At 45.8% G+C, this 68,135-nt stretch overlaps 1 protein-coding gene across 1 annotated transcript; it reads left to right on the top strand.

The window, feature by feature from the left end:
* Positions 1–15,615: 15,615 nt before the first annotated feature.
* LOC132819265 (fibrinogen-like protein 1) lies at positions 15,616–55,743 on the top strand. The gene is made up of 6 exons (XM_060830691.1): positions 15,616–15,987; positions 29,776–30,010; positions 39,662–39,799; positions 49,054–49,270; positions 51,333–51,528; positions 55,597–55,743. Exons 1-6 carry the CDS (start codon positions 15,616–15,618, stop codon positions 55,741–55,743), a joined length of 1,305 nt encoding a protein of 434 aa, XP_060686674.1.
* The last annotated feature ends 12,392 nt before the right edge of the window (positions 55,744–68,135 follow it).

Below are 68,135 nucleotides of genomic sequence, written 5' to 3'. Positions count from 1 at the left end.
ATCAGGATTGTTCCAGCATTCGCTTATGGCTAATATGTTGCTCCATTCCATTCTCTTGCCTACAACCTGTAACCTTTGATCCCCTTACAAATCAAAAACCGATCTATCTCTGTTGTAAAGTTACTCAATAACTTGGCCTGCACAGCCTTCTGCAGCAATGAGTTATGCAGAATCACCATCTGGCTGTAAGAAATTCCTCCTCATCTCAGTTCAAAACACCATCCCTTCACTCTGAGGCTGTGCCCTTGCCCTGGTCACTCCTACAAGTGGAAACATCTTTTCCATGTCTGCTCCATACAGGCCTCTCCGTATTCTGTAAGTTATAATGAGATTCAGCATGATCGAGGTCATATCTACACTTCTGCATTCACACTTCGAAACTCCAGTGAGTACAGACTGAGGTCCTCAACCACCCCTTTTTTATTCATTTGTGGGATGTGGGTGTCACTAGCTGGGCCAGAATTTATTGCCTGTCCCTAGATGCCCTTGAGAAGGTGATGGTGGGCTGCCTTCTGAACTGCAGCAGTCTACCTGCTGTGGATTGACCCACAGTGTTGTAAGGGAGGGAATTCCAGGATTTTCATCAGCAACAGTGAAGGAATGGTAATTGTTTTCCAAGTCAGGATGGTGAGTGTCTTTGAGGGGATCTTGAAGGTAGTGGAGTTCCCATGTATCTGCTGCCCAGGTCCTTCAAGATGGAAGTGGTTATGTGTTTGGAAGGTGCTGCCTGAGGATCTTTGGTGAGTTTCTGCAGTGCATCTTGTGGATAGTGCACACTGCTGTTACTGAGCGTCGATGGGGGGGAGGGAGTGGGTGTTTGTGGGTGTGGGGCCAATCAAGCAGCTGCTTTCTCCTGGATGGTGTCAAGCTTCTTGTGTGTTGTTGGAGCTGCCCCCATCCAGGGCAAGTGGGAGTATTCCATCACCCTCCTGACTTGTGCCTTGTAGATGGTGGGGTAAAAAGTGAGGTCTGCAGATGCTGGAGATCAGAGCTGAAAATGTGTTGCTGGTTAAAGCACAGCAGGTCAGGCAGCATCCAAGGAGCAGGAAATTCGACATTTCAGGCATAAGCCCTTATGTCCGAAACGTCGAATTTCCTGTTCTTTGGATGCTGCCTGACGTGCTGCGCTTTAACCAGCAACACATTTTCAGCCTTGTAGATGGTGGACAGGCTTTTAGGAGTCAAGAAGTGAGTCACTCCCTGCAGTATTCCTAACCTCTGACCTGCTCTTGTAGCCACTGTGTTTATGTGGCGAGCCTACTTGAATTTCTGGTCAAAGGTAAGCCCCCAGGATGTTGATAGTTGGTATTCAGTGATGGCAACACCATTAACTGTCAAGGAATGGTGCTTCGATTTTTTTTATTAGTCATGGTCATTGCCTGGCATTTGTGTGGTACGAGTGTTACTTGCCACTTGTCAGCTCAAGCCTGGATATTGTCCAGATCTCGTTACATACAAACATGCACTGCCTCAGTACCTGAAGACTCATGAATAATGCTGAGCATTGTGCACTCATCATCAAATGTACCGACTTCTGATCTTATGTTGGATGAAGGTTATTGATGAAGCAGCTGAAGATGGTTGGGCCTAGGACACTCCCCAGAGGAACTACTGCAGAGATGTCCTGGAGCTGAGATGACTGACCTCCAGCAACCTCCTATATGCCAAATATGACTCTGACTTGCAGAGATTTTGCCCTGATACCCATCGATTTCAATTCTTCCAAGGCTCCTTGATGCCACACTTGGTGGAATGTGGCCCTTGAAGGGCTGACCCTCTCCCCCTCCCCCTCTGGAATTCAGCCCCTTTTGTCCATGTTTGACCCAAGGCTATAATGAGGTCAGGAGCTGAGTGACCCTGGGGGAATCCAAACTGGGCGTCACTGAGCAGGTTATTGCTGAGCAGGTGCTGCCTGATGGTACTGTTACTGACACCGTCCATCACTTTACTGAGGATCGACAATAGATTGATGGGGTGATAATTGGCTGGGTTGAATTCATCCTGTTTTTTATATACAGGATATACCTTGGCAATTTTCCACATTGTCAGGCAAATGCCAGTGTTGTAATGATACTGGAGGAGCTTGGCTAGGAGAGCAGCAAACTCTGAAGCACAAGCCTTCAGCGTTATTGCAGGAATGTTGTCAGGGTCTGTAGCCTTTGCAGTATTCAGTGTCTCCAACTGTTTCTTGATATCACATGGAGTGAATCCAATTGGCCGAAGACTGGTATCTGTGATGCTCTGCCTCCTCATGTTCCCTGGAGCATCCTCTGGACTAACATGAAGGTGAGCACAATATTCTAAAGGCAGTCTGACCAGAGCCTTACACCATTTCAGCAATGCATCCCTGCTCTTGTATTCTAGCCCTCTCGAAATGAATGCTAACGTTCCATCTGCTTTCCTAACTGCCAACTGAACCTGTAAATTAACCATAACAGAATCCTGAACTAGGACCTAGGAGCCCCAAGTCCCTTTGTGCTTTAGATTTCTGAAGCCTTTTCCCATTTAGAGAATAGTTTATACCTCTCTGCCTCCTACCAAAGTGTAACACATCATACTTTCCCACATTGAATTCCATCTTCCAGTTATTTTCCTACTGTCCTCACCTGTTCAAGTCGTTCTGCAGTCCGTCTGCTTCCTCGACACGACCTGTGTCCCTCCACCTATCTTTGTATCATGCGCAAACTTGGCCGCAATGCCCTCACTTCCTTTGCCCAGACTGTTAATGTATGATGTGAATAGTTGTAGTCCCAACACTAACACTGTCGGAGCATCGGAGGCTGAGCGGTGACCTTATGGAACCATGAAGAGCATGAATAGGGTAAATAGACAAGGTCTTTTCCCTGGGGCGGGGGAGTACAGAACTAGAGGACATAGGGTTAGGGTGAGAGGGGAAAGATATAAAAGAGACCTCAGGGACAACTTTTTCACGCAGAGTGGTGCATATATGGAATGAGCTGCCAGAGGATGTGGTGGAGGCTGGTACAATTGCAATATTTAAGATACATTTGGATGGGTATATGAATAGGAAGGGTTTGGAAGGATATGGGCCGGGTGCTGGCAAGTGGAACGAGGTTGGATTGGGATATCTGGTCAGCATGGATGAGTTGGACTGAAGGGTCTGTTTCCGTGCTATCCATCTCTATGACTCTCTGGCCTATGGAACTCCACTAGTCACTGCCTGCTATCCTGAAAAGGGACCTTTATCTCCATTCTCTGCCTTTTGCCAATTTGCCAATCCTTTATCGAGGGCACTTCCTTATGTCGCAGCCTCCTGGGTAGCACAGAGTCAAAACCAAACAGATCAGCTTCACTGGCCCTCCATTGTCTAACTTGCTCATTAGCTTCTCAAGGAATTCTAAATAGATTTGTCAGGCTATGACCTTCCCTTCATGAAGCTGTTCTGACTCAGCTGTATTTTCCCATGCACTTCGGAGTACTCTGCAATCTCAGCCTTCATAATGCACTCTAAAATCTTACCAACAACTGACATCAGGCTAACTGGCCTATAATTTCCTGCCTTCTGCCTCCCTCAATTCTTAAACAGGGGTGTTACGTTAGTCATTTTCCAGTTCTCAGAGATCCTCCCTAACCCACCAGTGTTTTCTGAAAAATCACCGATACCTTAGCCACCTCCTCAGCTATCTCCTTCAGAACCCTGGGATGTAGGCCATGTAGCCCCGGTGATTTATTCACTGTCTGACCTTTCAGCTTCCCCTACACTTTCTCCTTGCTGATGGCCACTACACTCATCTCTGCTCCTGACTCTCTTGGAGTTCCAGTATGCCACTGTGAAGACTGATACAAAGTAATTATTCAGCCCCTTCACCATTTCTTTGTTTCCTGTTATTACTTCGCCAGCCTCATTCACAATACTGTTGTGAAAGGTCCTGATGAATGTAAGAGTAAAGTTTTAACAAAATGTGCCTTTTTCAGCAATACTCAAGTGCTGTACAGTAAATAACTATTTGTATCAGAACGATTATGTGGCAACATCTCATTCACTGGCTTCCTAAAGCATCTTTACCATCCAGAAGGACAAGGACTGCATAGAACATAGAACAATACAGCGCAGAACAGGCCCTTCAGCCCTCGATGTTGCCCCGTCCTGTGAACTATTCTCAGCCCATCCCCCTACACTATCCCAAAATCATCCATGTGCTCATCTAAGGATTGTTTAAATCTCCCTAATGTGGCTGAGTTAACTACATTAGCAGGTAGGGCATTCCACACCCTTACCACTCTCTGCATAAGGAACCTGCCTCTGACATCTGTCTTAAATCTATCACCCCTCAATTTGTAGCTATGTCCCCTTGTACAAGCTGACGTCATCATCCTAGGAAAAAGACTTTCACTGTCTACGCTATCTAATCCTCTGATCATCTCGTATGTCTCTATCAAATCCCCTCTTAGCCGCTTCTTTCCAATGAGAACAGACCCAAGTCTCTCAGCCTTTCCTCATAAGACCTTCCCTCCAGACCAGGCAACAACCTGGTAAATCTCCTCTGCACCTTTTACAATGCTTCCACATCCGTCCCAAAATATGGCGACCAGAACTGTACACAATATTCCAAGAGAGGCCGCAGCAGCGTTTTGTATATTTGCAGCATGATAGTGGAGCTCCGGAACTCAATCCCTCTACAAATGAAACCTAACACACCGTATACCTTCTTAACAGCACTATCCACCTGGATAGGAGAAAGTGAGGACTGCAGATGCTGGAGATCAGAGCTGAAAATGTGTTGCTGGAAAAGCGCAGCAGGTCAGACAGCATCCAAGGAGCAGGAGAATTAACATTTCAGGCACGACCCCTTTTTCAGGAATGAGGAAAGATCTGGGTGGCAACTTTCAGGGATCTATGTACATGGACTCCAAGATCCCTCTGCACATCCACACTACCAAACATCTTTCCATTGACCCAGTACTCTGCCTTCCTGTTATTCTTCCCAAAGTGCATCACCTCACATTTAGTTGCATTGAACTCCATTTGCCACCTCTCAGCCCATTTCTGCAGTTTATCCGAATGCCCCTGCAGCCTGTAACATTCTTCCACACTGTCCACTACTCCACCGACTTTAGTGTCGTCTGCAAATTTACTAATCCATCCACCTATGCCTGCGTCTAAGCCATTTATAAAAATGACAAACAGCAGTGGTCCCAAAACAGACCCTTGTGGCACACCACTAGTAACCGGACTCCAGGCTGAATATTTTCCATCAACCACCACTCGCTGCCTTCTTTCAGAAAGACAGTTTCTAATCCAAACTGCTAAATCACCCTCAATTCCATGTCTCTGCATTTTCTCCAACAGCCTACCATGTGGAACCTTATCAAAGGCTTTACTGAAGCCCATGTATACCACGTCAACTGCCCTACCCTCATCTACATGCTTGGTCACCTTCTCAGGTTTGTGAGACACGACCTGCCCTTGACAAAACCATGTGGACTATCTGAAATCCAATTGTTGCTTGCTAGATGATCCTAAATCTTATCTCTTATAATCCTTTCCAAAACCTTTCCTACAACAGAAGTCAGGCTCACTGGTCTATAATTACTTGGGTCATCTCTACTGCCCTTCTTGAACAAGGGCACAACATTTGCAATCCTCCAGCCCTCTAGCACTAAACCTGTCAATGTTGGGGAAGTTAAAGTCCCCCATAATGACCACTCTGTTCCTTTCACTCCTCCCCAGAATAATTTTGCTAATCCTCTATTCCACCTCCCTGGAACTCTGCGGAGGCCTATAAAAAACTCCAAGCAGCCTGACCTCTCCTCTCCTGTTTCTAACCTCAGCCACACTACCTCAGTAGACAAGTCCTCATCAAAAGTTCTCTCAGCCACCGTTATACTGTCCTTGACTAAGGCCACACCTCCCCCTCTTTTACCACCTTGCCTGTTCTTAATGAAAGATCTAAACCCTGGAACCTGCAACATCCATTCCTCACCCTGCTCTATCCATGTCTCCGAAATGGCCACAACATTGGAGTCCCAGGTACTGTTCTATGCTGCAAGTTCACCTACCTTATTTCGGATACTTCTGGTGCTGAAGCAGACACACGTCAAACCACTTTGCTGTCTGCCAGAACATTCCTGTGACCCTGAAATCCTGTCCCTGTCCTTCCACCACCACCTCCATGTCACTCACCATCCTGTCTTGAAAATATATCGCTATACCTTCAGTGTCACTAGATTATAATCCTTGAACTTCCTTCCTAACAGCATTTATTACAATTGCAGCGGTTCAACAGGATGGGCTGCATCATCTCAAGGTAATTACAAATGGGTGACAAATGCTGGCCTTGCCTGTGACTCCTACATCTTGTGAATAAATGTTTAAAAATAGGAGTTATGGTTTTGAAATTTACAGATAATACCAATATAGAGATATAGGTAATATGGAGGAGTTCTCCACAATTCAGAAAGACATAAACAGACTTGTAGAGTGGGTGGATTAAAAGAAAATCAAATTCCTTATAGTGGAGTAGAGATAAAGAAAGGTGATTCATTGTTGTAGGCAGAGTGAGGAAAGCACTTATTCTTTGGAAGGTAAGGAACTAAATAGGACAGCTGAACAAAAAGATCTGACAGTACAGATACAGAAATCATAGTTGGATAAATCAGGAAGACCTTAATTGCTGCAGGTTGCTTCTGGCACAAAAGAATAGAATGTTTAGGAGATAAAGGCAGCTATTGATCGAACCTTGGTTAGGTCATTTTAGAAATAGTACAAACAATTGTCATCTCCAATTGGCATACAGGAGAGTGATGCACTCAAGAAAACAAGGAAAAGATTTGGACAGATGTTCATCAGTATTGATGTGGACTGGGGTTGACAAGGTCACCAGGTTATAATCCAGCAGGTTTATTTGAAATCACAAGCTCTCAAAGTGTTGCTCCTACATCAGGTGAAGGGAAGCACGATGGGGAGAATGAAACTTTCAGCAAAAACTGCAAAGTGGAAAATCAACGACAGATCTTGAAAAAAATTGGCTCAAATACCAGATCCAAGAAACTTGGTCTCTTTTAAAACAGAGAATGTGAAATAAAAACTTGATTGAAAGGTTTAGAAGAATAAAGGGTTTTAACAACATCAGTGAGGGAGGATTATCATTCTGCCCAAGTAGTCAGGCTCAGGTGGTAAAGTTAAAAACAATCACACAACACCATGTTACAGTCCAACAGGTTTATTTGGAAGCACTAGCTTTCGGAGCGACGTTCCTTTCACCTGATGAAGGAGCAGAGCTCAGAAAGCTAGTGTTTCTAAATAAACCTGTTGGACTGTAACTTGGTGTTGTGTGATTTTTTACTTTGTCCACCCCAAGCCAACAGCAGCTCCTCCACACCCCAGCATCACAGATATCAGTCTTCAGCCAATTCAATCCACTCCACGTGATATCAAGAAATGGTTGGAAGCGATGGATACTGCAAGTCAATGGCTCCTGACAACATTCTGGCAGTAGCACTGAAAAATGTGCTCTAGAACATACTCTGTGCTTAGCCAAGCTGTTCCTGTTCCAGTAGAGCTACAACACTGGTAACTCCCTGTCAATTTGAAAAATTTTAAAAATCAGGACAAATCCAACCCAGCCAATCTCTGCCCCATCAGTCTCCTCGCAATTGTCAGTAAAGTGAGGGAAAGGATCATCAGCAGGGCTCTCAAGCAGCTCCTGCCCTGATCAGTGATAGGTTCTGCCAGAGTCACTAAGTATTTGATCAGATGGGCCAATGGGCTGAGAAGTGGCAGATGGAGTTTAATTCGGATAAATGCGAGGTGCTGCATTTTGGGAAAGCAAACCTTAGCAGGATTTATACACTTAATGGTAAGGTCCTAGGGAGTGTTGCTGAACAAAGAGACCTTGGAGTGCAGGTTCATAGTTCCTTGAAAGTGGAGTCGCTGGTAGATAGGATAGTGAAGAAGGCGTTTGGTATGCTTTCCTTTATTTGAGTATAGGAGTTGGAAGGTCATGTTGCTGACTTCAGGATATTGGTGAGGCCACTTTTGGAATATTGTGTGCAGTTTTGGTCTCCTGCTTGAAAGGGTTTATAAAGGACTTACAAGGATGTGCCAGGGTTGGAGGACTTGATCTATAGGGAGATGCTGAACAGGCATTGGAGGCTGAGGGGTGACTTAAAATCATGAGGGGCATGGATAGGGTAAACAGACAAGGTATTTTCCCTGGGGTAGGGGAGTCCAGGACTAGAAGGCATACGTTTAGGGTGAGAGGGGAAAGATATAAAAGAGACCTAAGTGGCAACTTTTTCACACAGAGGGTGGTGTGTGTAAGGAATAAGTGCCAGAGGAATTGGTGGAGACTGGTACAATTACAGCATTTAAAAGGCATCTGGATGGGTGTATGAATAAGAATGATTGAGAGGTATATGAGCCAAGTGTTAGCAAATGGGTTAGGATAGCTGGTCGGCATGGACGGGTTGGACCAAAGGGTCAGTTTCTGTGCTATACTATGTCTCTATGTCTCTACTTGTCTCCATTATGGCCTTTTTGACAAAACAGCTGAACTCCACAGGTGAGGTGAGAATGATGACCCTTTATATCAAGGCTGTATTTGACTGAGTGTAGTAAGAGGGAGCCCGAACAAAACTGGAGTCAATGGGAATCAGGGGCCATCTCTCCTGGAAGATGGTTGTCAGTCATGTCAGTCCCAAAACATCTCTGCAGGAGTTCCTCAGCCCTGCTGTGTTCTCAGCCCAATTATCTTCAGCTGCTTCATCAATGACCTTCTCTCTACCATAAGGTCAGAACTGGGGATGCGAGGCAATCATTTCAAAATGTTCAGTGCCATTCATGATACCTCATATACTGAAAACAGTCCAAATCCAAAGTCAGCAAAACTGGTCAACATCCTGACTTGGGCTGACAGAAGCAAGCAATATTTAAATAACACAAGTGCCAGGCAATGACCAGCTTCAACAAGAGAGAATCCAACCATTACTCCATGACATTCAATGGTGTTATCCTGCGGTTATCTCCCTCCAAAACAGGTATACCGTTTTGGATACTATTGGGGGAGATGGCTCACCAGGAGAGGGCAGCAGTTGCCAGGATCATGGCACCGTGGCGGGCACTGCTGTTCAGAAGGTCAGGAAAAAGACTTGTAGGACCATGACCAAAGGGGATTCTATTGTGAGGGGAGTAGATAGGCGGTTCTGTGGGTGAAAATGAGATTCCTGGATGGTATGTTGCCTCCCAGGTGCTCGGGTCTGGTGCACTGATCGGCTGCACAGCATTCTAAAGGGGGAGGGTGAACAGCCAGTTGTTGTGGTGCATACAGGCACCAACGATAGAAGTAGAAAGCGAGATGAGGTCCTAAAAGAAGAATTCAGGGAGCTAGCAGAGAAGTTAAAGAAGAGGATCTTAAAGGTAGTGATCTCAGGATTACTACCAGTGCCACGTGCTAGCCAGGGTAGAAATGAAAAAATAGGCAGGATGTACACATGGCTTGAGAAATGGTGTAGGAGGGACTGGTTCAGATTTGTTGGACATTGGGACTGATTCTGTGGAAGGTGGGACTATTACAAAATGGATGGTCTACATCTGAATCAGGCCGGAACTAATGTCCCTGGGGGAGTTTTTGCTACTGCTGTTGGGGAGGTTTTAAACTAATGTGGCAGGGGGCTGGGAACCAGCAAGGAAAACAAGTAGGCAGCAAGGTGGAGGCTGTAAGAATCATGGAGATACAATTAATAAGGGGAAGAATAGGCAGAGAGCAAGTGAACGCAAAAGAACTGGTGGCCTGAAGTGCATATACTTTAATATAAGGAGTATAGTGGGTAAGGCAGATGAACTTAGGGCTTGGATTGGTGCCTGGGAGTATGACATTATTGCAATCATAGAGACTTGGTTGAAGGAAGGACATGATTGGCAACTAAATGTTCCAGGATAGAGATCCTTCAGACAGGACAGGAAGGGAAGTAAAATGGGGGGAGGAGTTGCGTTGCTGGTCAGGGATGATATCACGGCCGTGCTAAAGGAGGACACTATGGAGGTCTTGGGTAGTGAGATTAGATTAGATTAGACTTACAGTGTGGAAACAGGCCCTTCGGCCCAACAAGTCCACACCGACCCGCCGAAGCGCAACCCACCCATAGTGGGGTATTATGGGTGGAGCTGAGAAATAAAAAGGGTGCAGTTACATTGTTGGGGCTGTATTACAGACCTCCCAACACTGAGCGTGAGGTAGAAGAACAAATAGGTAAACAGATTATGGAAAGATGTAGAGGCAACAGGGTGGTGGGAGATTTTAATTTTCCAAATATTGACTGGGATACATTTAGCATCCGAGGTCTGGAGGGGGTAGAATTTGTAAGGAACATCCAGGAGAGTTTTCTCGAGCAGTATGTCATTAGTCCGACAAGGGAAGGGGCTGTATTGGTACTGGGGAACGAGCCAGGACAGGTGGTAGAAGTTGCGGTGGGGGATTTCTTTGGGAACAATGACCACAATTCTGTAGGTTTTAGAATACTCGCAGACAAAGATGAGAGTGGTCCTAAGGGAAGAGTACTAACCTGGGCCAAGGCCAATTATATCAAAATGAGGCAGGAGCTGGGAAATGTGGATTGGACACAGCTATTTGAAGGGAAGTCCACATTTGAGATGTGGAAGGCTTTTAAAGATGGGATAAAGACAGAGGAGGATAGGCATGTCCCGTTGAAGGCAAAGGATAGGAAGGACAAGATTCGTGAACAGTGGATGACAGGAGAAATTGTACGACTAGCCAAGAGGAAAAGGGAAGCGTACGTAAGGTCTAGGCAGCTAAGAACAGAACAGGCCCTGGAGGAATATCGGGTGGGTAGGACCAGTCTCAAGCTTAGAATCAAATGGGCTAAAAGTGGTCATGAAATAGTTTTAGCAAGCAGAATTAAGGAGAATCCTAAAGACTTTTATTCTTATATTAGAAGCAAGCAGCTAACTAGAGAAAGGATTGGTCCACTAAAGGATAACGAAGGAAGGCTGTGTGTCGAACCTGAGAGAATGGGTGAGATTCTGAATGATTACTTTGCATCAGTGCTCACTGAGGAGAGGAACATGATGAATGTTGAGATTAGAGATAGAAGTTTGACTACTCTGGATCACGTTGACATAAGTAGGGAAGATGTGTTGGGTAGGCTAGAGGTTATTAAGGTCAACAAATCCCCAGGACCGGATGGGATCTATCCCAGGTTGCTGAGGGAGGCAAGAGAGGAAATAGCTGGGGCCCTGACAGATATCTTTGTACATCCTTAAACACAGGTGAGGTGCCGGAGAACTGGAGGGTTGCTCATGTTGTCCCCCTGTACAAGAAGGGTAGTAGGGATATCCCAGGTAACGACAGACCAGTGAGCCTGACGTCAGTGGTGGGAAAGTTGCTGGAGAAGGTACTGAGTGATAAAATCTATTTTTATTTAGAAAAGAATGGGCTTATCAGTGATAGGCAACATGGTTTTGTTGTGTGTCTTACCAATTTAATAGAGTTCTTCGAGGAAGTGACCAAGTTGTTAGATGAAGGAAGGGCTGTAGATGTCATATACATGGGCTTTAGTAAGGCGTTTGATAAGGTTCCCTACTGTAGACTAATGGAGAAAGTGAAGTCACATGGTGTGCAGGGTGTTCTAGCTAGGTGGATAAAGAACTGGTTGAGCAACAGGAGACAGAGAGTAGTAGTTGAAGGGAGTTTCTCGAAATGGAGAAAGGTGACCAGTGGTGTCCCACAGGGGTGAGTGTTGATATACATAAATGATCTGGAAGGGGGCACTGTTGGTATGATCAGCAAGTTTGCAGATGACATGAAGATTGGTGGATTAGCAGAAAGCATAGGGGACTGTCAGAGAATACAGGAGGGTATAGATAGACTGGAGAGTTGGGCGGAGAAGTGGCAGATGGATTTCAATCCAGACAAATGTGAGGTGATGCATTTAGGCAAGACTAATTCCAGAGCGAATTATACAGTGAACGGAAAAGCCTTGGGAAAAGTTGGTGTGCAGAGAGATCTGGGAGTGCAGGTCCATTGTACCCTGAAGGTTGCTGCACAGGTGGATAGAGTGGTCAAGAAGGCATATGGTATGCTTGCCTTCATTGGACGGGGTATTGAGTATAAGAGCTGGCAAGTCATGTTAAAATTGTGCAAGACATTGGTTCAGCCACATTTAGAATACTGTGTACAGTCTGGTCACCACATTACCGAAAGGATGTGGACGCTTTGGAGAGGGTGCAGGGAAGGTTTACGAGGATGTTGCCTGGTATGGAAGGTGCTAGCTATGAAGAGAGGTTGAGTAGGTTAGGATTGTTTTCATTAGAATAAAGGAGATTGAGTGGGGACCTGATTGAGGTTGACAAAATCATAAAGGGTATAGACAGGGTGGGTAGGGACAAGCTTTTTCCCAGGGTGAAGGATTCAATAACGAGAGGTCAGGCTTTCACGGTGAGAGGTGGAAAGTTTAAGGGGGATACAAATGGCAATGACTTTACACAGAGGGTGGGGGGTGTCTGGAACGCGTTGCCAGCAGAGCCAGGCACGGTAGATTCATTTAAGATGCGTCTGGACAGATACATGAGTAGGTGGGGAACAGAGGGATATAGGTACTTAGGAATTGACCAACAGGTTTAGGCAGTGGATTTGGATCAGCACAGGCTTGGAGGGCCGAAGGGCCCATTCCTGGGTTGTAACTTTTCTTTTTTTTTGTTCTTCTATCACCATCCTGGGGGTTACCATTGACTAGTGTATATATATATATATATATATATATATATATATCCTGTGACAACAAAAGCTTGTCAGCAGCTTGGAATACTGTAGCGAATTACTCATTTCCTGACTCCCCAAAGCCTGTCCACCATTTACAAGGTACAAGTCAGGAGTGGGATGGAATACTCCCCACTTGCCCTGAATGGGAGCAGCTCCAACAACACTCCAGAAGCTTGACACCGTCCAGGACAAAGCAGCTGCTTGATTGGCATCACAGCCACAAATATCCACTCCCTCCACAACCAACGCTCAGTAGCAGCAATATGTACTGTCTCCAAGCTGCACTGCAGAAATTCACCAGGGCTCCTTAGACAGCACCATCCCACCCTATGAGCACTCCTATCTAAAAAGACAAGGGCACCAGGTATGTGGGAACATCACCACCTCCAAGTACCCCTCCAAGCTAGTCACCATCCTGATTTAGAAATAAGGTTGATAATGAGTTAGTTTCTTATTGGTGTTAAATTAGTTTCTGTTGGTAAGGAACTAGTTTCCTGTTGGTATTGAACCAGCACTGTCCTACAGGATCAGAGCTGAGTCCACTATTGTTTGTCATTTTCTAACTGATTTGGATGAGAACGTAGGAGGCATGGTTAATAAGTTTGCAGATGGCACCAAAATTGATGGTTAATTGACAGTGAAGAAGATTATCTCAGAGTACAACGGGATCTTGATCAACTGGGCAGTGGAATGGCAAGCGGAGTTTAATTCAGATAAATGTGCAGCATTGCATTTTAGTAAGTCAACTCAGGCTGAATTTATACAGTTAATGGTATGGCCCTGGGGAGTGTTATTGAACAGAAAGACCTAAGGATGCAAGTACTGTATTTAGCTCCTTGAAAATGGTATCACAGTTAGACAGAGTTGGTGAAGAATACATTTGGCACACACTTGCCTTCACAAGTCAGATCACCGGGTACAGGAGGTAGGATGTCATGTTACAGCTGGAAAAGGTATTGGTAAGGCCACATTTGGAGTACTGCACACAATTCTAAACGCCCTGCGATAGGAAGGAGAAACTGGACTCAGCTCCAGCCTAGCCCAAGCTCTCCCAGTGAGTCAGGAGCAAGTCAGGGCTGACTCCTGTAACAACGTGATTCCTTATTCCCAATTCCTCCACCTCCAAGGAGGAGCAATTCCACTCCAGAACACCCCAGATGGTCTCCTACTTCAAGGACCGCAATTTTCCCTCACACGTGATCAACAATGCCCTCGCGATATCACCTGATGAAGGAGCGACGCTCCGAAAGCTAGTGCTTCCAATTAAACCTGTTGGACTATAACCTGGTATTGTGTGATTTTTAACTTTCCACACAGAGAGACTGACACCCAGGGAGACTGATACACACGGAATCCCTTCCCTTCCCTTCCCCATCCCTATCTGGGTTCCGCAGAGACCATTCCCTCAGTGACTCCCTCACAGGGTCCACATCCCCCACCAACCCACCCTCCACACCCAGCACCTTCCCTTGCCACTGCAAAAGGTATAAAACCTGCACCCACACCTCCCCCCTCACCTCCATCCAAGGCCGCACCCACACCTCCCCCCTCACCTCCATCCAAGGCCCCAAAGGATCCTTCCACATCTGGCAGAAAATTTCCTGCACATCCAAACACCTCATCTACTGTGACCGTTACTCTTGATGTGGTCTCCTCTACACTGGCAAGAGAGGACACCTACTTGTCAGACACACACACACACACACCAACTCCAGCACCCTGTGGCCAACCACTTCAACTCCCCCTCCCAATCTGCCAAGAACATCCCTCCTACATGTTATCCTACACTGCCAAGCCCAAACCACCCGAAGCCTGAAGGAAGAATGCCTCACCTTCCACCTTGGGACCCTTCAATCACACTGACTCAACATTGACTTCACCAGTTTCCTAATCTCCCCTCCTCCTACCTGATGTCAGATCCAACCCTCCAACTCAGCACCACCCTCTTGAACTATCCTACCTGGTTCATCTTCCTTCCCACCTATTAGCACCACCTTCCTCTCCAAATTATCATTATCACACCCCAGGTGTGTCTACCTATCCCAGCTACCTTCCCCCCAGCCCTACCCTCCTCCCATTTATTTCTCGGCCCCCTTCCCCCTCCCACATTCCTGATGAAGAGCTGATGTTTGAAATGTTGATTTTGCTGCTCCTCGGATGCTGCCTGACTGCTGTGCTTTTCCAGCACCAGACTTTTCAACTTTTTGACTGACAGGCTAGGCCGAGGTTCCAGGTCCACAGCTCTGCCGAGGTGGCTGAGGATGGAGAAAGGTGGTCTCAGTGGTGTTTCCGAGTGTATCAGTCTCCCTGGGTGTCAGTCCCTCTGTGTGGAAAGTTAAAAATCACACAGCACCAGGTTATAGTCCAACAGGTTTAATTGGAAGCACTAGCTTTCGGAGCGTCGCTCCTTCATCAGGTGATATCACAAGGGCATTGTTGATCACATGTGAGGGAAGCTGTGATGAACTTTGACTTAATTTTACATTTTTATTATTATGTATGACTTCTGTCATTGATGTAGGTGTTATGGTGGGGCAATTTATAAAACTTGTCACAGTATTTTTCATGTAAATGTACATGTGACGATGAATTTCTATTTTGTATATCTACAGAGGCTTGATATTTTGTCTGTTGAGCAGCTTTTTCCACTCCTCGATTGACAGAAGAAGCCACAAAAGCATCATGTCCTTGAACAGATCGCCATGGAGCTGAGAGAGACAACACAAGGACTGAAAGAGATGACTCCACCTCCTCTCAGTAGTTCTCTAAACAAAACAAATCTCAGCATTAAACTGGTGAGAGGCTGATGACAGTGTGGAATCTAATCCCACTGTCCTGACTCCTAGCCCACGTTTCCAGCCTCTGCTAACACAGAATGTGGTCCAGCAGGGTTCTCATTGAAACCTGTGTATGGGCTGTGTTTGTGAATGCTTGGTTCTGGATAACATGTGGTATAGCCCAGAATGGCAGTGAGGAGCACAGTCAGGAAGGGACAGTCCTGCCCCTGGGCACTCAGTACAGAACCCATCTTCAGCTCAGCAGAAGGTGCAGACATGGGGTCAACTCGCCTCAACTGGAGAGCCAACGGTGTCCCAACATGCTTGGCTGTTGGGAGCAGACGTCCCGGAGCAGGCTACAGGACAACGAAAATGGGAGACAGCAGCTTGTGGGAGTGAAGGAGATGATGTCTCAGATACAAGAGGAGCTGAAAAAGCATCAACATCAAATCAAAGTGCTAGACCTACAGGTGAGCTTGGGAACTAAAAACAGAAATGCAAAAAAACTACTAAAATAATGTTTGTATCTTCAGGGCATCACCAAGTGCCCACATCCAGTACAAAAGCATTAAAGTGTAATCAAGCGTGTGTTGTAAGAACTGCAACTGCCAATTTACAGACAGCAGTGTGGCACTCACCATACAATGTAGTCTTAATTATCATTATCACACCCCACGTGTGTCTACCTATCCCAGCTACCTTCCCCCTAGCCCCTAGCCCCTAGCCCCACCCTCCTCCCATTTATTTCTCGGCCCCCTTCCCACTCCCACATTCCTGATGAAGAGCTGATGTTTGAAATGTCGATTTTGCTGTTCCTTGGTTGCTCCTTGAATGGAGATGCCGGTGTTGGACTGGGGTGTACAAAGTTAAAAATCACACAACACCAGGTTATAGTCCAACAGGTTTAACTGGAAGCAATTAAACTTGTTGGACTATAACCTGGTGTTGTGTGATTTTTAACTTAGTCTTAATTAGGTTGCATCATGAATACCAGCCACAGGACAGAGGGTGAGTTCCCCACCTCTTCATAAAGTAGTGGCAGGGTCATTTATATCTATCTTAGAAAGCAAAGGAACTGCATGTTTAGCAGCACAGTTGAAATATAGCACCTTCAGTAGTGCAGCACTTCTTCAGTACTAAGTCACTGAAACAAACTTGTAAGATCTCAGCTATCTGTAAGAATAATAGTGTAGTTATGGTCAGAGATTTTAACTTTCCAAACATCGACTGGGACTGCCATATTGTTAAAGGTTTAGATGGAGATGAACTTCTTGAGTGCATACAAGACAATTTTCTGATTCAGTATGTGGATGTACCTACTAGAGAAGGTGCAAAACTTGACCTACTCTTGGGAAATAAGGCAAGGCAGGTGACTGAGGTGTCAGTAGGGGAGCCCTTTGGGGCCAGTGACCATAATTCCATTTGTTTTAAAATCTTGATGGAAAAGGATAAACCTGATCTAAAAGTTGAAGTTCTAAATTGGGGAAAGGACAATTTTGACGGTATTAGGCAAGAACTTTCAAAAGCTGACTGGGGCAGATGTTCGCAGGTAAAGGGACGGCTGGAAAATGGGAAGCCTTCAGAAATGAGATAACGAGAATCCAGAGAAAGTATATTCCCAGGGCGGCACGGTGGCACAGTGGTTAGCACTGCTGCCTCACAGCGCCTGTAGACCCGGGTTCAATTCCCGACTCAGGCGACTGACTGTGTGGAGTTTGCACGTTCTCCCCGTGTCTGCGTGGGTTTCCTCCGGGTACTCCGGTTTCCTCCCACAGTCCAAAGATGTGCGGGTCAGGTGAATTGGCCATGATAAATTGCCCGTAGTGTTAGGTAAGGGGTAAATGTAGGGGTATGGGTGGGTTGCGCTTCGGCGGGTCGGTGTGGACTTGTTGGGCCGAAGGGCCTGTTTCCACACTGTAAGTCTAATCTAATCTAATCTAATCTGTCAGGGTGAAAGGGAAGGCTGGTAGGTATAGGGAAAGCTAGATGACTAAAGAAATTGAGTGTTTGGTTCAGAAAAAGAAGGAAGCATATGTCAGGTATAGACAGGATAGATCGAGTGAATCCTTAGAAGAGTATAAAGGCAGTAGGAGTATACTTAAGAGGGAAATCAGGAGGGCAAAACGGGCACATGAGATAGCCTTGGCAAATAGAATTAAGGAGAATCCAAAGGGTTTTTACAAATATATAAAGGGCAAAAGGGTAACTAGGGAGAGAATAGGGCCCCTCAAAGAAATTTCCTGAAGAAGGGCTTATGCCCGAAACGTCGAATCTCCTGTTCCTTGGATGCTGTTTGACCTGCTGCGCTTTTCCAGCAACACATTTTCAGCTCTGATCTCCAGCATCTGCAGTCCTAACTTTCAGCCCTCAAAGAAATGCAAGGCGTCCTTTGTGTAGAGCCGCAGAAAACGGGAGAGGTACTAAGTGAGTATTTTGCATCAGTATTTACTGTGAAAAAGGATATGGAAGATATAGACTGTAGGGAAATAGATGGTGACATCTTGCAAAATGTCCAGATTACAGAGGAGGAAGTGCTGGATGTCTTGAAATGGTTAAAAGTGGATAAATCCCCAGGACCTGATCAGGTGTACCCGAGAACTCTGTGGGAAGCTAGAGAAGTGATTGCTGGGCCTCTTGCTGAGATACTTGTATCATCGATAGTCACAGGTGAGGTGCTGGAAGACTGGAGGTTGGCAAACGTGGTGCCACTGTTTAAGAAGGGTGGTAAAGACAAGCCAGGGAACTATAGACCAGTGAGCCTGACCTCAGTGGTGGTTAAGTTGTTGGAGGGAATCCTGAGGGACAGGATGTACATATATTTGGAAAGGCAAGGACTGATTCAGGATAGTCAACATGGCTTTGTGTGTGGGAAATCATGTCTCACAAACTTGATTGAGTTTTTTGAAGAACTAACAAAGAGGATTGATGAGGGCAGAGCAGTAGATGTGATCTATATGGACTTCAGTAAGGTGTTTGACAAGGTTCCCCATGGGAGACTGATTAGCAAGGTTAGATCTCAGGGAATACAGGAAGAACTAGCCATTTAGATACAGAACTGGCTCAAAGGTAGAAGACAAAGGGTGGTGGTGGAGGGTTGTTTTTCAGACTGGAGGCCTGTGACCAGTGGAGTGCCACAAGGATCGGTGCTGTGCCCTCTACTTTTTGTCATTTACATAAATGATTTGGATGCGAGCATAAGAGGTACAGTTAGTAAGTTGGCAGACGACACCAAAATTGGAGGTGTAGTGGACAGCGAAGAGGGTTACCTCAGATTACAACAGGATCTGGACCAGATGGGCCAATGGGCTGAGAAGTGGCAGATGGAGATTAATTCAGATAAATGCGAGGTGCTGCATTTCGGGAAAGCAAATTTTAGCAGGACTTATACACTTAATGGTAAGTTCCTAGAGAATGTTGTTGAACAAAGAGACCTTGGAGTGCAGGTTCATAGCTCCTTGAAAGTGGAGTCACAGGTAGATAGGATAGTGAAGAAGGCGTTTGGTATGCTTTCCTTTATTGATCAGAGTATTGAGTACTGGAGTTGGGAGTCATGTTGCAGCTGTACAGGACATTGGTTAGGCCAGTGTTAGAATATTGCACGCAATTCTGATCTCCTTCCTATCGGAACGATGTTGTGAAACTTGAAAGGATTCAGAAAAGATTTACAAGGATGTTGCCAGGGTTGGAGGATTTGAGCTCTGTAGAGGGGAAAGATATAAAAGAGACCTAAGGGGCAACTTTATCATGCAGAGGGTGGTGTGTATGGAATGAGCTGCCAGAGGATGTGATGGAGGCTGGTACAATTGCAACATTTAAGAGGCATTTGGATGAACAGGAAGGGTTTGGAGGGATATGGGCCGGGTGCTGGCAGGTGGGACTAGATTGGGTTGGGATATCTGGTCAGCATGGACAGGTTGGACCGAAGGGTCTGTTTCCATGCTGTACATCCCTATGACTCTATGACTCTGGCAATGTGGGATACCTTCAGTACTGACCCGCCAACTATGCAGCAGTCTCACAGTATTGACCGTCTGACAACATAACACTCTCCCCATATAACTCACCAACAATACAGCACTCTCCCCATCTGGATCCTCCAACAGTGCTGTGCTCCTTCAGTACTGACCCTCCGACAATGCAGCACTCCCTCAGTACTGACCCTCCGACAGTGCAGTGCTCCCTCAGCACTGACCCTCCGACAATGCAGCACTCCCTCCGTACTGACCCTCCGACAGTGCAGTGCTCCCTCAGTACTGACCCTCCGACAGTGCAGTGAGATTGTAAGATACAGAATTTATAGCAAAAGTTTACAGTGTGATGTAATTGAAATTAAATATTGGAAAAGACCTGGATTGTTTGTTAAGTCTCTCATTTTTTAGAATGAACATGTTGGTTTCAGTTCTTTCATTTGTAACTCACAGAATATTTAAAAGTTACATTCTCGAGTGAATTTTAACAATTGGTGTCATGTCGGCCCAGATAATGTATTGAAGGTGTGAGCTTCCCTGTGTGAGGCTGTCTGTGCCACAATGGTCAGACTGATTCTCATCTAAAAAATGGATTTACAGAAACTTACATGGATTCGTGCCGTTTTTGAGCAAAGGAAAATGTAATTCTGCAAATACAAATTCACCCCACAAACTCATATATATGTGTGTGTGTGTGTGTAGTGCAATGGTAGTCACCTGTAATGTGACATGAACCCAAGGTCCCGGTTGAGGCCCTCCCTATGGGTACCGAACTTAGCTATCAGCCTCTGCTCGACCACTTTCCTCTGCTGCCTGTCCCCCAAAGTCCACCTTGGAAGATGGTCACCCGAAGGTCCGAGGCTGAATGTCCTGGACCACTGAAGTGTTCCCCAACTGGGAGGTAACACTCCTGTCTGCTGATTGTTATGCGGTGCCCATTCATCTGTTGCCGTAGCCTCTTCTTGCTCTCACCAATGTACCATGCCTCAGGGCATACTTGCCTGCAGCGTATGAGATAGACAACGCTGGCTGAGTCACATGAGTACCTGCTACGGGCATGGTGGGAGGTGTCCCAACGCGTAATGGTGGTATCTGTGTTGACACTCTGACACGTCTTGCAGTGCCCACCATGGCCAGGTTGTATATGGCACTCCCTCAGTATTGACCATTTGTCACTGCAGTGTTCTCTCAGTACTGCTGCTCTGACAGTACAGCACTCCCTCAGCACTGACCCTCTAACAGTACAGTGCCCCCTCAGTACTGACTCTCTGACAGTACAGCCCTCCCACAGTATTGAACCTCTGACACTGCAGTACTGCCTTAGTACTGACCCTCTGACAGTACAGCACACCCTCAGCACTGACCCTACAACAGTGCGGCTCTCCCTCAGAACTGACCCTCTGACAGTGGGGCACTCCCTCAATGCTGACCCTCTGACAGTGCGGCACTCCCTCAGTGCTGACCCTCTGACAGTGCGGCACTCCCTCAGTGCTGACCCTCTGACAGTGCAGCACTCCCTCAGCCCTGACCCTCTAACAGCACGTCACTCCCTCAGTGCTGACCCTCTGACAGCACGTCACTCCCTCAGTGCTGACCCTCTGACAGTGCGGCACTCCCTCAGTGCTGACCCTCTGACAGTGCAGCACTCCCTCAGCACTGACCCTCTGACAGTGCAGCACTCCCTCAGCACTGACCCTCTGATAGTGCGGCATGCCCTCAGCACTGTCCCTCTGACAGCTCGGCGCTCCCTCAGTGCTGTCCCTCTGACAGCGCGGCGCTCCCTCAGTGCTGACCCTCTGACAGTGCGGCGCTCCGTCAGTGCTGACTCTCTGACAGGGCGGCACTCCTTCAGCACTGTCCCTCTGACAATGCGGCACTCCCTCAGCACTGACCCTCTGACAGTGCAGCACTCCCTCAGCGCTGACCCTCTGACAGCGCGGTGCTCCCTCAGTGCTGACCCTCTAATAGTGCAGCGCTCCCTCAGTGCTGACTCTCTAACGGTGCAGCACTCCCTCAGTGCTGACTCTCTGACGGTGCAGCGCTCCCTCAGCACTGACCCTCTGACAGTGCAGCGCTCCCTCAGCACTGACCCTCTGACAGTGCAGCACTCCCTAAGCACTGACCCTTTGACAGTGTGGCACTCCCTCAGCACTGACCCTCTGACAGTGTGGCACTCCCTCAGCACTGACCCTTGGACAGTGCGGCACTCCGGCTGTAGGTTCGCTCGCTGAGCTGGAAGGTTCATTTTCAGATGTTTCACCACCATACCAGGTAATATCTTCAGTGAGCCTCCAGACAAAGCACTGCTGATGTTTCCTGCTTTCTATTTATTTGTTTGGGTTTCTTTGAGTTGGTCGTGTAATTTTCTGTGGTGATGTCATGTCCTGTTCTTTTTCTCAGGGGGTGGTAAATGGGGTCCAACTCTATGTGTTTGTTGATAGAGTTCCGGTTGGACCCCATTTACCACTCCGTGAAAAAGAACAGGACATGACATCACCATAGGAAATGGCATCACTGGAAATGACATCACTTACCCAAAGAAACTCGAACATATAAATAGAAAGCAGAAACATCAGCAATGCTTCATCTGGAGGCTCACTGAAGATGTTGCCCAGTATGGTGACGATACGTCTGAAAATAAACCTTCCAGCTCAGTGAGCAAACCTACATCCAGAACCTCAACCTGAACTACAAATCTTCTCAAAACTCGCTAGTACAGTACTCCCTCAGTATTGACCCTCTGGCAGTGCACTGCTCCCTCAGTATTCCTTACTTAGTTGGGTGTGTTGCCCCTTTAAGAGGATGGTCAGTTGCCCCTGCATGTCTAAAACTGACTGCAGACCTGAGACACACAAAATAATATTTCCTGTTCAGGTTCACCCTCCGTCTGTCTCTCATGTTCTGTTTCTGGTTCCAATGAAAGCCAAAAACAGTCATTGGTAATATCCCATGCTTGTTGCCTCGGCAATGCTCTGAGGTGCCAACTGTGTTCTCCTCCTGTCTCGTTTGTAAGATAGCTGCTTGTGTGTGATCCACATGTTTGTTCATGACCACCTCACCTGCCCAAACTCTGTCACCGGACCTGACCACCCGGCAACCTCAATCAGAAACAAAAGTTGTTGGAAACACTCAACAGGTCTATCAGCATCTGTGGAGAGAAATTGGAGTGCACGTTTCGGCTCCAGTGACCCTTTCTCAGAGCTAGGTAAATACAATGACTGCAGATGCTGGAAGCCAGATTCTGGATCAGTGGTGCTGGAAGAGCACAGCAGTTCAGGCAGCATCCAACGAGCAGCGAAATCGATGTTTCGGGCAAAAGCCCTTCATCAGGAATAAAGGCAGTGAGCCTGAAGCGTGGAGAGATAAGCTAGAGGGGGGTGGGGGTGGGGAGAGAGTAGCATAGAGTACAATGGGTGAGTGGGGGAGGGGATGAAGGTGATAGGTCAGGGAGGAGAGGGTGGAGTGGATAGGTGGAAAAGAAGATAGGCAGGTAAGGACAAGTCCGGACAAGTCATGAGGACAGTGCTGAGCTGGAAGTTTGGAACTAGGGTGAGGTGGGGGAAGGGGAAATGAGGAAACTGTTGACGTCCACATTGATGCCCTGGGGTTGAAGTGTTCCGAGGCGGAAGATGAGGCGTTCTTCCTCCGGGCGTCTGGTGGTGAGGGAGCGGCGGTGAAGGAGGCCCAGGACCTCCATGTCCTCGGCAGAGTGGGAGGGGGAGTTGAAATATTGGGCCACAGGGCGGCGTGGTTGATTGGTGCGAGTGTCTCGGAGATGTTCCCTAAAGTGCTCTGCTAGGAGGGGCCCAGTCTCCCCAATGTAGAGGAGACCGCATCGGGAGCAACGGATACAATAAATGACATTAGTGGATGTACAGGTAAAACTTTGATGGATGTGGAAGGCTCCTTTAGGGGCTTGGATAGAGGTGAGGGAGGAGGTGTGGGCACAGGTTTTACAGTTCCTGCAGTGGCAGGGGAAGGTGCCAGGGTGGGAGGGTGGGTTGTAGGGGGGGGTAGACCTGACCAGGTAGTCACGGAGGGAAAGGTCTTTGCGGAAGGCGGAAAGGGGTGGGGAGGGAAATATATCCCTGGTGGTGGGGTCTTTTTGGAGGTGGCGGAAATGTCAGCAGATGACTTGGTTTATGCGAAGGTTGGTAGGGTGGAAGGTGAGCACCGGGGGGGGGGATCTGTCCTTGTTACGGTTGGAGGGGTGGGGTCTGAGGGCGGAGGTGCAGGATGTGGACGAGAGAGCTGCCAACCTCACCTCTTACCCATGGAGGGCTATTCAAGATTTGACACCAAACTTCCTCCCCTGAAGTAAACTGCCTGTCTTGCTTAGAAGAAGCATGCGACTGGCATTGCCATTCCTGCTGCCTTTTTACCCTCCCCTTCAAGCTTGAGAATATCTGGTTTAACCTGGTGCATAATCATCTCCCCATTAGTAACTGTGCTGGAGCTATCGCGCTGTAGTTGTGTGAGGAGTGGTCCTATAATCAAACAGGAACCAGGACAGTTTGGTACTGAGTGTAACTGCAGGCTGTTTCTCTAAGCCTACCTTCAAGGTTTGGACTGCTCTTTCCACTAGACCATTGGACGATGGATGGTGTGGAGCTGTCGGAACATGCTGAATGCCGTTCGATTTCAGGAAATACTCAAAATTTATGCTGGTAAATGACATCCCATTGTCCATGACCAATACTTTAGGGTTTCCATGTATCAGGAATGATGCTCGCAGCTTTTCAATCGTCATCCCTGATTTTAACAAATTAATTCTATGCAGAGCCAGCCACTTTGAATGGGCACCCACAACGACCAAAAACATCGAGCCCCTGAAAGGACCAGCACAGTCAATGTATAACTGAATCCAGAATTTACCCAACCATTCCCATGAATGTGGGGAGCTGCTGGTGGTAACTTTTGTCCTTGTTGGCACTCTGGGCACTGCCCCACCAACACGACTATCTCACATCTGGTCCTGGTCAGCAACCACTTCATTTTGGAAACTCCTGGGTAACCCGGTGGAGTTGAGCCAGTGTCTAGCAGAGACCTTCCCTTGGAATAATCACTCTTACTCCCCACAATAATCTGCTCTCCTCGACGGTCATCTGATCTCACCAGGTGCAGAAAGTTTCCATTCTCATTGTGATGGCCCTGTTGCCCCCACCAACACCAGCTGTTTTAGTTTGGTCAGGACAGGATCATCCTTTGTCCATACTCTGATACTAGGAGAAAGTGAGGACTGCAGATGCTGGAGATCAGAGTCAAAAACTGTGGAACTGGAAAAGCACAGCCTGTCAGGCAGCATCTGAGGAGCAGGAGAGTCAACATTTCGAACATAGGCTCTTCATCAGGATTGAAAGTCCAGGGCCTCCTCTACCATCAAATCCTAGCCACCCAACAATTGGAGGAAGAACTCCTCACCTTCCACCTTGGGACCATCCAACTACACAAAATCAATGTTGATTTCACCAGTTTCCTCATTTCCCTTCCCCCCCCCAATCTAATCCCAAATCCAACCCTCCAAATTGGCACTGCCCTCACGAGCTGTCCTACCTGTCCACCTTCCTTCCCACTTATCCGCTCCACCCTCCTCTCTGACCTATCACCATCAGCCCCCACCTTCATCTACCTAGCGCACTCCCAGCTACCTTCCCCAAGCTCCACTCCCTCCTATTTGTCTCTCACCCCCCCCCTTGGGCAACCGCTGCCCCCACCCCCAACATTCCTGATGAAGAGCTTACGCTGAAACGTCTACTCTGCTGCTCCTCGGATGTTGCCTGGCCAGCTGTGCTTTTCCAGCACCACACTTTTTGACGCAGTCTGATGTTGTTGGCAGTGACTGGAAGGCTGTCCAGGAAGTTTAAAACCAGAACAGACTCTTCCAGGGAAACAATAGTATACCCACCAGTGGGAGGTGGCTCGAGATATCCGCATTTGTCAATTGGCCTCCTGGCAATGTCCTAACTTGTAACTGTACATACTGAGTGAAAAAGATCCCTCTCTACATTCCTGTGCATCTATCTGATCATGATGTTGGGATGTTCTCCTGCAGCTGAGATGGCTGACCTCAAAGAACCACCTCCTTTGCACCAGAATGATTCCAGTGGGTAGAGAGCTTTTCCCCTTGTTCCACACTGGAAAATAAATCTCCAAATCCATACATTTGGTGAGTTTTATTTCAGTTAATAACACTCCATAGAACTCACACATCACCAATTACAGTTCTGTATATTTATACATTATATAATTCTCACCCAATTCTCACCCCATTAACCCTGCACTGGTATATCCATCATTCCATTAGGTCTCAGGCATCCCATGACAAAATAACATCCTGATTCCCATTGAGTGCAGTTTTGTGTGAACTGCTTAATGCCACATTCAGTAAGGCACAGCCCTGATGGCAAGGGCAGTGACTCTAACCACAGGAATCCAGCTCTTTTGTTCATGTTTGAATTATTGCTGGAATGAAGTCAAGAACTGAGTGGCCCTGGCAGAATGCAAACTTGGTGACAGTGAGGAGATGATGCCAGAAAAGGTGCTGCTCAATGACACTATGATAAACCCTTCCATCATTTACTGACTCACCATCTACTGCAGGTATGTCCTTTAGGACTTGACTAGCTCAATCAGTAGGAGTGCTGCCAAGATCCTCTTGGTGGTGGACATTGAAGATCCCCACCCTGAGAAAGTAAATATATGGCACTTAAATAGAGGATCAGTCATGGTCATAATGAATGTTGGAGCAGGGTCAAATGGCTGAATGGCTCATTCCTGCTCCTATTTTGTTTGTAAATAGTTGATGAAGGAAATGTGGTGGACATTTTCTATGTGACTATAAGAATAAGCTTAACAAAGTGCCGCACAAGTTTGTTTAATAGAACGGAAGCTCCTGGAATAGGAGGGTCGGTGTCAGCTTGGATAAAGAACTGGTTTAAGGATGGAAAATGGCATATAAATGGTCATTTTCCAGACTGAATAATGTGGTTTATGAATTTCAGTGCTTGTGTAATGCCAGGTATATTGGCAATAAATTGTAAGACTGGTAGATCCTTGTCAAATAGCATGAACAGTATTATAACGCAGAGATCAAACCCACTGCTAATTAAAACCAAACACTTGTAATCTGCTAAACGTGTGATTGAGTGAAATGGAACTCCTAATTCCCACTGTTTACAGAAAAATAACAATTTATGTTCCTAACTTTAACAGCGAACACTAAAGAAAAATTATTAATAAATCCAAGCCCCTTTTTCTTAACTAATTACTATCTGACTCCAACTCTATAAAAATGCTGCTCCAATAACACAAATATTAAACATTACATCAACTTAAACTCAAATCCACACAGTCTCTTATGCTGTCTCCCTTTATGGTCTCCCGAACTGATTACTTCCTTCTGTCCTTCCGGTTCTCCATGGGTCGACTTCTTACTTTTTACTGCTCTAACAAGAAACGGTGCCATTTATTTCTTTGATGGCAGTTGCTCTGATCAATTTTCAAAATGCCCTTGTTTTATACCCACAACATCATTCACTCTCATTGGTCTGATGTTGTCAATACTATAAATTCAAACTCAATTGGGTTTTAGTATCCTGGACTTCCAAAACTCAGATATCCATTTAACAGTCAGTTGTTGCATGTATCTATTTTGGAACAACCCGTCTCTTAACTGTTCCATATACTGGCAGCTGTGGCTGTACTTTAAATTCAAAAAACATTTTCCATCTTAAAATGACCACACACACTTTGAAGGTGATAACATAGAGGAACCTTGGGATGCTTGTCTACAGACCCCTGAAAGTGGCTGGGCAGATTAATAGGTATATGGCACGCCTGCCTTTAGCAGTCAGGGCATAGATTATAAAAGCAGTGAGGATATACTGGAACTGGGTAAAAGTGAGGACTGCAGGTGCTGGAGATTATAGTCAAGAGTGTGGTGCTGGAAAAGCACCGCAGGTCAGGCAGTGTCCGAGGAGCAGGAGAGTCGATGTTTCAGGCAAAAGCCCTTCATCAGGAATATACTGGAGCTGAAGAAGATTTTGGTTCGGCTGCAGCAGAAGGACTATGTGTAGTTCTGGTCATCCGACCGGACAGAGTAAGAGGGCCAAGCAGCCAGTGTAAGAATGCCCTGTGACCATTCCCCTGACAAAACAGATGTACCAGTGTGACTATTGTTGAGGGGACTGGCCATTCAGAGGAAAATAGCAACAGTCAGATTCGTGCCATGGGGAGGAGCCAAAGAGTGTGGGGAAATCAATAGTCATAGGGGATTCAATTGTAATTGTTTCAATGGCTGCAAATGGGAATCTAGGATGGTGCACAGGTTATACCTGGGCAGGACCAGGACTGATTCCGGGATAGGGGTGGGGGGCATTGGGTGGGGTTATTTGGTCTTGTGGTTGGAGAGGTTTCAAACTTAAATGGCAGGGAGATAGGAACTTATAGAAAGAACTAGAGGAAGATAATCAAAGACAAGAACAAATGACAGAAAAGGGAATAAGAAATGTGATAGACAGAGAAACAAAGGCCAAAATCAAACAAGGTCACAACAAAGAAGAAAGTGCAAATAGGACCAGAAATGTTAAAAAGACAAGGCTTGAGGCTTTGGCCTGGATGTACAAAGCATTCAAAACAAATTAAATTGTGAATTAATAACAAAAACGGATGTAAATAGGCATGACAATATTTAGAATTACAGAGACATTGCTGCAGGGTGATCAAGGATGGGAACTGAACACCCAGGGGTACTCAGTATTTAGCAAGGTCAGACAGAAAGAAAATGGTGATGGAGTTGCATTGTAAGACCAGAAGCTGGAGGAGCAGAATTAGGCCCATTTGGTTCATCAAATCTGCTCTGCCATTTCATCATGACTGATCACTGGCTGAAGAGGATATAAACACATTAATCAGAAAAGACATTGGCTCAGATAGTGTTGAATTTATATGATAGAATTGAGAAACACCAAGGAACAAAAGCTATCAGTGAGGGTGGTATATAGACAACCAAACTGTCGTGGTGATCTTCAGAATGGTATTAAACAGGAAATCAGAGAAGCGTCCAGTAAAGGAACATCTGAATTTATAGGTGACATTAATCTAGATATAGATTGAGTGAATCAGGTTATTTGCATAACTGTAGAGGAGGAATTCCTGGAGTGTATAAAGGGATTATTTTCTGGATCAAAACATTGAGGAAGCAATCAGAGAACAGGCCATGTTAGATTATTATGCAGCTATTTTGAAATGAGAAAGGACTATTTGATAATGTAGCATCATATAGAGTCCTACAGCATGGAGACAGGCCCTTTGGCCCAAACTGGTCCGTGCTGACCAAAATCCATCCATGTTAACCCCATTTCCCTTCACTTGGCCCAGATCCCGCTGTGCTTTTCCAGCACCACGATAATCTTGACTCTAATCTCCAGCATCTACAGTACTCACTTTTGCCATCTCCTTCTAATCCTTTTCTATCCATGCATTTGTCCAAATGCCTTTTAAATGTTGTTAATATACTTGCCTCAACCACTTCCACTGACAGCTCATTCCATATGCGTACCACCCTCTGTGTAAAGGGTTGCTCCTCAGATAACCTTTGATTCTTTCCCCTCTAACCTTAAACTGATGTCCTCGAGTCCTCGATGTCCCAATCCTGGGAAAAAGGCTGAGTGCATTCACCCTACCCAAGCCTCTCATGATATTACACATTTCTGTAAGATCCCCCCCTCAGTCTCCTACGCTCTAAAGAAAAAAGGTCCTAGCTTGTCCAACCGCTCCTTATTATTCAGTTTGATAACATCCTTCCTATGGCAAGGTGACCAAAACTAAACACAATGCTCTAACTGTATTCTCACCAACATCATGTATAACTGCAACATAACTTCCCAACTCCTATACTCAGTTGCCTGACTGATGAAGGCCAGTGTGCCAAAAGCCTTCTTCACTGCCCTGTCTACCTGGGACTCCACTTTCAGAGAACCACGTACCTGAAATCCAAGGTCACTCTGTTCCACTACACTCCTGAAGGCCCTACCATTCAACATGTAACTCCTACTTGATTTAACTTTCCAAAATGCAAGACCTCACATTTATCCATATTAAGCTCCATTTTCCGCTTGGCCATTTCCCCAGCTGATCAAAGTGCTGCGACAACTTCTGAAACCTTCCTCACTGTCTATGACACTGTTCCTATGTATCTAACACAATTGATGTAAAGGGGGCATTGCAAGGAGAACTGTGTGGGTCACCTAGTCCAGATTTATCTGATGCATTATTTGTGATCTTTCCTAGCTCCAGGAGAAAGGTCGAAAGGATGTGAAGTTGGAGGCTGAGGTACAGCACGTGAAGCAGCAATCCAGTGAGAGCAGTACCTTGTTACATATTCATGCCTCACTCATCTATGACTTGCAGACACAGGTTCACAACCTGCTGATGTGGCTGGACCAGGCTCACAGCAACAACAACTGCTCACTCCACCACCACCTCCACCAACACCGGCACCAACCCGAACAACATCAACACTCAGGTACCTCCTTCAAATTATCCCTTCGGTTCTACAATTTCAGTACAGTCCCTCTCTAAGTGAGTAACTGCCTCCCATTATGGAAGAACACCTAGTAGATATCACTGAAGCTCATTCCCATGTCGCAGACAAGACTGAGAGTGTCAGCAGGATACCTGATCATTACACATTAATCATCACACACTGACGATCACACACCAACCAAAAAAACTGACCATAACACATTGACCATCACACTCTGACCATCAAACACTGATCGTCACACACTGAGCATCACACACCAACTATTATACACTGACCATCCCATGCTGACCATCTCACACTGGCCGTAACACACTGATCATCACACATAGACCGTCACACACTGACCATAACACACTAATCATCACACACTGACTATAACACACCGCCCATCACACACTGATCATCTCACACTGACTGTAACACACTGACCATCCCATGCTGACCATAACACACTGATCATCATACACTGACTGTCACACACTGACCATCACACACTGACCATAACACACCGCCCATCACACACTGATCATCTCACACTGACTGTAACACACTGACCATCCCATGTTGACCATAACATACTGTCCATAACACACCATCCATAACACACTGATCATCACACACTGACTGTAACGCACTGACCGTCCCACGCTGACCATAACACACTAATCATCACACACTGACCATCACACACTGACTGTAACGCGCTGACTGTCCCACGCTGACCATAACACACTGTCCATAACACACTGACCATCACACACTGACCATCATACACTGACTGTAACACACTGACCGTCCCACGCTGACCATAACACACTGTCCATAACACACTGATCATCACACACTGACCATCACACACTGACTGTAACACACTGACTGTCCCACGCTGACCATAATACACCATCCATAACACACTAATCATCACACACTGACTGTAACACACTGACCATCCCACGCTGACTATAACACACTGTCCATAACACAGTGATCATCACACACTGACCATCTCACATTGACCGTCCCATGCTATCCATAACACACTGTCCATAACACACTAATCATCACACACTGTCCATTGCATAATAACTAACACATTGACCATAACGCACTGACCATCACATAATGACCGTAATACACTGACCATCGCAAACTGACCATCAGAAACTGATCACCACAAATTAAGCAAAGCACATTGCCCATTCCAAACAGATCATTACAACCTGACCATTACAAATAGACTATGCAAATTGACCAGCACAATTGGCCATCATACATTCAGTGTAAGACACTGACAATTCCAAACTCATCATCACAAACTGACCATTTATAAACTGACCATCCCAAATTAACCATCACAAACTGGCCATTGCAAAGTGACCAATGCATCACATGTTAACCATCACACAGTGACCATTCTTAGACAGTCCATCACCAACTGACCATAACACACTAACTCTTACACACTGGCATTGAAAACTGACCATTCCAAATTGAACATTGTACACTGTCAACCATAAACAGACAATTTCAAAGTAACCATTGTCTACTGACCATCGCAAACTGACAGATGCACAATGACCATTGCAAACCAACCATTTCAAATTGACCATTCTCAAACTAATATTAAACAAACTGACCATCATAAATTGGCTGTTCCAAATGGGCCAAAACAAACTCACTATCTCAAACCGACCATCACGTACTGACCATTGCAAATTAATCATTCACAAACCATTGGACACTGTCATAAACTGAAATTGTAGAGCCCCTTGCAGAAATATTTGTATCACCTATAAATGCTGGTGAGATGCCAGATGGCCAGACAATGGTGAATGTTGTGCCTTTGTTTAAGAAGAGATGTAAGGAGAAGCCTGGGAACGAGAGGCTTGCGAGTCTGACTGTGGTGGACAGTAAGTTGTTGGAAGCGATTTTGAAAGGTAGGATTTACATGCTTTTGGAGAGGGAAGGAATAATTAGGAATAGTCAGCGTGGCTTTTTGTAAGAGAAATCATGTCTCACAAAATTGGTTGAGTTTTTTGAGGAAGGAATGAAGAAGATTGATGAAGCCATTGACCACTACCCTTAGTTTCCTGTCACTAAACCAAATTTGAATCCAATTCGACTCGTTATCCTGTATCCCATGGGTTTTTACTTTTTTGACCAGTCTGCCATATGGGACCTTGTCAAATGCCTTCCTAAAATCCATGTAGACAATATCCACTGCACTACTTTGTCATTTCCTCAAAGAATTCAACCAAGTTATAAGGCAGAGAATCCCAAGAGTGTAAAAAGTGACCATTCAGCCCATTGAGTCTGCACTGAGAGCACCCCCAAATCAATCCCTATAACCCCGTGTTTACGATGGCTAGCCCACGTGGCCTGCATATTCCTAAGCACTATGGGTAATTTAGCATGGCCAATTCACATTTTTGGATTGGGAGGAAACTGGAGCACCCAGAGGAAACCCACACAGACATCGGTAAAATGTGCAAAATCCACACAAACAGTCACCCAAAGCTGGAACCAAACCCAGGTCCCTGGCATTGTGAGGCAGCAATGCTACATGACCCTGCCTTCACAAAGCCATGGTCACTATCCATGAATAATCTATGCCTTTCCAAGTGATAGTTTATCCAGACTCTCAAGATTGATTCTAATGATTTGCCCACCACCAAAGTAAGACTAATTGGCTGATATTTATTTGGTATTTCAAAAATTCCAACTTCTCTAACACCTTCTCTCTTGTTAAGATTATTTTGTCCAATATTTCACACTGCTCCTCTTGGATTACTATAGCCACATCATCCTTTTCTTTTGTGAATATAGAGACAAAACAATCATTTTAAATTCTCTCCATATCCTCTGCATCTTTCCACAAGTTCCTTTCTTCATCCCTGATAGGTCCTTTTCTCAGCTATCCTTTTGCTCTGTAGATACGAGTAAACCATCTTTGTGTTTTCCTTTATCTTGCTGATATTTTTTTCATACCCTCTTTTTGATTTCCTTGGTTTTTTTAATTTGATCTCGAAACTCTCTGTCCTCCATCAGGCTTTCTGCAATGTTAAGGTTTCTGTGACTATCATAAACTTTCTTTTTCTGTCCCTTCCCCTGTGTTTTTCTAGACTACCATGAGGGTCTAGATGTGGCAGTACCATTCTTATTTTTGGAAGGAACATGTCTGCGTTGTTGCCAGAGGATCTCATTTTTTGGCACCTCCTACTGGTTTATCACTGATTTATCCTTCAGCAGCTCTGTCCAGTCCATCTCAGCCAAATCCCTTCTCCATTTTGTAAAACGTACCTTCCCTCAGTTTAACATTTTTCCTCCTGATTTCCCTCTGTACTTTTTCATGATAAAACTAAATCTAACTGAATTGTGGCCACTATCCCTGACCTGGTCACCCACTGTCTTCACCCACTTGCCCATCTTCATTTCCTGAAATTATATCCAGAATCTCCTCTCATTGGGTTTGTCATGTATTGTTTAAAATAATTCTCCTGAACACCGTACATGAATTTTTTACCCCAAAGCCCTTCATGTTATTTGAAACCCGGTTGATATTGAGATAACTGAAGTCTCCTACAGTCATTGCCTTCCTGTTACTACAGGCAGAAATGTATATATTACAAATTTATTACACCTATGTTCTTCTCTCTCTCTCTCACTATTTGGGGCTCTGTTGTACAGGCCTAGTAATGTGATTGTCCCTTTTTTTGATTTCTGAACTCAACCTACAAACCCTCATCCTTTCTCACAACTGTCATTGCTTGTTCAACCAAGACTACAAACCCCTCCTCCTGGTCATCCACGGTCTCCTGCCTGTAAACTCTATATCCAGGGATATTGAGCTGTCAGGTTTACCCCTCCATTACCCAGGTTTCCATTGTAGCAATGACATCATGCTGCCATGTGTCCAGCTATGCCCATAGTTCATCTACCTGGTGTCTAATACTCCTTGCATTGAGGTAGAAACAGCTCTACCCCAGCAATTTCCTTCACTGGAAGCTTTTTAATCCTCATTTCTTTTGTCTTTCCAAATCACTGATCACATCACAGCCTAATGTTCTACCTACTGTTCCCTGATCTGAAACTGACCCATCAAAACCTGCAGTTTAGTTTCCATCTCCCCTCACACTGGTTTCAAACATCACCATAGAACCAGCAAAAGGCCCCAAGAGGATATTTGTCCAGCTCTGCCCAGGTACAACCTGTCAGGCTTGTAAAGGTTCCACCTTCCCCAGCAATGGTCCCAATGCCTGAAGAATCTAAACCTCTCTCTGGTACAGCATTTCTCCAGTAACGCAGCCATCTGATCAATCCTCATATTCCTGTTCTCGCTAGCACATGGCACTGGGAGTAGTCCTGAGATGACTACATTTGAGACCCTGCATTTTAATTTATCTCCTAACTTCCTACACTCAGCTTTGAGGTCCTTGTCCCTTTGTTTTCCTGGTGTTGGTCCCTATGTGTGTCACTACGACTGGTTGATCACCCTTTTCCTCCAGAATATCCTGCACCCACTCCCAAACATCCCCAACCCTGGCACAATGGGGCCAATACAACACCTTGGAATCACTTCTGCCACCAGGGAAGCACCTGTCTGTACCCCTTCGTATTGAATCCCTGACCACTGCAGCCTGCTTCTCGTTTTCCTCTCTTTCTATACAGCACAACCACCTGTGGGGCTATGACCCTTACTGATGCTGCTATCCCTGCTCTTGAACATGGAACATGGGACTGGGATATCATAGCAATTACAGAAACACTGTTCAAGGATGGGCAGACTGGCAGCTTCATGTTCCAGGATACAAATGCTACAGGAAGGATACAGCAGGTAGTGAAGAAGGCTAATAGCATGCTGGCCTTCATAACAAGAGGAATTGAGTATAGAAGCAAAGAGGTTCTTCTGCAGCTGGACAGGGCCCTGGTGAGACCACACCTGGAATATTGTGTGCAGTTCTGGTCTCCAAATTTGAGGAAAGACATTCTGGCTATTGAGGGAGTGCGACGTAGGTTCACGAGGTCAATTCCTGGAATGGCGGGATTACCTTACACTGAAAGATTGGAGCGACTGGGCTTGTATACCCTTGCGTTTAGAAGACTGAGAGGGGATCTGATTGAGACGTATAAGATTATTAAAGGATTGGACACTCTGGAGGCAGGAAACATGTTTCCGCTGATGGGTGAGTCCGAACCAGAGGACACAATTTAAAAATAAGGGGTAAGCCACTTAGAACAGAGTTGAGGAGAAACTTCTTCACCCAGAGAGTGGTGGGTGTGTGGAATGCTCTGCCCCAGAGGGCAGTGAAGGCCCAGTCTCTGGATACTTACAAGAAAGAGTTGGATAGAGCTCTTAAGGATAGTGGAATCAAGGGTTATGGAGATAAGGCAGGAACAGGATACTGATTGAGGATGATCAGCCATGATCATATTGAATGATGGTCCAGGCTCAAAGGGCAGAATGGCCTACTCCTGCACCTATTGTCTATTGATAGAAAGGGAGGCAAGAAAGGAGGGGAAGTGGCGTTTTTGATAAGGTATAGCATTACAGCTGTGCTGAGGGAGGATATTCCCGGAAATACATCCAGGAAAGTTATTTGAGTGGAACTGAGAAATAAGAAAGGGATGTTAACCTTATTGGGATTGTATGATAGACCCCCCAATAGTTAGAGGGAAATTGAGAAACAAACTTGTAAGGAGATCTCAGCTATCTGTAAGAATAATAGGGTGGTTATGGTAGAGGATTTTAACTTTCCAATCATAGACAAGGACTGCCATAGTGTTAAAGGTTTAGATGGAGAGGAATTTGTTAAGTGTGTACAAAACAATTTTCTGATTCAGTATGTGGATGTACCTACTAGAGAAGGTGCAAAACTTGACCTACTCTTGGGAAATAAGGCAGGGCAGGTGACTGAGGTGTCAGTGGGGGAGCACTTTGGGGCCAGCGACTATAATTCTATTAAATTTAAAATAATGATGGAAAAGGTGTAGACCAGATCTAAAAGTTGAAGTTCTAAATTGGAGAAAGGCCAATTTTGACGGTATTAGGCAAGAACTTTCAAAAGCTGATTGGGGGCAGATGTTTGCAGGTAAAGGGACGGCTGGAAAATGGGAAGGCTTCAGAAACGAGATAACGAGAATCCAGAGAAAGTATATTCCTGTCAGGGTGAAAGGAAAGGCTGGCAGGTATAGGGAATGCTGGATGACTAAAGAAATTGAGGGTTTGGTTAAGAAAAAGAAGGAAGTATATGTAAAGTATAGACAGGATAGATTGAGTGAATCCTTAGAAGAGTATAAAGGAAGTAGGAGTATACTTAAGAGGGAAATCAGGAGGGCAAAACGGGGACATGAGATAGCTTTGACAAATAAAGTTAAGGAGAATCAAAAGGGTAACTAGGGAGAGAATAGGGCCCCTCAAAGATCAGCAAGGTAGCCTTTGTGTGGAGCCGCAGAAAATGGGGGAGATACTAAATGAATATTTTGCATCAGTATTTACTGTGGAAAAGAATATGGAAGATATAGACTGTAGGGAAATAGATGGTGACACCTTGCAAAATGTCCATTTACAGAGGAGGAAGTGCTGGATGTCTTGAAATGCATAAAAGTGGATAAATCCCCAGGACCTGATCAGGTGTACCCTAGAACTCTGTGGGAAGCAAGAAAAGTGATTGCTGGGCCTCTTGCTGAGATATTTGTATCATCGATAGTCACAGGTGAGGTGCCGGAAGACTGGAGGGTGGTAAGGTCAAGCCAGGGAACTATAGACCAGTGAGCCTGACGTCGGTGGTGGGCAAGTTGTTAGAGGGAATCCTGAGGGACAGGATGTACATGTATTTGGAAAGGCAAGGACTGATTAGGGATAGTCAACATGGCTCTGTGGGTGGGAAATCATGTCTCACAAACTTGATTGAGTTTTTTGAAGAAGTAACAAAGATGATTGATGAGGGCAGAGCAGTAGATGTGATCTATATGGACTTCGGTAAGGCATTTGACAAGGTTACCCATGGGAGACTGGTTAGCAAGGTTAGAACTCATGGAATACAGGGAGAACTAGCCATTTGGATACAGAACTGGCTCAAAGGTAGAAGACAAAGGGTGGTGGTGGAGGGTTGTTTTTCAGACTGGAGGCCTGTGACCAGTGGAGTGCCACAAGGATCGGTGCTGGGCCCTCTACTTTTTGTCATTTACATTAATGATTTGGATGCAAGCACAAGAGGCACAGTTAGTAAGTTTGCAGGTGACACCAAAATTGGAGGTGTAGTGGACAGCGAAGAGGGTTACCTCAGATTACTACAGGATCTTGACCAGATGGGCCAATGGGCTGAGAAGTGGTAGATGGAGTTTAATTCAGATAAATGCGAGGTGCTGCATTTTGGGAAAACCAATCTTAGCAGGACGTATACACTTAATGGTAAGGTCCTAGGGAGTGTTGCTGAACAAAGAGACATTGGAATGCAGGTTCATAGCTCCTTGAAAGTGGAATTGCAGGTAGATAGGATAGCGAAGAAGGTGTTTGGTATGCTTTACTTTATTGGTCAGAGTATTGAGTACAGGAGTTGGGAGTTCATGCTGTGGCTGTACAGGACATTGGTTAGGCCACTGTTGGAGTATTGCGTACAATTCTGGTCTCCTTCCTATCGGAAAGATGTTGTGAAACTTGAAAGGGTTCAGAAAAGATTTATAAGGATGTTGCCAGGGTTGGAGGATCTGAGCTACAGGGAGAGGCCGAACAGGCTGGGGCTGTTTTCCCTGGAGCATCAGAGGCTGAGGGGTGACCTTATAGAGGGTTAAAAAATTATGAGGGGCATAGATAGGGTAAATAGGCAAAGTCTTTTCCCTGGGGTCAAGGAGTCCAGAACTGGAGGGCATAGGTTGAGGATGAGATGGGAAAGATATAAAAGAGGCCTGTGGGGCACCTTTTTCACACAGAGGGTGGTGTGTGTATGGAATGAGCTGCCAGAGGAAGTGGTGGAGGCTGATACAATTGCAACATTTAATAGGCATTTGGATGGGTATATGAATAGGAAGGGTTTGGAGAGATATGGGCCGGGTGCTGGCAGGTGGGATTAGATTGGGTTGGGATATCTGGTCGGCATGGACGGGTTGGACCGAAGGGTCTGTTTCCGTGCTGTATATTTTCATGACTCTATCTATTGAAGATCTCTTTTCCTCCACCATTATTACTTCTCCAGTCTCATTTTTCAACAATCCAATGTCCACTCTTGTCTTTCTTTTACTTTTCACAGATGTAAAAATCTTCTTTTAATATTGTTAGCTAGCTTACCGTCATATTTCATCTTCTCCCCCTTTATTATTTTTTTAGTTGTCCTTTGCTGATTTTGCAAGTTTTTAAATCTCCTGGCTTTCCACTAATCTTCAGTACACTCAATGTTTTTATTAATGCTGAACCTGACTGCCCTTGTCAGCCACGGTCGCCTCATCCTCCCTGAGAATGGTTCTTCTTCCTCGGGTTGAATTTCTGCTGTGTCTCCTGAGTTCCCCACAGAAACTCCTGCCATTGCTGCTCCACCATCTCCTGGCTAGGGCTCCTTTCCAGTCAACCCTGGCCAGCTCCTCCCTCATATCTTTACTGAATCATAATCCTGTTAAATCTGATTGAGCTTCTCCATCTCAAACTGCATGGTGAATTATATCCTGTTGTGGTCACTGCTCGCTAAGGAATCCTTCATCCTAAGTTTCCTAACACAGTCTGCCTCGTTACACATCACTAAATCCAGTATTGCCTGTTTCCTATGGGGCATCCGAGGGGCAGGAGAATCGATGTTTCGGGCATAAGCCCTTCTTCAGCACTATATTTTTCAACTCTGGTCTCCAGCATCTGCAGTCCTTACTTTCTCCTGTTTGCTATGGGACTCTACCACATGCTGCTCCAAAAACAAATGTTGTAGACATTCCACAAATTATTTTTCTTGGGATCGACTCCCAGCTTGATTTTCCCAGTTCACCTGAATATTGAAGGCTCCATGATTATTGTAATCATGCCTTTCTTACATGTCCTTTCTCTTTCCTGATTATGTTCGACCCCACATGTCAACTACAGCCTGTTTATAACCTGCACCAAGGTCCATATCAAATTGACCACAAAAACTGACCACACAGACCACCGCACACTGACTATTGATCCTGATTCTCTGATCATCTGAAATTCAACAAGACTAGCAAGGGACTTATCAAGAGCAGAAACTTTGACTGACTTCCCTTTGCCTGTCTGAGGGCAAGTTTTCCTCACTATGGAGATCCTCCTCCCTGCAGTTCTCCCTCACCATGGGGCTCCTTCTCACCCTGGCTCTGATTGCCACTGCACTGGGTCAGTCCGACTTAACCCTGGGCCTCTGTCTGGGTCGGGGGTATCCTGTTGCATGGGCTAAGGGCCACCAAGAAGAGTTAGAGAATTGGTGGGCATGGGCCAGTGGTCAGTGGACAGGAGCCAGTGTTTGAAAAGTGGACAGAACATGGGATGTAGGCAGCACAATTTGTAAGACCACGAGCAGGTATCTTGGAGACCTGACAGATGATAAATATTGGCAGAAAGATTAGATCCTTGTGTATTTGTGCCTAGAATGCAGAGTTTCCATCCTGAGCCTTTTCTGTGTTTCATTCCTTCCCCAGATCTCCAATACATTCGGAACTGCCCCCTTGACTGTGCGAGCATCTACTATAACGGGGTGACTCAGTCTGGAATCTACACCATCATTCCCTCCATTGGAGGACTGCCCACCAGGGTCTACTGTGACATGGATACTGCAGGTAGGGACAGGTCTGGGAACGTGAGCAGTGTGATTGTAACCCAGAGGTGGCCAGATACTATGAATGATCAACAATTGACGGGGTACTACTGCAAAAACACCTGTTTTTCACCTCTCGTGCTGACCACACTAAATATATAGAACATAGAAAATAGAACATAGAACAATACAGCACAGAACAGGCCCTTCGGCCCAGGATGTTGTGCCGAACACTTGTCCTAGCTTAAGCACCTATCCATGTACCTATCCAATTGCCGCTTAAAGGTCACCAATGATTCTGACTCTGCCACTCCCATAGGTAATGCATTCCGTGCCCCCACCACTCTCTGGGTAAAGAACCTACCTCTGACATCCCCCCATACCTTCCACCCTTCACCTTAAATTTATGTCCCCTTGTAACACTCTGTTGTACCCAGGGAAGAAGTCTCTGACTGTCTACTCTATCTATTCCCCTGATCATCTTATAAACCTGTATCAAGTCACCCCTCATCCTTCTCCGTTCCAATGAGAAAAGGCCTAGCATTCTCAACCAATCCTCGAATGACCTATTCTCCATTCCAGGCAAAATCCTGGTAAATCTCCTCTGCACCCTCTCCAAAGCTTCCACATCTTTCCTAAAGTGAGGCAACCAGAACTGCTCACAGTACTCCAAATGTGGCCTTACCAGGGTCCTATACAGCTGCAACATCACCTCACGATTCTTGCATTCAATCCCTCTGCTAATGAACGCTAATACACCATAGGCCTTCTTACAAGCTCTATCCACCTGAGTGGCAACTTTCAAAGATCTATGAACATAGACCCCAAGATCCCTCTGCTCCTCCACTTTACTAAGAACCCTACCATTAACCCTGTATTCCGCATTCTTATTTGTTCTTCCAAAATGGACAACCTCACACTTGACAGGGTTGAATTCCATCTGCAACTCCTCAGCCCAGCTCTGCATCATACCTAAGTCCCTTTGCAGCCGACAACAGCCCTCCTCACTATCCACAACTCCACCTATTTTCGTATCATCTGCAAATTTACTGACCCACCCTTCGACTCCCTCTTCCAAGTCATTAATAAAAATTACAAACAGCAGAGGACCCAGAACTGATCCCTGCAGAACTCCACTTGTAACTGGGCTCCAGGCTGAATATATACCACCACTCTCTGACTTCGACCGGTTAGCCAGTTCTCTATCCAACTGGCCAAATTTCCCACTATCCCATGCCTCCTGACTTTCCGCATAAGCCTACCATGGGGAACCTTATCAAATGCCTTACTAAAATCCATGTACACTACACCCACTGCTCTACCCTCATCCACATGCTTGGTCACCTCCTCAAAGAATTCAATAAGACTTGTAAGGCAAGACCTACCCTTCACAAATCCGTGCTGGCTGTCCCTAATCAAGCAGTGTCTTTCCAGATACTCATAAATCTTATCCCTCAGTATCCTTTCCATTACTTTGCCTACCACCGAAGTAAGACTAACTGGCCTGTAATTCCTGGGGTTATCCCTATTCCCTTCTTTGAACAGGGCACAACATTTGCCACTCTCCAATCCCCTGGTACCACCCCCGTTGACAGTGAAGACGAAAAGATCATTGCCAACGGTTCTGCAATTTCCTTTCTTGCTTCCCACATAATCCTAGGATATATCCCGTCAGGTCCGAGGGACTTGTCTATCCTCAAGGTTTTCAAAATACCCAACACATCTTCCTTCCTAACAAGTATCTCCTGTAGCTTACCAGTCCGTTTCATACTCTCCTCTTCAACAATACGGTCCCTCTCATTTGTAAATACTGAAGAAAAGTACTCATTCAAGACCTCTCCTATCTCTTCCGACTCAATACACAATCTCACACTACTGTCCTTGATCGGACCTACCCTCGTTCCCGTCATTCTCATGTTTCTCACATACGCATAAAAGGCCTTGGGGTTATCCTTGATCCTACCCGACAAAGATTTTTCATTCCCTCTCTTAGCTCTCCTAATCCCTTTCTTCAGCTCCCTCCTGGCTATCCTGTATCCCTCCAATGCTCTGTCTGAATCTTGTTTCCTCAACCTTATGTAAGCCTCCTTCTTCCTCCTTACAAGACATTCAACCTCCGTTGTCAACCAAGGTTCCCTCACATGACCATCTCTTTCCTGCCTGACAGGCACATACATATCAAAGACACGTTGTATCTATTCCTTGAAAAAGTTCCACATTTCAATGACATCCTTCCCTGACAGCCTATGCTCCCAACTTATGCTCCTCAGATCCTGTCTTGCAGCATCGTATTTATCCTTCCCCTAATTGTAAAACCTACCCTGTTGCACGCACCTATCTCTCTCCATAAACAAGGTGAAAGTCACAGAATTGTGGTCACCATCACCAAAATGCTCACCCACTAACAAGCCCATCACTTGTCCCGGTTCGTTACCAAATACCAAATCCAATATGGCCTCCCCTCTGGTCGGACAATCTACATACTGAGTTAGAAAAGCTTCCTGGACACACTGCACAAACACCGCCCCGTCCAATCTACTTGATCTAAAGAGCTTCCAATCAATATTTGGGAAGTTGAAATCGCCCATGACTACTACCCTGTGGCTTCTGCACCTTTCCAAAATCTGTTTCCCAATCTGTTTCTCCACATCTCTGCTGCTATTGGGGGGCCTATAGTAAACACCCAACAAGGTGACTGCTCCTTTCCTATTTCTGACTTCAGCCCATACTACCTCCAAAGGCAGATCCCCCTCAAACTGCCTTTCTGCAGCCATTATACCATTTCTAATTAACAACGCCACCCCCCCTCCTTTTTTTAACCATCCTCCCTAATCTTACTGAAACATCTGTAACCAGGCACCTCCAACAACCATTCCTGTCCCTCATCTATCCACGTTTCCGTGATGGCCACAACATTGTAGTCCCAAGTACCGATCCACGCCTTAAGTTCACCCACCTTATTTCTGATACTCCTTAGGTGAAGTATACACACTTGAACCCATCTCTGTGTCCGCAAGTATTCCCTGTCAGTGCTACCTTCTCCACAGCCTCCCTACATTCTTGGACATCCTGAAAAACAGCTAACCTACTTGCTGGACTACAAGTCCGGATCCCATCCCCCTGCCAAATTAGTTTAAACCCCCCCCCCCCGAAGAGTGCTAGCAAACCTATCCCCCAGGATATTGGTGCCCTTCTGGTTCAGGTGCAACCCGTCCTGCTTGTACAGGTCCCACCTTCCCCAGCCAGAATGAGGTCAGAGAAATGTCCTCATGCACATCAAGCTGTAGGGTGACCCTTCCTCAGGAGGGTAGCTTCCTTGCTCTCCTGCTAGCCTTGTTTGCAGAGTAGTGTCAGGTCATCACTGATGAGGATGGTGTCGCCTCACCCACAGCAGGAGTCTTTGAACAAGATACCAAATTGGAAGCTGTAAACCAAACCAGCTCTTGTGCAGTGAATTTTTTATTCGGCACAAAAACTTGTCTAATTTTACACTTTTTTCCCATCAGAGTCACTGACACATCATAGAATTGTCAAATTATGAAGCACATTAGTGACCTTGTGGCCCGCTGAACCTGTACCACTAAAACAAGGCTCTTATTTATTACAGACCCCTCATTGTAGGAAGAGGGAGCCATTTTCCCAGCTTTTTGTGTACCTGTTCGATACAGCTCAGCAGATTTTTAAAAATCTATTTGTAGAATCATAGAGTTATCCAGCACAGAAACAGATCCTTCGATCCGACAAGTCCACACCAATCAAGTTCCCAAACTAAAGTGGTCCCAAGTTTCTGTATTTGGCCCATACCCCCCCACCCAACTTTTCCTATTCCCAGATGTCTTTTAAATGTTAAAATTGAATCTACATCCACCACTTCCTCGGACAGAGCACTCTACACAGGAACCATTCTCTGCGTAGAAAAGTTGCCCCTCATTTCCCTTTATAAAACCTTTTCTTATCACCTTAAAAATACGTCCCCGAGTTTTGAACTCCCCCACCCTAGAGAAAAGAGCTTTGCCATTCATCTTATCCATGCCCCTCATGATTTTATAAACCTCAATAACGTCACCTCTCAACCTCCTACACTCCAGTGAAAAATGTCCCAGCCTATTTTTATGACTTTAACCTTACATTCTTGGCAACATCCTGGCAAATATTTTCTGAATCCTTTCCAGTTTAATAATATCCTTCTTATAGCAGGGCGACCAGAATTCCGCACAGTATTCCAGAAGAGGCTGCACCAATGTTCTGTACACCTCCAACATGACACCCCAACTCCCATACTGAAAGATATAAGACCATAAGACCTAGGAGTGGAAGTAAGGCCATTTGGCCCATCGAGTCCACTCCTCATTCAATTGTGGCTGATGGGCATTTCAACTCCACTTACCCGCATTCTCCCCGTAGCCCTTAATTCCTTGTGACATCAAGAATTTATCAATCTCTGCCTTGAAGACATTTAGCGTCCCGGCCTCCACTGCACTCTGCGGCAATGAATTCCACAGGCCCACCACTCTCTGGCTGAAGGAATGTCTCCGCATTCCTGTTCTGAATTGACCCCCTCTAATTCTAAGGCTGTGTCCACGGGTCCTAGTCTCCTCCCCTAACGGAAACAATTTCCTAGCGTCCACCCTTTCCAAGCCATGTATTATCTTGTAAGTTTCTATTAAGTCTCCCCTTAATCTTCTAAACTCCAATGAATACAATCCCAAGATCCTCAGCCGTTCCTTGTATGTTAGACCAACCATTCCAAGGATCATCCGTGTGAATCTCCGCTGGTACATTCCAGTGCCAGTATGTCCTTCCTGAGCAACGAAGACAAGGGTGCTGAATGCCTTCGTAACTATCCCATCTAACTGTGACACAAATTTCAAAGAATTATGTCCCTGAACCCTGAGGTCTCTCCTCGAACACCATCGAGGGGCCAAGTGACAAATACGGATGGCAGGAGCCAGCTCCCATGGATGATGCGGCCACAGGTGATGCGGCCACTAGAAGAGTCTGTTTTGGTTTTAAACTTTCTGAACCTCCTTCTGGTCACCACCGAAAATATCAGACTGTGACACAAAAAGATTCCATACTGTCAAAATTAAACCAGCTGGTGGTGATGGTGGAAACAAAGGGGTCAGTACAACCAGAACTGAAACCTTCCTAGACCCAGCGAGACTGGATCATTGTAGAGTATTGCCGACTATTAACATGGGGAGCAAGAGTGAATGACCCCAGCAAAGGTCACTGCCAAAACTGGCTGAACTCCAAAATGAAGATGTCAGCAAGAATTTATGTCTGGCAAATCCCGACAGTGCGGAAGCAGACCGTTTGATCCATTGAGTCTATGCTGACCCTCCAAAAAACATCCCACTCTGACCCAACCTACTACCCTGAACCCATAATCCTGCCTTTTCCATGGCTAATCCACTGGCCTGCATTTCCCTGGACACTATGGACAATTTAACACGACCAATCCAACTAACCAGCACATCTTTGGGCTGTAGGAAGAAACTGGAGCTCCCAGAGAATGTACATACGCTACATATACAGTCACCCAAGGGTAGAATTCGCACTGGGTCCCTGGCACCGTGAGGCAGCAGTGCTAACTACTGAACCACTGTGCCACCCCTAAGAGTGCCAACAAGGATAGAAATTACCATCAGCAGCACACCCACTTTAGTGAAAATGGCCGGTTATATCCTGGCTTGGTTCCACATCAACTGTGCCAGTCTTTTCATGGATTCGATGTTTTTAGTTATTGTGGATGCCCATTCAAAGTGGTTGGACAAAGTTGACGTTATTCATCAGGTAGGTAAAAACTGGACGCCTCTTAGCAGAGCGATTTAGGGAACATCTCTGGGACACCCGCACCAATCAACCACACCGCCCTCCCCCTCCCACTCTGCCGAGGACATGGAGGTCCTGGGCCTCCTTCACCGTCGCTCCCTCACCACCGGACGCCTGGAGGAAGAATGCCTCATCTTCCACCTCAGAAAACTTCAACCCCAGGGCATCAATGTGGACTTCACCACTTTCCTCATTTCTCCTTCCCCCACCTCGCCCCAGCTCCAACTTCCAGCTCAGCACTGTCCCCATGACTTATCTTACCTGCCTATCTTCCTTTCCGCCTATCCACTCCACCCTCCTCCCTGACCTATCACCTTCATCCGCTCCCCCACTCACCTATTGTACTCTATGTTACTTTCTCCCCCACCCCCACCCCTCTCTCATTTATCTCTCCACCCTTCAGGCTCTCTGCCTTTATTCCTGGTGAAGGGCTTTTGCCCGAAATGTCGATTTTACTGCTCCTTGGATGCTGCCTGAACTGCTGTGCTCTTCCAGCACCACTCTAATCTAAACTCTGGTTTCCAGCATCTGCAGTCATTGCTTTTACAGAGTTTATTCATCAAACAAGGGGATGATGATTGAAAAGTTGCAATACACAGACTCCTGGAAGTGTTGGTTACAGACAATGGGCCAGCATTTGCCAGCAGAGAATTTGAGTATTTTCTAAAGTCAAATGGCATTTAGTATGTGAGGACACGCCATACCATACAGGTTAAACCTGATCGTTCCACACCTGGGGTTGGGAGGGTGAAATGGCATCAGTAACAGTAAAGCTGACACAAGACTCCTCTAAGCGAGAGAGGCATTTTACTTCAGGGAATGAAGTTCAGTGTCAAAACCATTGGAATGGCCCTGTATGGGTGACAGACAATGTCAACACAAGGTCAGGCCCCATGATGTACATAATTTGAGTAAGTGAAGTGGTCCTGAACAAGCAAAGGGACCACATAAAGCTACAACCTCACAAATGGGGCAGGAGCAAAATATACCCAGCAAGACTGTCTGAACCCAGTGGGCCTCCCTCTCCACCGAGTGTCGAAGAAACCTCTGAGAACAACACGGACATGGCAGATGTTGCAGGCTCGAACCTGAAGATGAGGATGAATCAGCCAAGATGCTCCAGTGACAAGAGGTGGGCTACAATCTGGCACACGCCCCCAATATCTGAGGCAGAGTTGCAGGAACTGTACCTGGTGCAAAGATGCCCCAGGAAAAGCTACAGGACAAAAAAATGGGCCTACTTCCCAGGATTTAGATGGGGGAGGGATGAAGTGGTTGGAACAAGGTTAGCCATGGAGACCTCATAGAGTATGAGTTGCCTGATTGGGGCTGTTAACCTGGCCCCATCAGGGAGTATGGCTGAGAGATATAAATAGGAGTGACGAGGGTCCTGTTCTGTCTAGGAGCTGGTTCTGAGCTAGCTGGGTCAGTGTGTGTAAATAAAGGATGGCTTAGTAACAGGAGTTTGTGGAGCTATTCAAAAACCATCCTGTCTTTGAGGCTCATATGGAAAGGGTGCAGTTAGACAGAGTGTTACCTAAAGGAGAGTCATTTGTGAGGGGGATACACAGCAGATTCTATGGCTGTAGAAGAGACACCAGGATGGCATGTTATTTCCCTGGTGACAAGGTCAAAGATGTCTCTGAATGGTTACAGAACATTCTGAAGGGGGAGGGTGAACAGCCAGAGGTCATTGTGCACATCTGTACAAATGACATAGACAAAGGGGTGGAGTTCCTGCAAAATAAGTATAGGGAGTTAGAGAATAAGTTAAAATGTAGGACTTCAAGGTTTTTGCTCTCCAGGTTACTCCCAGTGTCACACACCAGTGAGGAAAGAAATAAAAAGATAGATTAGGTCAATGTGTAGCTGAGGAGTTGCTATAGGGGACAGGGTTTCCACTTCTTGGACCATTGGGTAAAGGTGACCTGTACAAGAGGGACAGGTTGCAGGGGAGATTTGTGAGTGTTACCTGAGAGGATTTAAACTAGTTTGGTAGGGGGGGTGAGACTCTGAATAAGAGGGGGGCCATCAAGAAGTCAGGGGAAAATACTTCCGCCACAAGAGCAAGTTTATTATTCAGGATATACAGAGGCACAGTGAAGGGAGGGAAAAGACTTCTGGTTTAAAGTGCATTTATTCCAACGCATGAGGCCTGACTGGGAAGGCAGACGAGCTCAGAGCATGGATTGGCTCTGGGGACTGGGATATTATAGCCATAACAGAAACATGGCTGAGAGAAGGGCAGAACTGGCAGCTCGGTGTTCCAGGATACAGGTGTGACAGAAGGATAAGGAAGCGAGGTGGGGCAGTTGGTCTTTAGATCAGGGAGGACAGAACAACAGTGCTTAGAGAGGATATTCTTAAGAGGTCATCAAATGAGGCCGTATGGTTAGAATATAGAAACAAAAAGGGAATGGTCACTTTGTTGGGACTAGAAATCAATGAGCAGATGTGTAGAGAGATTGCAGATACCTGTAGGAATTATAGAGTGGTATTGGTTAGAGATTTTAATTTCTCTTGGATTGTCGGTCCACGCAGAGTGTAAAAGGCCCAGACTGAGGGGGATTTGTCAAATGTGCCCAAGAAAGTTTCCTAAGTCAATATGTTGAGTGTCCTACTCGGGAGGGTGCTACACTGGACCTCCTGTTAGGAAACGAGGTCAGGCAAGTGACTGAAGTGTAAGTCAGAAAGCACGTGGGGACCAGTGACCGTAACTCTCTTAGCTTTACCATAACAATGGAAAAAGATAGGAGAGGTCCACAAATTAAGGTGCTAATCTGGAGCTGGGCTAATTTTGGGGCCATTAGGCAGGATCTAGTCTGCTTGATGGAAAAGGAATGACTGGCACCCAGCCACTCTAACCTAGAATCTGGTTTCCAGCATCTGCAATCCTTGTATTTACCTCATTGATTTTAACCCTACTGCGAATCCTCTTGCAAGGATGCCTGCCTTGAAGAAGTTTTCCTCCTCTCTCTACAAGAATCTCAGGGAGTCCCTCTCCCACTGCAACTCCCAGGTCATTTCCTCTGCCCTGAAGCTCTTCAACCAGGTCCTGAAACAGAATCGACTGTATGCTACTTTCTCCCCAATCCCACCCTCCTCTTATTTATCTCTCCACCCTTCAGGCACTCTGCCTCTATTCCTGAGGAAGGGCTTTTGCCCGAAACGTTGATTTTCCTGCTTCTCAGATGCTGCCTGACCTGCTGTGCTTTTCCAGCACCACTTTAATCTAGACTCTGGTTTCCAGCATCTGCAGTCATTGTTTTTACCAAATGGAAAGTTTTTCAAAGGCCAGTCACATGAGCATAAACCTACCGTTGCCCACCAGCTTTGAGATGTCCAAAGGTCAGACAAGTTTCTTATTTCTTTCCAGGAGTCTGTCTTCCTTGAGTGCATTATTTGTTCAGTTTTCACTCACTCAGGGTTTATAATTTACAGGGGGAGGATGGACCATTATCCAACGCAGGGTCGATGGAACCATTGACTTCAACAGAGGCTGGACTGAGTATAAAGAGGGTTTTGGTGAACTAACAGGAGAGTTCTGGTTGGGTAACAATCATATTCACGACATTACAAGCCAAGGGGAATACTCACTTCGAATTGATTTGGAGGATTGGAAATACCGACAGAAGTTTGTGCTGTATGAAACTTTCAGGTAGGAAAATGATCAGATTCCTGGGGATACCAAACTGCAAAGGCACAATAAATCCTAACACTTAGCCAGACATGCTGCCAATCAGAGAGACTCCATGACTCATGGTATTATTGCTCAATAATTAATCCAGAAACTCAGTTAATGTTCTGGGGACCCAAGTTCAAATCCTGGCTTGGTGAGTTTGAATCCAGTAAAAAAAATCTACAATTAAGAATCCACCTTTGCCCATGAAACCATTTCCAATTATTAGAAAAACTATCTGGCTTCTATAATGCCTTTCAGAGAAAATAAAATCTGCCATCTTCCGACTGATATGTGACTCCAGATCCACAGACTCTCAACTGTCCACTGAAACTGCCAAGAAAGCCACTCAGTTGTCTCAATTGCTACCAAGTCTTGACAAAGAAATTAAACTGGACTGATCACTGGCATTGACCTAGGCACCTGAAAGGACAATGGCAAAATCAGCTCAGTTGACCTGGGTCAGTTTTCCTTACTACAATCTGGGGGTTAGTGCCAGAATTGGGAGATCTGTCTCACAGACGGGCCAAGCAACAGCCTGACACAGTTATACTCACAGAATCAGACCTTACAGACAATGTCCCAGACACAACTATCACCATCTCTGGATATATCCTGTCCCATCGGCAGAACAGACCCAAGCAGTAGTGGCACAGTGGGATACAGTCAGGAGGGAGCAGCCCTGGGAGTCCTCAACATTGATTCCAGATCCCATGAAGAGTCATGGCTTCAAATTAAACATGGGCTAGGAAACCTCCTGCTGATTACCATGAAACCATCCTCCCTTGGCTGATGAATCAGTATTGTTCAATGTTGAACAACATTTGGAGGAATGTTGAGGGTGGCAAGGGTACAACAGGGTGCTCAGGGTGGGCCATTTCAAAGTCCATCACCAAGAATGGTTTGGCAGCTGGACTATCGATCAATTTGGTCAGGGCCTAGAGCACACAGCAACTAAACTGGGTCTGCAGCAGGTGCTGAGGTAACCAACAAGAGGGAAACAAATACTTCACCTCATTCTTACCAATCTGCCAGCCGCAGATGCATCTGTCCATGATAGTATTTGGTAAGAGTGACCACCACTCAGTCCTTGTGGAGATGGAGTATTATCTTCGCATCGAGAATAACCTCCATCATGTTGTGTAGCATTATCACTATGCTAAATGGGACAGGCTTTGACTCTGAGCGACAGGTGATCTTTGTGATTGACAGGGAGTCTCTTTATTGACAGCATGATAGTGTATGTACTTTTTATTCACTTTCCCTCATGAGCTCTGGGTGTTGGTAGCTGGGCCAGCATTTATAGATACTGCCTGGCATTTGTGTGATGTGAATGTTAATTGCCCCTTGTCAGCCCAAGCCTGGATACTGCCCAGATCTTGCTGCATTTGAACATGGACTGCTTCAGTATCTGAGGAATCGCGAGTGGTGCTGGACATTGTTCAATCGTTGCCAAATATCTACAGTTCTCACCTTACGACAGAGGAAATGTCATTCAGTAGATCACACAGTCATCTGTACTGGATGACTAGGAATCAGAAACCGCCATCACTGTCAAATCTGAGATACTCCTCCATCGCGCTGTCAATCTGAGATACCCTTAACAGTGAAATATACTCCCACTGCACTCTCAGAGTAAGTCCCATCAAACTGTCAATCAGAAATACCTCTATCAAAGATACTTTGCCATTGTTCAATGAATCAGAAATACCCCAACACACTGTCAATGGGTAGGTTGGAGAATCTGGACACTTCCTCTCATGTGGAGACTAAGATCTAATGTCAAGGCCTTGGAAAGGGTGGAAACGAAGCTAATGAGGGACCTCTGGGATGTGGAGAGACTTTAAAGCCAGGATTGGTCAACTTAAAGAAGGGGTGTGAGGGGACTGTGGGTAGGTGCAGTTGGAGGATATGACAGGTAGGTGGCTAGGTGAGTTAAGCAAGTACATTAATGGACCTGAGCCATGAGAAAAGAAAGGCTGGTTAGTCCAGTAGTGTTTTGGTGATCATTTAACCTTGTCTGCTATTTTATGACCAACAGGATTGAAGATGAATCCAACCATTTCCGCCTGCATGTTGCAGGTTTCAGTGGAACTTTGGAAGATTCCTTTGCCTGGTATCACAACAAGAGGAGCTTCAGCACACCAGATACTGGCAACATCTGTGCCAAGATCTCACACGGAGGCTGGTGGTATCATCAATGCTTCTTCTCCAATCTCAATGGGATTTACTACAAGGCAAGTGTCTAACATTCCTGATGAAGGGCTTATGCCCGAAACGTCGAATTTCCTGTTCCTTGGATGCTGCCTAACCTGCTGTGCTTTAGCCAGCAACACATTTTTAGCAAGTGTCTAAACTAATTTCACAAAAAAAACTGGAAGTTCTGCGGATGCAAGAAATCCGAAATAAAAGCAGATATTGCTGAAACATCTCAGTTAGAGAGAAAAGCAAATGCAAGATGCTGGAATGCAGGACCCACTCTGATGAACTTCTCCACCTCCTGATGATGCCTGGCTTTCTGAGAAATCTCAACAGATCTGGCAGGATTGTGGAGGGAAATCAAAGTTAACAACTGGACCTGAAACGTTAACTCTGCTTTCTCTCCACAGATCCTGCCAGACCTGATAAGACTTTCCAGCAATTTCTGTTTTTGTTTTGAATTTAATCTCGCATTCTACTTTACATAGTCTGAGCATCACATTTATAGATCAGAGTGGTGCTGGAAAAGCACAGCAGTTCAGGCAGCATCCGAGAAGCAGGAAAATCGACGTTTCGGGCAAAAGCTCTTCGTGTAGAGAGAGGAGGAAAACCTCTTCAAAGCAGGCATCCTTGCAAGAGGATCCATCACATTTATAAACAATGAAGATCACAACTCAAGTGGTTTATTTCCCTTTAGTTATTTTCAGATTCTATGATCCAATGTCAAAGCCATGGAGAGGGTGGAAAGAGGCTAACTAGGGTAGATGAGGGACCTTCAGGATGCGGATAAAGTCCACCAGAAAGAGGCAGCTGGGTGTAGCCTCTGCCTACACTGGAAATGATACTTCAAAATCTCACACGGAGGCAGCTCATGCACATTCTCCTCATAGTAGACTTCACACTGACCCCAGCAAAAATCCCCATAATCACCATAATCCTATCAGACCATACAGTTGCTGTCTCATTAACAAAGATGACTCTTGGTGGTTTCACTTGAGCATCCCTGTATCTCAGGCGAGAGATGAGTTTGAGAACGAGAGTCCTTCATGATAACCTCAGCCAGTGCAGACATTGTACTTATGCTATTGGCACCACTCCACATCTGAAACCAGTTATCCAGCCAGCTGAGCTAACTGAACCCTGCATCACTGGGCTGAGTGTAGTACAGGTTTCAATATAGAGGAAAGCTCTCTCTACTCTTTTAAATAGAAGGTCAAAAACTACCTGGTTCCCATCAGCTATTCCCAGACATGAATAGGTAGCACAAGACTAGATACAGAGTAAAGCTCTATTTACCCTTTTAAACTTAAACTAATGCCCCCTCTATTCTTCTAAACCGAAAATAAAGTTACCTCTACACTGTCCCTGTCAAATACTCCCAGTACAGATACTGTACAGGGTTAGATACAGAGCAAAGCTTCCATACCGTTTTAACAGAAGTAATTTGTCCCCATCAAATACTCCGAGGATTGTTAAAAAAATAAAGTTCTCTCTCCACTGTCCTCACCAAACCCTCCCAGTGGCAGGTACAGCACAAGATTCCTCAGAGAGGAAGACAACGGCCTTGCAGCATTATCGCTGGACGCTTAGCCAGAGAGCTAGGTAATGTTCTGGGCACCCAGGTTTGAATCCTGCCACAGCAGGTGGTGGAATTTGAATTCAATAAATATCTGGAATCAAGAGTCTGTGATGACCAGGAATCCATTGCTGATTGTTGGAAAAACCCATCCAGTTCACTAATGTCCATTAGGGAAGGAAAATGCTATCCTTACCTGGTCACATTTACATGAGACTCCAGACCCACAGTGATGTGGTTGACACCTAACTGCCTGCTGGGATGGGCAATACATGTTGGTTATCCAGTGATGCCATCATCCTGTGAAGGAGTAAAAATAAGTGACGTTTCCTCCACACTTCATGGGCATGAAGTGCTTTGAAAGGTTGGTCATGGCATTAATCAACTCCAGCCTCCACACTACACTTGACCCACTCTAATTTGCCTATCAGACCAACAGACCCATGTCAGATGCCCTATCACTTGCCCTTCACTCCTCCCTAGAAGATCTTGACACCAAGAACAGCTATGTGAGAATCCTACTCATTGACTACAGTTCAGCCTTGAACACTATTATCCCCTCGAGACTCATTACTAAACTTAGTGACCTCGGACTAAGCCGCACTCTCTGCAACTGGACCCTCAGTTCCCTGACCCACAGGCCACAATCAGTGAAGATTGGGAACAATATTTCATCCTCACTAACACTCAACACTGGACCCCCCCCAGGGGTGAGTACTCAGCCCCCTACTGTACTCACTGTATACCCATGTCTGTGTCGCCAAATACCAGTCTAATGCCATTTACATGTTCGCTGCTGACACCACCATAGTTGGTCAAATCTCAGATGGTGACGAAACAGACTACGGACAGAAGGTGGAAGACCTGGAAAAATGGTGCACTGAGAACAACCGAGCTCTCAATGCCAGCAAAACCAAGTTAAAAATCACACACCAGGTTATAGTCCAACAGGTTTAATTGGAAGCACTAGCTTTCGGAGCGACGCTCCTTCATCAGGTGATTGTGGAGGACACAATTGTAAGACACAAAATTTACAGCAAAAGTTTACGGTGTGATGTAACTGAAATTATACATTGAAAAATACTTTGTTGTTTGTTGAGTCCTTCATCTGTTTGAATACCATGATAGTTTCACATCTTTCATGTGTAAATCACAAAACTTTTTTTAAAAGTTGCATTCTCAGGTTAGCTGTTAACAATGGTGTTAGCTGGACAATATGTTGAAGGTGTTAGCCCCCTGTGTTCTCTGTCTGTGCCATGATGATTAGATTGATTCTAATCTAAAAAGTGAGTTGTCCTCCACAACCACCTGATGAAGGAGCATCGCTCCAAAAGCTAGTGATTCCAATTAAACCTGCTGGACTACAACCTGGTGTTGTGTGATTTTTAACTTTGTACACCCCAGTCCAACACCGAATCTCCAAATCATGGCAAAACTAAGGAACTCATTATTGACTTTCAGTGGGATGTTACTCATGCCCCCCCCCCCATTAACAGAGAGTGGTGAACTCGGCCCGGACAATCACAAAGGCCAACCTCCCATCTACAGAATCCATCTCCCAGGTCCACTGTCAAGGAAAGGCCGCCAGCATTCTCAAAGATCCATCTCACCCTGGCAATGTTTTTCCACAACCTCTACCATCGGGGAGAAGGGACAGAAGCCTGAACACATGCACCAGTCGGTTTTGAAACAGTTTCTATCCTACTGTTGTTAGAATACTGAATGGACTCACAAACTCTGAACATTAACCTGTCCCTGTGTTTTTGTTTTTGCTGCTATTTACCTATTATTTACTGTCTATGCTATTTAACTCTGTGATCTGCCCGTATTGCTCACAAGACAAAGCTTTTCACTGGGCCTCGGTACACGTGACAATAAATTCAATTCAATTCAATTCATTTACCCCATCAAACACTCTTGGGAGATGTATGATCTTCAGTCACCTGAGCTATCCATTCTCGAAATTCCTCCCTGTACCACTGTCCTATGGAGGCACTTTTGAAAACTATCATTTTTCTCAACCTTTTGGAGCCTTGAACTATGGCCCCCAGTGTCTGTGTTTGGCTGCTCAGTCATCTCGAGGTACTTTGTTATGGTCAAGATAGATGGAGTATTACTCAGAGCCCTGATGGGGTTTTTCATTCTCATTCTCTATTGCTCCCTATTGAACATAACTGCAGCCCCTCCTTCTCTCTCACTTTTCACCCCTGCCCCTTTCTCACTCTTTTCCTTCTTTTCACACCTTCTTTCTCTCCCCACTGTTAAATTCTCCCTCACTCCCTCTTCCATTCCTTCCCCCAATCCTCTCACATTCTCTGCTCTAACACTTTCTACCCTTCTCTTGTTCTCCCTGCCCATCATTCCCGCTCCCCTCCAACCTCTGACTCCCTTCCCTTTGCTCTTTCTTCCTCCTTTCTCTCCTGCCCCTCATTCTCACATTACCTTTCTTCATGAACCCTCCCCCATCCATTCTTTGCTGTCTAACTACCGCATCCTTTTAATCTTACTCTATATCTTCTCACTCCCACAGGGTGGAAGGTACTCTGCAAAGGATAAGGAGCTGCTGGGACCAGATGGGATTGTGTGGTACAGCTGGAAGAACTCTGATTACTACTCTCTGAAATCGGTGTCGATGAAGATCCGCCCACGGAACTTTCGTCCCCACCAGACACCCTGAGTGATTCTCTCACCCTCCCCCTGTATCTCCTTGTTATGCTTCTCTATTCCTCAGCTTTGTCTTGGTGTGCCTGCAATTTTTTCCCTTCCCAATTCTGAATTATTTGTCAATACTTCAGTCTGATCTCCTCAAATAGAGCTGTTTCTCCCTTCTGACACTCTCCCGTCTCTCAGATTCTCAGTGCACCGGATTTCATCGTGATACTTAGCCCCACACAGAGCAGCAAGGCCTTGTGTTCCACTCACAATCCCCACTTAGTCATCTCTCTGAACAAAGCAGTCTGTGCCTCTGGTACATGTGCAATGTGGCTGCTGTCAATGTGTGTGTGTGTGTGTGTGTGTGTGTGTGTGTGTGCCTGCGAGTATTTATAGAGTCATGGAGCTGAACAGCACAGAGCTTCAGTCCAACTTGTTCAGGCTGACCAGATATCCTAAACTGACCTGGTGCCATTTGCCAGCATTTGGCCCATATCCCTCTGAACCTTCCTATTCATATAAAAATCCAGATGCCTTTTAAATGTTGTAATTGTACCAGCCTCCATTTCTTCCTCTGCCAGCTCATTCCATACACGTGCCACCCTCTGCGTGAAAGAGTTGCCCCTTAAGTCCCTTTTAAATATTTCTCCTCTCACCTTAAACCTATGTCCTCTAGTGTTGGACTCCCCTCCCCTGGGAAAAAGAACTTGGCTAGTCACCTTTCCCATGCCTGTCATGATTTTATAAAACTTGTGTGAGGGTAGCCCTGAGCTTCTATAATAGCCCCAGCCTATTCAGCCTTGCCCTATAGCTCAAACCTTCCAACTCCAGTAATATCCTTGTAAATCTTTTCTGAACCATTTCAAGTTTTACAACATAGTGTCATTTATCGAATGATTGATTTATTGTCATGTGTACCTAAGTATTGTACAGTGAATAGCTTTGTTTATGAGCAGTAGAGGCAGATCATAGTAAGTAAGGACAAACAGATCATAGGGTGCACAAAAGAAGGTAAATGAGAGTAAACTGGTTGATGTGGTGTATATGGATTTCAGCAAGGTGTTCGATAAGGTTCCCCACAGTAGGGTATTGTACAAAATGCGGAGGAATGGGATTGTGGGAGATGTAGCAGTTTGGATCAGTAATTGGCTTGCTGAAAGAAGACAGAGGGTGATGGTTGATGGGAAATGTTCATCCTGGAATCCAGTTACTAGTGGTGTACCGCAAGGATCGGTGTTGGGTCCACTGCTGTTCGTCATTTTTATAAACCACCTGGATGAGGGTGTAGAAGGGTGGGATAGTAAATTTGCAGACGGCACTAAGGTCGGTGGAGTTGTGGATAATGACAAAGGATGTTGTAGGTTACAGAGAGACGTAGATAAGCTGCAGAGCTGGACTGAGAGGTGGCAAATGGAGTTTAATGCGGACAAATGTGAGGTGGTTGGAGTAACCGGAATGCAAAGTACTGGGCTAATGGTAAGATTCTTGTTAGTGTAGATGAGCAAAGATCTTGGTGTCCAGATATACAGCTCCTTGAAAGTTGCCACCCAGATTGACAGGGTTGTTAAGAAGGCATACAGTGTTTTAGCTTTTATTAATAGAGGATCGAGTTCCGGAACCATGAGGTTATGCTACAGCTGTACAAAACTCTGGTGCGGCCGCACTTGGAGTGTTGTGTACAGTTGTGGTCACCGCATTATAGGAAGGATGTGGAAGCTTTGGAAAGGGTGCAGTGGAGATTTACCAGGATGTTGCCTGGTCTGGAGGGAAGGTCTTACGAGGAAAGGCTGAGGGACTTGAGGCTGTTTTCGTTGGAGAGAAGAATGTTGAGAGGTGACTTAATAGAAACATATAAGATAATCAGAGGGTTAGATAGGGTGGGCAGGGAGAACCTTTTTCCAAGTTTTTGTTGCAAACGTTTCGTCCCCTTTCTAGGTGACATCTTCAGTGCTTGGGAGCCTCCTGTGAAGCGCTTCTGTGCTGATTCCTCCAGCATTTATAGTGGATTGAATCTACCATTTCCGGTTGTCAGTAGCTGTCCGCTGCAGTGGCCGGTATATTGGGTCTAGGTCGATGTGTTTGTTGTGGATGGCACTCATCCACGAATTCTATCAACAGACACATTGACCTAGACCCTATATATTGGCCACTGCAGCGGACAGCAACTGACAACCGGAAACGGCAGATTCAAACCAGTATAAATGCCAGAGGAATCAGCACAGAAGCGCTTCACAGGAGGCTCCCAAGCACTGAAGATGTCACCTGGAAAGGGGACGAAACGTTTGCAACAAAAACTCCCAGCTTGGCGAACAGAACCACAACAACGAGCACCCGAGCTACAAATCTTCTCACAAACTTTGAATAGTGTAGGTTAGATGGGCTTCAGATTGGTATGACAGGTCGGCACAACATCGAGGGCCGAAGGGCCTGTACTGCGCTGTAATGTTCTATGTTCTATGTAAACTCCATCTGCCACTTCTCAGCCCATTGGCCCATCTGGTCAAGGTCCCGCTGTAATCTGAGGTAACCTCCTTCACTGTCCACTACATCTCCAATTTTGGTGTCATCTGCAAACTTACGAACTATATCTCTTATTTTCACATTCAAATCATTTATATAAATGATGAAAAGTGGAGGACCCAGCACCGACACTTGTTTCACTCCACTGGCCACAGGCCTCCAGTCTGAAAAACAACCCTATGAGCCAGTTCTGTATCCAAATGGCTAGTTTTCTCTCTATTCCATGAGATCTAACCTTGCTAACCAGTCTCCCATGGGGAACCTTGTCGAATGCCTTACTGAAGTCCATATAGACATTGTCCACCACTATGTCCTCATTGATCCTCTTTGTTACTTCTTCAAAAAACTCAATTAAGTTTGTGAGACATGATTTCCCACACACAAAGGCATGTTGACTATCCCTAAACAGTCCTTGCCTTTCCAAATACATGTACATCCTGTCTCTCAGGATTCCCTCCAATAACTTGCCCATCACCGACATCAGACTCACTGGTCTATAGTTCCTCACCCTTCTTAAATAGTAGCACCACGTTAACCAACCTCCAGTCTTCTGGCACCTCACCTGTGACTATCGATGATGCAAATATTTCAGCGAGGGGCCCAGCAATCACTTCTCTAGCTTCCCACAGAGTTCTAGGGTACACCTGATCAGGTCCTGGGGATTTATCCACTTTTATGCTTTTCTATTCATCCAGCACTTCCTCCTCTGTAATATGGATATTTTTCAAGGTGTCACCATCTATTTCCCTACATTCTATATCTTCCATATCCTTTTCCACAGTAAATACTGATACAAAATACTCATTTAGTATCTCCCCCATCTCCTGCTGCTCCCCACAAAGGCCACCTTGCTGATCTTTGAGGGGCCCTATTCTCGCCCTAGTTACCCTTTTGTCCTTAATGTACTTGTAAAAACCCTTTGGATTCTCCTTAATTCTATTTACCAAAGCTATCTCATGTCCCCTTTTTGCCATCCTGATTTCCCTCTTAAGTATACTCCTACTGCCTTTATACTCTTCTAAGGATTCACTCGATCTCTACTGTCTGTACCTGACATCTGCTTCCTTCTTTTTCTTAACCAAACCCTCCAATTAGCCAGTCATCCAGCATTCCCTATACCTACCAGCCTTTCCTTTCACCCTAACAGAAACGTACTGTCTCTGGACTCTCGTTAATAAATGGTGTTGAAGGTGAAGCTGTAGTCAATAAACTGGAGTCTGACGTAGATCCTTATTGTCCAGACATAGAACATAAGACATAGAACAATATAGCGCAGAACAGACCCTTCGTCCCTTGATGTTGCGCCAACCTGTGAACTATTCTCAGCTCGTCCCCCTACACTATCCCATCATCATCCATGTGTTTATCTAAGGATTGTTTAAATCTCCCTAATGTGGCTGAGTTAACTACATTAGCAGGTAGGGCATTCCACGCCCTTACCACTCTCTGCATAAAGAACCTGCCTCTGACATCTGTCTTAAATCTATCACCCCTCAATTTGTAGTTACGCCCCCCTCATACAAGCTGACGTCATCACCATCCTAGGAAAAAGACTTTCACTGTCTACGCTATCTAATCCTCTGATCATCTTGTATATCTCTATCAAATCCCCTCTTAGCCGCTTCTTTCCAATGAGAACAGACCCAAGTCTCTCAGCCTTTCCTCATAAGACCTTCCCTCCAGACCAGGCAACATCCTGGTAAATCTCCTCTGCACTGTTTCCAGTGATTCCACATCCTTCCCGAAATATGGCGACCAGAACTGTACACAATATTCCAAGTGTGGCCACACCAACGTTTTGTATAGTTGCAGCATGATATTGCGACTCCGGAACTCAATCCCTCTACGAATGAAACCTAACACACCGTATGCCTTCTTAACAGCACTATCCAACTGTGTGGCAACTTTTAGGGATCTATGAACATGGACTCGATGATCCCTCTGCACATCCACATTACCAAGAATCTTTCCATTGTCCCAGTACTCTACCTTCCTGTTATTCTTCCCAAAGTGCATCCCCTCACATTTATCTGCATTGAACTCCATTTGCCACCTCTCAGCCCAATTCTGCAGTTTATCCAAGTCCCCCTGCAACCTGTAACACACTCCCAAACTGTCCATCACTCTACCAACTTTAGTGTCATCTGCAAATTTACTAATCTATCCACCTATGCCTGCGTCTAAGTCACTTATAAAAATGATAAACAGCAGTGGTCCCAAAACAGTTCCTTGTAGCACAACTCTTGTAACATTGGACAAAAACTGATCCATCCGACGTACTACAGTTATAGCATTTCCAGTCAATGTTGGGAAAGTTAAAATCCCTCACAATGACCACCGTGTTCCTTTCACTCCTCCCCAGAATAATTTTGCTAATCCTCTCTTCCACCTCCCTGGAACTCTGCGGAGGCCTATAAAAAACTCCAAGCAGCCTGACCTCTCCTCTCCTGTTTCTAACCTCAGCCCACACTACCTCAGTAGACAAGTCCTCATCAAAAGTTCTCTCAGCCACCATTATACTATCCTTGACTAAGGCCACACCTCCCGCTCTTTTACCACCTTGCCTGTTCTTAATGAAAGATCTAAACCCTGGAACCTGCAACATCCATTCCTCACCCTGCTCTATCCATGTCTCTGAAATGGCCACAACATTGGAGTCCCAGGTACTTATCCATGCTGCAAGTTCACCTACCTTATTTCGGATACTTCTGGTGCTGAAGCAGACACACGTCAAACCACTTTGCTGTCTGCCAGCACATTCCTGTGACCCTGAAATTCTGTCCCTGTCCTTCCTACTCTCATCCTCCTGTGCACTGTAACTACACCTCCGGTTCCCAATCCCCTGCTGAGCTAGTTTAAACCCACCCGAATAGCACCAGCAAATTTCACACCGAGGACATTAGTACCCCTCTGGTTCAAGTGAAGACCGTCCTGTTTGTATAAGTCCCACCTTCCCCAGAATGAGCCCCAATTATCCAAGAACCTGAAACCCCCCCTCCTGCACCATCCTTGCACCCACACGTTCAGCTGATATTCCATGCCTCGCTATCACGTGGCACGGGTAATAAATCAGAGATAACAACTCCGTTTGTTCTAGCTCTCAGCTTCCACCCTAGCTTCCTGAAATCCTGCCTTACATCCCTATCCCTCTTTCTACCTATGTCATTGGTACCCACATGGACAACGACTTGAGGCTGGTCACCCTCTCCCTTCAGGACCCCAAAGATACGATCTGAGACGTTCTAGGAATGAATGCAGGACTAGGGATAGTCCTGTGCTCTACGCCTGTTAGAACATAGAACATAGAACAGTACAGCACAGAACAGGCCCTTCAGCCCACGATGTTGTGCCGACCATTGATCCTCATGTATGCACCCTCAAATTTCTGAGACCAGCAGTCTCTTAAATGTCCCCAATGACCTTGCTTCCACAACTGCTATTGGCAACACATTCCATGCTCTCACAACTCTCTGTGTAAAGAACCCGCCTCTGACATCCCCTCTATACTTTCCTCCAACAGCTTAAAACTATGACCCCTCGTCTTAGTCATTTCTGCCCTGGGAAATAGTCTCTGGCTATCGACTCTATCTATGCCTCTCATTATCTTGTATACCTCAATTAGGTCCCCTCTCCTCCTCCTTTTCTCCAATGAAAAATGTCCGAGCTCAGTCAACCTCTCTTCATAAGATAAGCCCTCCAGTCCAGGCAGCATCCTGGTAAACCTCCTCTGAACCCTCTCCAAAGCATCCACATCTTTCCTATAATAGGGCGACCAGAACTAGACGCAGTAGATTAGCTTACTTACAGTGTGGAAGCAGGCCCTTCGGCCCAACAAGTCCACACCGACCCACCGAAGAGCAACCCACCCATAACCCTACATTTACCCCCCTACCTAACACTATGGGAAATTTAGCATGGCCAATTCACCTGTCTTGTACATCTTTGGACTGTGGGAGGAAACCGGAGCACCCAGAGGAAACCCACGCAGACATGGGGAGAACGTGCAAACTCCACACATTCAGTCGCCTGAGGCGGGAATTGAACCCGGGTCTCTGGCGCTGTGAGGCAGCAGTGCTAACCATTGTGCCACCGTGCCAGTATTCCAAGTGCGGTCTAACCAAAGTTTTATAGAGCTGCAACAAGATCACACGACTCTCAAACTCAATCCCCCTGTTAATGAAAGCCAAAACACCATATGCTTTCTTAACAACTCTGTCCACTTGGGTGGCCATTTTAAGGGATTATGTACCTGCACACCAAGATCCCTCTGTTCCTCTACACTGCCAAGAATCCTATCCTTAATCCTGGACTCAGCTTTCAAAATCGACCTTCCAAAATGCATCACCTCGCATTAATCCAGGTTGAACTCCATCTGCCACCTCTCAACCCATCTCTGCATCCTGTCAATGTCCTGCTGCAGCCTACAACAGCCCTCTATACTGTCAACGACACCTCCAACCTTTGTGTCATCTGCAAACTTGTTGACCCATCCTTCAATCCCCTCATCCAAGTCATTAACAAAAATTACAAACAGTAGAGGCCCAAGGACAGATCTCTGTGGAACACCACTCACCACTGACGTCCAGGCAGAATATTTTCCTTCTACTACCACTCGCTGTCTTCTGTTGGCCAGCCAATTCTGTATCCAGACAGCTGTGTTCCCCTGCATCCCATTCCTCCTGACCTTCTGAATGAGCCTACCATGGGGAACCTTATCAAATGCCTTGCTGAAGTCCATATATACCACATCAACTTTTCTAGTCACACCCTCAAAGAACTCGATAAGGTTTGTGAGGCATGACCTGCCCCTCACAAAGCTGTGTTGACTGCATTTAATCAAGCCATGCTCTTCCAGATGGTCATAAATCCTATCCCTCGGAATCCTTTCTAACACCTTGCAGACGACAGACGTGAGACTGACTAGTCTGTAATTGCCGGGGATTTCCCTATTTCCTTTCTTGAAGAGAGGAATTGCCTCTCTCCAGTCCTCAGGTACGACTCCAGTGGAGAGCGAGGATACAAAGATCTTCGCAAGTGGCGAAGCAATTGCATTTCTCGTTTCCCAAAGCAGCCGAGGACAAATCTGGTCCGGGCCTGGCGACTTGTCAATTTTAATGTTTGACAAAATTTTCAGCACATCAGCTTCCTCTATCTCTATCCATTCCAGCATGCACACCTGCTCTTCAAAGGTTTCATTCACTACAAAGTTTGTTTCTTTCGTAAAGACAGAAGCAAAAAACCCATTTAGGACTTCCCCTACCTCCTCAGACTCCACACACAAATTCCCTATGCTATCCCTGATCAGCCCTACTCCTTCCTTGACCATTCTCTTATTCCTCACATAAATGTAAAATGCCTTTGTGTTCTCCCTAATCCGTTCTGCCAAGCCTTTCTAGTGCCCCCTCCTGGCTCTCCTCAGACCATTTTTGAGCTCCTTCCTCGCCTGCCTGTAATCTTCTAGAGCTGAGCTTGACCCTAGCTCCCTCCACCTTATGTAAGCTACCTTTTTCCTTTTGACGAGAAGCTCCACCGCTCTCGTCATCCAGGGTTCCTTTATCTTACCCCTTCTTACCTGTCTCAGAGGGACATATTTATTCATCACTTGCAACAACTGTTCCTTAAACAGTCTCCACATGTCTATAGGGCCTTTACCATGGAACAATTGCTCCCAATCCATGCTTCCTAATTCATGTCTAATCGCATCATAGTTTCCTCTTCCCCAATTAAATATTCTCCCATTTTGCCTAATCCTCTCCTTCTCTGTAGCTATGTAGAATGTTGACAGCAAAGTTTTGGAAAGAATTCTGAGGGATAGGATTTATGACTATTTGGCAAAGCATAGTGTGATTAAAGTCGTCAGCATGGCTTTGTGAGGGGCAGGTCATGCCTCACAAAACTTATTGAGTTCTTTGAGGAGGTGACGAGACAGGTCCACGAAGGTCTAGCAGTGGATGTGGTGCATATGGACTTCAGCAAGGCATTTGATAAGGATCCCCATGGTAGGCTCATTCATAAAGTCAGGTAGTACGGGATACAGGGAGACTTGGCTATCTGGATTCAGAATTGGCTGGCTGACAGAAGGCAGAGAGTGGTTGTAGATGGAAAGTATTCTGCCTGGAGGTCAGTGTTGAGTGGGGTCCCACAGGGCTTTGTACTTGGGCCTCTGCTCTTTGTAGTTTTTATAAATGACTTGGATGAGGAGGTTGAGGGGTGGGTTAGTAAATTTTCAGATGACACAAAGGTTGGAGGTGTCGTCGACAGTATCGAGGGCTATTGCAGGCTGCAGCGTGACATAGACAGGATGCAGAGCTGGGCTGAGAAATAGCAGGTGGAGTTCAGATAAATGTGAAGTGATGCATTTTGGAAGGTTGAACTCAAATGCTGAATATAGGACTAAAGACAGGATTCTTGGCAGTGTGGAGGGACAGAGGGATCTGGGTGTTCAAGTACATAGATCCCTCAAAGTTGCCACCCAAGTGGATAGGGTTGTTAAGAAAGCATATGGTGTTTTGGCTTTCATTAAGAGGGGGATTGAGTTTAAGAGCCGCGAGGTTTTGCTGCAGCTCTACAAGTCCCTGGTGAGATCATACTTGGAATATTGTGTCCAGTTCTGATCACCCTACTATAGGAAAGATACAGAGGCTTTGGAGAGGGTGCAAAGAAGGTTAACCAGAATGCTGCCTGGACTGGAGGGCTTGCCTTATGAAGAAAGGTTGAATAAGCTCGGACTTTTCTCCCTGGAGAGAAGGAGGAAGAGAGGAGACCTGATCGAGGTGTACAAGATAATGAGAGGCATGGATCGAGTCAATAGACAGAGACTTTTCCCCAGGGCAGGATTGACTGGTACAAGGAGTCAGAGTTTGAAGATATTAGTAGGAAGGTATAAAGGAGATGTCAGAGGTAGGTTTGTTATGCAGAGAGTTGTGAATGTATGGAATGCGTTGCCAGCTGAGGTGGTGGAAGCAGAGTCATTGGGGACATTAAAGCAACATGCACATGGATAGCAGTGAGTTGAGGAGTGTGTAGGTTGTTATTATATTTTACATTAGGATTAAATCTCGGCACAACATTGTGGGCCTAAGGGCCTGTTCTGTGCTGTACGCTGCTATGTTCTATGTGACATCCTCTGTGGGCCTGTTACATCAGTAGGCAAATTGTGGGGGATCAAGACAGGCTGGGAGACTGGAATTGATGTGGGTCATGACCAGCCTCTTGTGTCACTTAATGATTATGGAGGTCAGAGCCACTGGACGGTAGTTATTAAGGCACATGTGCTTTCTTCGGTAAGGGGATAATGGTGGTCTTGAAGCAGGTGGGGGCGTCAGCTTGTGGCAGGAAGAGATTGAAGATGTTGGTGAGTACCTCTGCCAATTGGCCTGCACAGAATGTGGGACACCATCTTACCCGTCGCTTCTATTGGGTTGACTCCCGGGAAGACCGATCTGATATCTGCAGCGGTGATCGAAGGAATAGGTATGTCTGGGGCTATTGGCATGCATCACCACGCTGCTGGCATTCTGCTCAAACTGAGCACAGAAAACATTGTGCTCATCAGGGAGGGATGTGTCTTTGTCCACTATCTTGCTCTGCCTCGTTTTGTATCTTGTAATGTTGTTGAGGCCTTGCCATAGGCGGTGGGAGACTGGTAGGTTTGGCTCTCTAATGTGGTCTCGTACTGCCTCTTGGCATCCCTGATTGCTTTGCAGAGGTCATAGCTGGATTTTCTGTATAGATTTGGGTTCTGTATAGAGACAAAGAGATGTAGAGCATGGAAATAAACCCTTCTGCTCAACTCGCCCATACTGACCAGATATCCTAAACTGATCAGGTCCTATTTTCCACCGTTTGGCCCATGTCCCTCTAAACCCTTCGTGTTCATATACCCATCCAGATGCCTGTTCAATATAGTCTTTGTACCAGCCTCCACCACTTCCTCTAGCATTTCATTCCACACACATGCCACCCTCTGCATGGAAACGTTGACCCTTTGGTGTCTTTTAAATCTTTGCCCTCTCACTTTAAACCTATGTCCTCGAGTTTTGGACTCATCCACCCTGGGGAAAAGTCCTTGACTATTCACCCTATCCATGCCCCTCATGATTTCATAAACCTCTATAAGGTCACCCCTCAGCCTCTGACACCCCAGGGTAAACAGCCCCAGCCTGTTCAGCCTCTCCCTATTGGTCAAACCCTCCAACCCTGGCAACATGCTTGTAAATCTTTTCTGAATCCTTTCAAGTTTCACAACTTCCTTCATATAGCAGGGAAACCACAATTGAACACAGTATTTCAAAAGTGGCCTAACCCATGTCCTGTACAGTGGCAACATGACCTCCCAACACATATACCCAATGCATGCACTGACTAAAGGCAAGTGTACCAAACGCCTTCTTCACTATCCTGTCCTGCCTGTGACTCCACTGTCAAGGAACTATGAACCTGCACTCCAAGATCTCTTTGTTTGGCAACTGACTCTAGAATCCTCCTATTAAGTGTATAAGACCTGCACTGATTTGCCTTACCAAAATGCAATACCTCACATTTATCTCATTCATATTTCTAACCAAAAAAATCCATTCCCCTTCTCCTACCCCCCCCCCCCTCCCCACCCCCCCCACCCCCCAAACAAACTGTACCCTGGAACATTAAGCTGCCAGTCCTGTCCTTCCCTGAGATATGTTTCGGTCATAGCTATGATCTCCCTTACCCATGTTCTCAACCATGCCCTCAGTTTATTTGCCTTGCCAGTCAGGCCTCTTGCATTGAAATAAATATCAGTCCTAGCCCCTTCACCCCACCCACCTCCCATTTACCCCTCAGCCACTCCTTCTGCCACCACCCTGCTCCCCACTCCACCACATTCCCGATGAAGAGCTTATGCTTGGAATGTTGATTCTCCTGCTCCTTGGATGCTGCCGGACTGGTTGTGCTTTTCCAGCACCACACTCCCAACTCTGATCTCCAGCATCAACAGACCTCACTTTCTCCTAGTCTTAACTCGTTTGCAATGGTCTTGCCTCCCTTTGACTTGTTGCTTTTCTCAGTTGTACCAGCCTCACACTTATCTCTTTCCTCACTATTTCTTTGGGTCCCACCTCCCCACCCCACTTATTAGTTTAAAGCCCCTCTAGCTACACTACAAATCTTCTCACAAAGATATTGGTCCTCTTTTAATTCAGGTGCAACCCATCCATCTTATACAGGTTACTTCTACCCTAGAAGAGATTCTCCAATGATCCAAAAATATGAATCCTTTCCCCTGTACCAGCTTCTCAGTCATACATTCATCTGCTCTATCCTCCTATTCCTACTCTCACTAGCACCAAGCACCACCAGTAACCCAGATATTACTATCCTTCTGCCTAATCTCCTATACTCACTCTTTAGAACCTCATCCTTTTCTCTACCTATTTCATTGTTACCAATATATCCAATGACCTCCTGCTGGTCACTGTCCCCTTTGAGAATATCCAGCACCCACTCCAAGAAATCATTAAACCTGGCACCAGGAGGCAACACACCATTCTAATGTTCTGCTGTAAGCCGCAGAAATGTCTGTCTGTGCTGGATGTAGGTTTGTTCGCTGAGCTGGAAGGTTCATTTTCAGATGTTTCGTCACCCATACTAGGTAACATCTTCAGTGAGCCTCTGGACAAAGCACTGCTGGTGTCTCCTGCTTTCTATTTATATGTTTGGGTTTCCTTGGATTGGTGATGCCATTTCCTGTGGTGCTGTCATTGTCTATGGCGATGTCATTTCCTGTTCTTTTTCTCAGGGGGTGGTAAATGGGGTCCAAGTCAACGTGTTTGTTGATAGAATTCCGGTTGGAATGTCATGCTTCTAGGAATTTTAGTGCGTGTCTCTGTTTGGCTTGTCCTAGGATGGATGTTTTGTCCC

The sequence above is a fragment of the Hemiscyllium ocellatum genome, chromosome 10, assembly GCF_020745735.1.
Source record: "Hemiscyllium ocellatum isolate sHemOce1 chromosome 10, sHemOce1.pat.X.cur, whole genome shotgun sequence".
NCBI classification, from domain to species: Eukaryota; Metazoa; Chordata; class Chondrichthyes; order Orectolobiformes; family Hemiscylliidae; genus Hemiscyllium; species Hemiscyllium ocellatum.
Note: the sequence above shows the minus strand (reverse complement) of the source record. Positions and strands in the feature narration are given on the sequence as shown.

What these genes read in the sequence shown, in the direction of transcription:
- LOC132819265 (XM_060830691.1), top strand. Translation starts at nt 15,616, where the DNA reads ATGTGGTCCAGCAGGGTTCTCATTGAAACCTGTGTATGGGCTGTGTTT. An exon ending in CGAACAACATCAACACTCAG is followed by an intron (nt 30,011 to 39,661) that starts GTACCTCCTTCA and finishes TTCCTTCCCCAG; the next exon opens with ATCTCCAATACATTCGGAAC. An exon ending in TCAATGGGATTTACTACAAG is followed by an intron (nt 51,529 to 55,596) that starts GCAAGTGTCTAA and finishes TCACTCCCACAG; the next exon opens with GGTGGAAGGTACTCTGCAAA.